This window comes from Amblyraja radiata, chromosome 3 (genome assembly GCF_010909765.2).
Source record: "Amblyraja radiata isolate CabotCenter1 chromosome 3, sAmbRad1.1.pri, whole genome shotgun sequence".
In the NCBI taxonomy this organism is placed as follows: domain Eukaryota; kingdom Metazoa; phylum Chordata; class Chondrichthyes; order Rajiformes; family Rajidae; genus Amblyraja; species Amblyraja radiata.
Genome location: NC_045958.1, coordinates 73,567,527 through 73,639,615, shown reverse-complemented (window position 1 = coordinate 73,639,615; position 72,089 = coordinate 73,567,527). Strand labels below are relative to the sequence as shown.

General features: G+C 42.5%; 1 protein-coding gene across 2 annotated transcripts; it reads left to right on the top strand.

Annotated features, from left to right (window-relative positions):
- Positions 1–15,858: 15,858 nt before the first annotated feature.
- Positions 15,859–53,823, top strand: tmem38b (transmembrane protein 38B). Of its 2 annotated transcripts, none has more exons than XM_033018065.1 (7): positions 15,859–16,100; positions 16,144–16,295; positions 39,481–39,637; positions 44,796–44,980; positions 45,361–45,448; positions 46,610–46,727; positions 51,743–53,823. In XM_033018065.1, exons 2-7 carry the CDS (start codon positions 16,172–16,174, stop codon positions 51,965–51,967), a joined length of 897 nt encoding a protein of 298 aa, XP_032873956.1. In that variant the 5' UTR covers positions 15,859–16,100; positions 16,144–16,171; the 3' UTR covers positions 51,968–53,823. The 2 variants fall into 2 exon arrangements, with proteins under 2 accessions (XP_032873956.1, XP_032873954.1); XM_033018063.1 differs by having other exon boundaries at positions 15,859–16,106; positions 16,150–16,295.
- Positions 53,824–72,089: the final 18,266 nt, after the last annotated feature.

Genomic DNA, 72,089 nt, shown 5'->3' with positions numbered 1-72,089 from the left:
TTAAAATATATTTAAGGGCATGTAGTGTATTTGTCTCTGCAGTAACACATCATTGTTATCTTCATGTTGTGGGTTACAGGCTGATGGATGATGTTGCTAAATCTTAATTATTTTGCAAATAATATCATCAGTTAAAATAACCTAAATATCCTTGCACTGGAATTACAATTACTGTTATATATGCCATTCCTTGCAAAAATGTACAAATACATGTACTGCCATATTTCCACGGACAAGTAAATACTTTCTGCCCATCCAAACTGTCCAAAACAAATTAGTAAAGAATCCAAAATTACACAAGGTTGTGTTTTATAATACATAGACTCAAGTGTTACAGGCCAAGCATGGCAAATAAATCTCCCTCTCAGAATCAGCTAGGTAATCAAAACCGTCCCAGTCATTCAATTTTGTGACACTGATTTTTTTGCAATTGCTATTGAAGAGGATGATATCATCCTAACAAGGAATGAATCCACTTCTTACCTGAAGGAACTCAATGAACTGGCTTCCAGTACTTGAGACAACGGTTTTCTTCAAGGATCTACTACTCTCTGGGTAAGGCAGCATCTTGTGACATCTAATCTAGATTGGTTTTATGTGGCATAAAGATGCAATATCCTTAAATTAAAAAGAATGCATGAAATGTGTGAACCAAATCTATTGTAACAACTTGTTGACTGACTGAACCATATCTAAAAAGCAAGCAATTGACTTTGTTCCACTCCGTTAATGGGAAGCGTGATGTGCCAAAAATAGCATTTTTTTCAATGGTTTCTATTGCTTTCCTCTCAGGTCTAAAGAGCACGATTACAACCATACATATAATGGATGCCATCATCATATTTGCTCAGACACGAGATCTGGCTACCAACCACAGGTACAAAATATTTTAACAAATTATGGTTTTGGAAGCTTTCTGACAATAATTGCATTTTATAGTCACTGTGGCACAAGATTAGTATTTCATCCTGTCACACATTATTTAATCTTGTGAAAGAAGAATTCGGTTTTGTTTAACTTTTGGTGCACCACACCAATAGTGCTGCATTAGTCGAAACCTTGTCCACGCTGCTTTCTTCCGTAAACATTTTCATTTAATTCCATTGAACAATACATGATAGCTGAGTGAGTCAAGCAACAAGTGGAAATAAACTTTGCTAAGTGTAACACTCTTCCCTTAGATCCATAGAAGATATCCTAATATTTTCTAAGTGAAGAGAAATTAGAAACTAAGGAATAAATGTGTTTATGTGTACTCAAAATTCAAAGTTAGTGCCACATACAAAAAGCAATCAAAAGATAAATGGAATGCTGTATTTTAGATGAAGCATGCGGGGAATACAAGGGAGAGGAATGGGAATTTCAGCCATATACCTGGTCAGACCCCATTTGGAGTACTGCATTCAACTTACAGCCATGCATTTTTGGAAAGATTTATTAGTTTAAAGTAGCTGTAGTTCAGATTCATCAGAATAATAAAGGTCTTAGATGGTTAAATCATGAGAAAGCAATGTATAAATGGGTTATGTTTTTTAACCCTTAGAGTCGGGGTCAGCAACCTTGTTCTGCATAGGGGCCAGGACCCATGTCTGTGAGCGGATGGCGGGCCACATCTATCATAATAAATGGTAATAATAATACATACTAACTAAACTTTGACATACTTATATATTTAAACAATATTATGTCTACTGAACATAGCAGTTAGTTTGAGACTGGTATTGAAACTACTCTCACCCCTCTCTATCAGTCAGTTTGTCTCAGAGCAGTTAGTGTGACACTTGGTGTTTTTTTTTCACTCGACAGTCTCTGGGCATCAGTCAGTCGGTTTCTTAATTTACTCTTCGTGTATTTCATTTTTGAGAAGAGTTGCTCGTACATATAAGTACTGCCGAACATTGATGTAATTTTTTTTGCGTGATTTACCAAGTTGGTATACATACCAGTTTCAAGAAGATATTTCTTATAGAACTCTAGTAGAGATGCGTCTGTTGCATTAAATTTAGATCTTAATACATTGCTGCACTGCATCTCAATAAGTTCCATTTGAACATTTTTTGGTGCGATGTCAATGTCCACGTCAAATGGAGTGGCAAACAGCCTGAATTCGCTTGTGTGTGAGCGAATGTCAGTAAAAGGAGGAGAAAATTCAGTTTTCAAGTCACCTATTACAGTCACAAATGTGTTGGTGTCTGTCGGTTGGGTCTCCTGGAGTTTAGGGACATGAGCGTAGCATGATTTCTCAAGCTGGCATTCCCACAGTCGTAGTTTTGTTTCGAAGGCGACGATATGTCCACACATCTCATATAGGAGTTGATTTCTTCCCTGAAGTTGCAAGTTGAAATTGTTTAAATGAGCTGTTAAATCTACCAGAAATGCGAGACTCGAAAGCCATTTAGGGTCGCGAAATTCTGAGGCATTCACATTTTTACCTTCGAGGAATGTTGCTATTTCTTCCCGCAGAGCATATACTCTTTCTAACATTGCACCTCGACTGAGCCACCGATCGTCGCAGAAGTAGAGCAGGTCTCCATACTGGGCCTCTGCTTCAGACAAACGTTGTTGAAACTGACGATGGTTCAGTTCCTGAGACAATATCACGTTTACTGCTCTTACTACTACGTCCATCATATCCTTCAAATTTGAAGACTTGGCACACAATGCTTCCTGGTGGATTAGGCAGTGCATTTTTTTTAATTTAGTGGTTAATTCCTAGGCCTTCCATGTGGTTTTGAAACATAGAAACAGAGAAAATAGGTGCAGGAGTAGGCCATTCGGCCCTTCGAGCCTTCGATATGATCATGGCTGATCATCCAACTCAGTATCCCATCTCTGCCTTCTCTCCATACCACCTGATCCCTTTAGCCACAAGGGCCACATCTAAATCCCTCTTAAATATAGCCAATGAACTGGCCTCAACTACCTTCTGTGGCAGAGAATTCCACAGATTCACCACTCTCTGTGTAAAAAATGATTTTCTCATCTCGGTCCTAAAAGACTTCGCTCTTATCCTTAAACTGTGACCCCTAGTTCTGGACTTCGCCAACATCGGGAATAATCTTCCTGCATCTAGCCTGTCCAACCTCTTAAGAATTTTGTAAGTTTCTATAAGATCCCCCCTCAATCTTCTAAATTCTAGCGTGTACAAGCCGAGTCTATCCAATCTTTCTTCACATGAAAGTCCTGCCATCCCAGGAATCTGGTGAACCTTCTCTGTACTCCCTCTATGGCAAGAATGTCTTTCCTCAGATTAGGAAACAGAGCCACAACACTGTAGTGGCCTGGACGAGATCAGGAAAAGGCCAGACGTCAGGCAGGTTCAGAAGTAGTTTAATGCAGCAGCAAGAACCCACACACTAGCGAGCAGAACCTGGGAAACCCCGTGGCAGACCCACGTCCCTGTCCCTCAAGAGCCAAGGGGATAACCCAAGGAGTGTCCTAACCCCCAGGGACCGCCACAGGACCACCCCCCCCAGAACCCGAGGCACGAAATGGACAGGAGGGCGCACATGGCGGCCAGCCCGGGTGCGCGCCATGCCCGGCACAGGAACGGGAAACTGACCAACAGTGCAGAGGACGGAGTAGCCACTGGAGGAGGTACCCTAGACGGAGGGCGCCCTCGCTTACGGAAGACGAACTGGCAGTCCTCCAGAGCAGAGGGAACATGCGAACGGAAGGACCCATGATGAGATGTGGGCACCGGCGCCAGCTTGCCTACCGTTTCTGTTCTCCAACCATTGCTGGCGCTCCATCAGTTGCTATGCATACTCACTGAGATAGATCCAGCTCCATGTTTGTAGTACACTTGAGCAATGCTTCAAGAATGTCTGCTCCTGGGGTAGTATCCTTCATAGGTACCAGTTGAACAAACTCCTCAACAGTGTCGAAAGCTGAATTTACTCCACGTACAAACACTGCAAGCTGAGCGGTGTCTTTGGTATCTGTACTCTCATCGAGCACTATTGAGAAGAACTGGAAATTTTTGCAATAGTCCTTTAAACAGTTTTTCACATCCACTGACATTTCTTCTATTTGTCATGCAACTGTTCTTGCAGAGAGGCTGACATTTGAAAATGAAATCTTTTTCTCGGGACACAGAATGTCCATAACTGCCATTAAATATTCTTTCACAAAATCTCCATCAGTGAAGGGCTTCATTTTTTCTGCTATCAACTTAGAAACCGTGTAGCTGGCATGCGTGTTCCATTCTGATTCTACACTTTGTTACTTGAGCATCAGAGTTTGATTTGCCAGGCCCCATTTAAGTTTATGAACTTCATGCTTCCTTGCTTGCCCACTAATTTCGGGTGCTTTGTTTCATAGTGCCGCCTGATGTCGAACTCCTTGTTCACACTAACACTTGTGTGGCAAATAAGGCATGTGGACGTGCCGAAGTGCTGTACAAAGAAGTACTTTTCTGTCCAATTGTCTTGGAAGACTCGGCAATCAGCATCCATCTTCCTGCTTTTTGTAGCCATTGGTGTCGCCTCATAATATTTCTGGACAACCTATCGTCTTTTCATGCCCTTCATAGCGCTTCGTTCACTGCCCCATATCTCGACTGTAAACCGCGCTGTGATTAGTCGTTGAGCGGAAAGGGAGGGAGGGTTTTGAGAGAGAGTCGCTTTCTGCCACAACTAATCGGAGTTTTGCCGCACTCACTGTCTGTGTTTGTTCTAGGATTCTAGATGACGGAGGTCCTCAGAAAAAAAAAACGGCTGCGGGCCGGATGATTTCGGGTTGCGGGCCGGATCCGGCCCATGGGCCGTAGGTTGCCGATCCCTGCCTTAGAGTAACAGAAGATCGAAGAGTAATACGATCCCAATGTTTAAATGTCGACAATTTAATAATAGTAGATGGATGGATGTTATTTTGTTATGAGGAATAATCAAGAACAAAAGGGCATAACTTTAAAATTGGAGACTTGCTGTTCAGGATCACGATCAAGAAGCACTCGTTGACACAAAAAATAGTGGAAATTTAGTCCTCTGAATTTGCCATGCACCCAGTTTAACCATCCATCACGCAAATGGCTCAGAGCACATCAAATGTTATTGAGCTTCCCTAGATACTGTTGAAAAAATTCAATGCTGAGGTTCACCCTGGGAGTAAAGATCACAGCTGCTTTCTTTTATCTTGTACTTATCAGCACCTTAAACCTCTCATCGCCGCTTCTTTTATCTTCGCCACCAACAATACATTAAACTAATTTACTTGATTTATCACAAGAACTGCTTCTCTCCATTCTCATTCTTGTACATTACAATGCTTGGTGAGCTCACCTTGTCAGAGACATTGTATTCTCTACAAAGACACTGAAACTCCCTGAAGAGTGTAGTTAGGAACATTTTATTTTCCATTGTGTCATTAGGATTTGGAATGGAATAAACTCTATGGTATTTTAAAAGGAAGTTAATATTCAGTTGAAAAAATTAAAATGCAGAAGGGGATGAGGAAGAGGGATAGGACAAAATAGATAGATATTTCAGGGAAACAAGAATGTAAGATGAGGGAAAAATAGAAAATAATAATTATAGGCAGCAGCAGCAGCATCACAGTCAAGTCTGCCAAGAGGTATGGCAATGAAGAGCAGGGAATGAACAGATAAATTAGCATTTTGTCTTGCATGTCATTGATATGAGGTATGTGTCAAACAGTTAATATTGTGACAAAAAATAAAAAGATTTGCAGCATTAGTGTGTCATATGCAAAAGGATTTCAATATAGGCAGTCATTGTTGTGAGCAATCCCTTGATATATGGTTTGCTAATGAATCCTGAGGGGGAACCTTCTGATCCTAGACTCACAGACCTGGCTACAGAAATTGCAGATGTTTCACAGATGAATGATGCCTAACTAAGATTTATTCCCCTTTCTTTCCCTGCAATTGCTCCTTCAGTCTTTGAGGGAGGACATTTATTTTTGAACAGTTTCTCTCTTGATGGAGACTGAGATCAAACGGTGACCAGTTTTTCTCAGCTTGTGATATCTGTGCCTGTTTTCATGAGATATGCTTTCAAAGAATTGTCTTTGTAGAATTTTCTTTGACTTAATGAGGCATCTCGGGCAAGAATTGAGCTGGGAATATAACATTTGCTGAGGAATCAAGAGTCAACATCCCTGTATTCCTACAGTCCAGCATTGATGTTTGAGGTTTATTGTCTTCAAGAATGTACTATTGATGGACAGACAAAGGAGAAAGTTAAATGATAGCTAAGCAATTCTTTACCTTGGTAGCAACCTTTCTCTAACAGTGAATGCCAAAAGTGTACAGAATTCTTTGTTTCCTTTGGAAACTGTTTTGTTGCAAACTCACTGATCATGACCTACAGAGAGATCACAAAGCCTTGGAGTAAATAGCTCAGTGCCCACCTGTACCATTCTTTAAAAAATAACATTATGTGGATGTGGACGTGGAGCATGCATTTCCCAAGACTAATTGCCCTTGCAAAGGTGTAGGTAAGTCAACACCTTCACCTGCTGCAGATCTTATGGTGAAGGTAATTCCACAAGGCTTTTAGGTAGGGAGTTACAAGATTTAGATCCAATGATCATAATGGACTGGTGATATTCAGGTTTTTAAGTGATTTGGAGAAGAGCCTACAGGTGGCAGCATTCCCATCCACCTGCTGCTGCCTTTGTCCTTCTTGGTGGAATAGCTCGCTGGATTAGAAGGTGCTGTTGGAATAACTTGGGTGAGTGACTGCAAAATTAATCACTTGTAACTGGATAATCAAGGAGATTATGGAAAATCATTAAAAAACTTTTAAAAAAACAAAGATGTCTTCAGATCTTCCATGAAGATATACAACATCCCCACTCATTCCTGGGAATTTATGTTCCGTGACCACTTAAAATGGAGGACGTGACCTTGCGAAGGCATTAAATTGGTACATGTGACAAATAAATGTATCTTGTATCATGGAGATTCTGACCTGCTCATAACCATCATACTTATAGCTCTGGACTTGGTGACTTTCTGGTCAATGCCTCAAATGGATTGCTTATAGCAGACACATTGTATTATATGTATGACTGCTGCAATTTCGTTCAGACTTCGGTATAAAGGTCTGTCTGTCTGTCTGTCTGTCTGTCTGTCTGTCTGTCTGTCTGTCTGTCTGTCTGTCTATCTATCTATCTATCTTATAGCAGACACAAGAAAAAAAAATACCAATGCTGTCCCTGCAGAATACTCCAAAATTACTGAAAGAGTAAGCAGCCTACGTGAGTGTCTGCCCCCAAGCTAATCCAGTTTTGAGGGCCTGGTTACATTCCGTTGGTAACGATGGATGGGACATCATTTACATGCCCAAAACCAGACTCCTGAAGCAAACATTCCATTTCTGTCATGGCAGAAATGATCAAGACCACAGAAGTAAAAAAAAACAAAGATGGCTTCAGATCCTCCATGAAGATATACAACATCCCCACTCATTCCTGGGAATTTATGATCCGTGACCGATGGAGGATGTGACCTTGCGAAGGTACTAAAAATCTTGCATCATGTAGCATTGTTACAACATTTTGAGATTTTAAAAATCAAGTCTTTAATTTATCCCACCAGATAAAGCATAAAAATAAGTTTAATTTGACACCTAATTCACTTTCATCTATTCAGTATTAAAAAAGTTACGGCCATTTTCATACTCGGAAATTGGCATCTTGTTCCCTATTGCTTTTTCATTGACTGAACACAAAAGCTGTGATCGAGAACATTTAAAAGCCCATAACTTTCTTAAAATTTAAGAGAACTGAAAGAAATTTTCAGTTATTATAGATTGAAGCATTCTGAAACAAATATGAAACAATCTTACTTAGATGACTTGAAATTAAAGCATATAATTAGTTAGTTACCTAATTGTAGCTAATTACAAAATTCAATTACTAGATCTAAACATCTATCCATTTCTTAAGAATAGATTAACATTTTTAAATAGCCTAAAGTACCCAAATAACATTCACACAAGAATTCACAATATAACATAATTTGAAAATCTCATTGTCATGGGTTTATAGGCCATATGGAAGGAATTTAATATTTAATACCTGTAAATTAATGGCCATTTAAATCAACTTGCCTGTGGGTTTTTCTGGAACGGAACCATTTGGAACGTTGAGGTTGCGGTGATTTTAGTCCCCATATCGGCAGCAAATACACTGCCGGTTCTTCGGGGAAAAAAATCACCGTTTCGCAACTTAAAATGTGAATTAAATGCATCTTAAGAAACACTTTTATACATAAAAATAAACTACTTTCTTTTACCTGTCCCCTACATAAAATCCGGCCCCATTGTTGGCATTGACTGCTTCACTCCAGCGATTAACTTGTCGGGCGAATTTTTAAAGAAAACACACAGAACGGCCGTCGGAACGATTCTTTAGCAACATCTTGCACTCCAACAAATATAATCCAGGACCAGGTCAGAAAAAAACCGCGTTTTAACCCCGGCCCCCCCCTCAAACGCACCAAAATCGCGCACACGGCCAGTGGCAGAATTGCAGCGCCGCTGAAGGTAAGTATTGTAACATACCTACATCAGGAGCACACAAAAAATAATCTTGCCTCATCTGTGAAAGAATCTGAAGTTCCCTTGATGGCCAACACACAAGCCCCAAAACTATAATGGAAATAAGTTGGTCTTGATACTAAGGGACTGCCTGAGAAGAAGTCTTTTAAACACAGCTTCACAATGCTGGTACCTCAGTGTTTAGATATGTCATGTGCTGACCCCGGCTTGCTCTTCTGTGCTGCTCATTAACCAAAGAAAACATCAAGAGGTTTGTCATCCTTTAAGGTGTACAGAAAGCAAGACAGAGTCAGCAGGAATTGTGCCAACTCCAGACTTGCAGCAACTCCTCCATCTGCAGTCAAAGGGGTTGGATATGAGGGAAGTTCGGCTCTTCACCTCATCAAGATCATCGTCTGATCCAGAGTCCACTCCGTAGAGTAGGATGAGGCATACTCATGGTTCTTTTTCCAAAAGGTTCACAGGGAGAGGTCTGTGACCCACAGGCTGAAGGAAGAGGACGACTCAGTAACATCCTCACAGGCAGACATATTAAGGATCTGCAGATCCTTCCATGTCGGTCTATATGACAGAAGGGCACAAACAGCCACCCAGAACATCTGTCCTCTATCATGGAGATCTTGGAGATTAGCAAGCCGGAGAGTCTGGACTAACCATTGACCCAGGAGGAACTGAATGGCTCAATCCGTTCCTTTGACTCGAAATAAACTCCCAGAAGCGATGGCTTACAGGCTGCATTGTACTCGGCTCTATTGGACTGGATGGGCCCTGACCTGTACAATAGTGCACAATGAGTACAATACTATTCTTCTAGTCGGCAGCATGCCAGACTCCGTCAGTAAGGGCAGCATCTTGCACGCAGCTATCTTTGGAATATCACCCCAAACTGTAAGCTTACAAATTTACAAGCAAATGCTTTAGCATTTGCATCATTGCTTGCTCGCAGGCTTATTCTTTTCAATTGGAAGTCAAAAAAAGCTCCATCTTTTTTGCAGTGGTTAAAGGAGGTGCCCTCCTTTTTACCCTTGGAAAAGATCAGGTATAAACAGTACAAGGTCTGCAGAAACTTCGCTCTGACCTGGAACCCTTTTATAGCTTTTATTAAAGATTTTTCCTTTAACTGAAAATATTGTTTATACAGGCATAATCATTTATTTATATTTGTATGTTGCTGTTGTTAACATGTAACATTTGAACATAAAGACTGCCTTTTTTAATTTTATTTTTATTGTATTTTTTAATTTGTTTTAATTAATTTTTTTTTTCCTTCTCTTTTTTGAGCCTTGGGGATGGGGGGGGCGGGGGGTATATAAGTTTTGGACTGTTTGTTGGTGTTCTGTGTAAATTTGTGTTTATAACTCGAAAACCAAAAATATAGTTATTAAAAAAAAAGTAAGAGCAGCATCACCCTAATCTACAAGCAGAAGGGAGCGATTAATGATATTAGGAATTGGAGCCCCATCTCGCTGTTAAATGTGGATTATAAGATCCTGTTCAAGGCCATTGCTAATTTACCTGGACCAAATCTATGCTGTACCTGGCAGGAAAACCTCAGGCAGCCTGGTGCTGTTCAGGGATACCATCGTCTCCATCCAGGACGGAGGGGTGGATGCCTGCCTGGTCAGCCTGGATTAGAAGGCCTTCAACAGGATGTCATACATGTATAGGATGGACATGCTCTCCAAAATGGGCTCTAGGGAAGGAATGAGGAACTGGATCCAACTTCTCCACACTGATGTCCAAATCAACAGGTGGGAATCGGATAGCTTCCCCATCAGGCCTGGAGTCAGGCAGGGTTGCCTACTCTCCTCTGTCTTGTTTGTATGCTTATAGAACCATTTGCCAAATCCATGAGGAAGGACAAGAGCATAAGAGGAGTGACATTGCCAGACAGCGGGGGCACTCAGGTCAAAACCTTGCTGTACATGGGCGCTGTCTTCTGCTCAGATTAGCAGTTCGTCAGTTCGCAGTTTAATCAGCATCTGTTTCCAGTTTGAGTCGGCATCGGGAGCCAGAGTCAATCGTAGGAAGATCAAGGCTATGCTGTTTGGCAACTGGCTAGACCGATCTTCTATCCCCTTTATCATCAGGTCTGACCTCTTGAAGGTGCTGGCGATCTGGTTCATGTTCAAGTGAGTTTATTGTCATGTGTCCCTGATAGGACAATAAAATTCTTGCTTTGCTTCAGCACAACAGAACATAGTAGGCATTGACTACAAAACAGATCAGTGTGTCCATATACCATTATATAAATATATACACACATGAATAAATAAACTGATAAAGTGCAAATAACAGATAATGGGTTATTAATGTTCAGAGTTTTGTCCGAGCCAAGTTTAATAGCCTGATGACTGTGGGGAAGTAGCTATTCCTGAACCTAGTCGTTATAGTCTTCAGGCTGAAGGTAGCAGGGGGATGAATGTGTGGCCAGGATGGTGTGGGTCCTTGATGATACTGCCAGCCTTTTTGAGGCAGCGACTGCGATAGATCCCCTCGATGGAAGGGAGGTCAGAGCCGATGATGGACTGGGCAGTGTTTACTACTCTTTGGAGTCTTTTCCTCTCCAAGGCGCTCAAGTTGCTGAACCAAGCCACAATGCAACCGGTCAGCATGCTCTCTACTGTGCACCTGTAGAAGTTAGAGAGAGTCCTCCTTGACAAACCGACTCTTCGTAATCTTCTCAGGAAGTAGAGGCGCTGATGTGCTTTCTTGATAGTTGCATCAGTGTTCTCGGACCAGGAAAGATCTTCAGAGATGTGCACGCCCAGGAATTTAAAGTTCTTGACCCTTTCAAACATCGACCCGTTGATATAAACGGGACTGTGGGTCCCCATCCTACTCGTTCCAAAGTCCACAATCAGTTCCTTGGTTTTGCAGGGGTTGAGGGCCAGGTTATTGTGCTGGCACCATATGGACAGTTGCTCGATCTCTCTTCTATACTCTGACTCATTCCCATCAGTGATACGTCCCACAACAGTCGTGTCGTCAGCGAACTTGATAATGAAGTTCGTACTATGACCAGCTACACAGTCATGAGTATAGAGTGCGTACAGCAGGGGGCTGAGCACGCAGCCTTGAGGTGCTCCCGTGCTGATTGTTATCGAGTCTGACACATTTCCACCAATACAAACAGACTGTGGTCTGAGAATGAGGGTCGAGGATCCAATTGCAGAGGGATGCGCAGAGACCCAGTTCTGCGAGTTTGGTAACCAGCTTGGAGGGGATGATTGTATTAAATGCCGAGCTGTAATCAATGAATAACAGCCTGACATATGAGTTTCTGTTGTCCAAGTGGTCCAGAGCGGAGTGGAGGGCCAGCGAGATCGCATCCACCATTGATCTGTTGTGGCGGTAAGCGAGCTGCAGTGGATCCAGGTTTTTGTCGAGGAAGGAGTTGATTTGCTCCATGATCAACCTCAAAGCACTTCATCACCACAGGCGTTAGTGCCACAGGTCGATAGTCATTGAGGCACGTCACCTTGCTCTTCTTGGGCACTGGTATGATTGATGCCCTTTTGAAGCAGGTGGGGACCTCAGAAGTGAGAGGTTGAAAATGTCCGTAAAATCTCCAGCCAATTGGTTCCGCACAGGTTTTTAGAACACGACCAGGTATACCATCAGGTCCAGGCGCTTTTCGAGGGTTCACCCCTCTGAAGGATTTCCTGACGTCGGCCTCTGTGACTGGGACTGAAATACCATCACAGCGAATGGGGGAACGGGAAGGCACATCAGTATTCTCCCTATCAAAGCGTGCGTAAAACGCATTGAGCTCATCAAGGAGTGATGTTTTGCCTGACATTCGAGCTGCCTACTGATTTCGCCTTGTAGGAGGTGATTGCATTCAGGCCCCGCCAGAGCTGCCGATCATCTGTCTCATCCTACAGTTTGGAGCAGAAGTCCCTTTTGGCCTTTTTGATGGCCTTACCAAGGTCGTATCTGGACTTCTTGTAGACCACTGTATCATCAGACATGAATACCCGGTGTCTGGTCTTCAGAAGAGTGCGGATCTCAAAGTTCATCCAAGGTTTCTGATTGGGAAACACTCGGAAGGTTTTTGTAGGGATGCAGTCCTTCACACATTTCTTAATGAAGTCTGTAACGACTGTGGCGTATTCGTTCAAGTCCGTTGCCGAGTCCTTGAACATTGCCCAGTCTACAGACTCCAATCAGTCCTGTAGTTGTTGCTCTGAGTTGACCATGAGGCAGATTTCCCTGATGCCAGTGTACGGTCCATAGGGTGGATGGAGAACCCTTCAGGCTGGACCGCTGAGTCTGGGGAGCTGGGGGTGAGCCATGTATCTGTAAAACAGAACACAGAGCATTCCCTCAGCTCCCTTTGATAAAGCAGTCTTGCCCTTTATTTTCAAGGGACTGTACGTTGGCCAGTAGGATAGTAGGGAGTGGGGGCCGAAGTCCCCTACGCTTCAGTCTGACCTGAAGTCGTGCCTGTCGGCCACGTTTCCGAACACAATGGAGGCTTCCCCTTTGTTTCCAGGTACTGAGTTTATTGTACCTGCTGTTTCGGGGAGGGGCGAGGCATGTGACAAGAATTGGCTGGAGCGAATAGCCAAGGTCAAGAACAAATTGAGGGTGAAAGCAGCGTTCCCTCTCAATAACGGGCACAAATTATCATCAGGTGTGAGACGCTCTCGGGGCTGCCGAAACAGGCGCAAGTGTGGCCTGTTCCAAGATCCCCCATCTCGGTGATCACCCAGGTTGTCTTACAATTTATCTGGGGTTTAAAGATGGGTCACGATGCACGTCGGAAGACAACGGGTGCAAAAGCAAGCCCAACATTGCCTTCATCCATGTGTGGCTGCATTAGGCTGTGTATAGAGTCAAAAGCACGTGGGCACTGAGTGTCATTACCTGCTGAGGTTCCATCAGTTCTACCGGTGTTGTGAAGGATGGGCCTGGCTCGGATGCCGCGCAGTGTGCGAGTTAGCTGGATATTGCCGCACTGACTGTCATTCATGGAAAGGTTCTTCCGTACCAACACCTTGGACCACGTCCATCGGGAAACAGTCAGCACAGAACATCCTGCAGGCACAGCGGGACAAGGACTCAATGGATAATGTGGCGTGGTTCCCTGAGCAGACTGCCCAGCTTGTCTGCAAATTGACTAATCACCACAACTCTCCAACAAGCACCAAGAGCTGGCTTGGCTGGCAGTGAGAAGGTCCCTCCCAGTCAGATCCTTTCTGCCCTGTCGGAATCTTACTACCAGTACCCACTGCCCTCGGGATGGTTATTGCAGAGGGGACAGTTGCCCACCTGAATCTGGAGAATGATGCAATGGTTTATCCTGAACAGACCCAAACATCCTCTGATTTATGGACTGTTCCCAGGGACACATTTGGAGATGGATATCAAGAGCTGCTAAAAGGTCATCAACTCGGTAAAAGACTTTCTATGTTCTGCCCGAAACTTGTTGATTTCCCAGCGGAGCAAGATGTGTAGCCATCATAATGAATGATTGCAGATCCACGTCTGGGACCAGCACGTAGAGAGTTGCCTGGCTTCAGCACCACCTTGGGCTCGGTAAGATGTCCATCAGGGAATGCTGCTGACTGGCCCATTCCAGACTGCAGGAGTATGCCAAGGCTCTGTGGTGGAGGACCACATTGAGGGGCAGGGTTTAGTGAAGCCACTTGTCAAATAAGGGAAGGGATATCAACCCAGGGGTGGAGGGGGGATCATGAGTGGCAAGGGTGCTTGGTATAAGGATAGTTTGTGAATGCCACCGAATATAACACTAATTAATGTAAAAACGCTGAGAATGTTGGAAGAATTTTTGCATGGTTCTTGTTTTACATATTTTTAAAATACTGATAATGTTTATTTTTGGGGAAAAAACAGTTCCATAGGGCCCTATCATTCATCACGTATGGCTTGTCCTTATTAGTCCTTGCACACATATTTCAGCAGAAAGTTGCATTTGCTGATGATGTTGTGTCTATCTTTGGTTCTGGCTGTTGTTGTTACTGAACTACTACCTATCTCTTTAGTGACCCTTGGACCATCCTTGATCAGACTTTGCTGACTTCACCTTGCACTAAACGTTATTCCCTTATCATGTATCCATACACTGTAAATGGCTCGATTGTAATCATGTATTGTCTTTCCGCTGACTGGATAGCACGCAACAAAAGCTTTTCACTGTACCTTGGAGCATGTGGACATAAACTAAACTGTTGTTGTTGTGTAGGAAGGAACTGCAGATGCTGGTTTAAACCGAAGATACACACAAAATGCTAGAGTAACTCAGCGGACAGGCAGCATCTCTGGAGAGAAGGGATAGGTAATGTGTGGTAAGGAACTGCAGATGTTGGTTTAACTGAAGATAGACACAAAAAGCTGGAGTAACAGTACGCTGGAATAACCCATTTCTTTCCTCCAGAGATGCTGCCTGTCCCGCTGAGTTACTCCAGCTTTTTGTGTTTATCTTAGACACAAAAGGTCTAAAACGTGTAGGGTGAAGCTGATCTGATGAGGATTGAGAGGGGTGAGCGAGGGGTGGGGGGGGAGGAAGTAGGGGCGAAGCTGATCTGATGAGGAGAGAGTGAGGGGTGAGTGAGGGAGCAGTTGATCTGATGAGGTTGAGTCTTCACGTCAGGTCTGAAGAAGGGTCTCGACCCGAAACGTTACCCATTCCTTCTCTCCAGAGATGCTGCCTGTCCTGCTGAGCTACTCCAACATTTTGTGTCTAAACTGTTGATGGTGTTGTGTCCCCAGTGCCGGGGTCGTTGCTAAACACTTTAATTATCCTTGTCATTCCTACACAGACCTTTCTGTCCTTGGTCTCCTCCATTAAATGCAAATTGGAGGAGCAGCATCTCATATTTCGCTTGGGCAGCTTACAGCCCAGTGGTATGAATATTGATTACTCTCACTTCAGGTAGCCCCGGCATTCCCTCTCTCTCTCTCTCCCCCTTTCCCTCCCCCACTCAAGTCTCACTAGCTTCTCATTTCACCCAACAAACTGTTTCCTTTATCATTGTTACTTTTTTGTATACCTTTCATTCGTTGTTCTTTATAAAACTTTATCTCTCAACATCATCGTCTATCCAGATCACTCGTTTCCTTTATCCCTAACCAGTCTGAAGGGTCTCGACCTGAAACGTCGGCCATTCCTTCTCTCCAGACATGCCGCCTGTCCCGCTGAGTTACTCCAGCACTCTGTGTCTATCTTCTGTGTAAACCAGCGCCTGCAGTTGCTTCCTGCACGACAACAGCATCATACATAAGCGATGGCAGGTAGAGGCGGCGCGCATGCGCGCTCTTCCGCCTTTTCCGTTAGTGGCGAGGGCGCGCGGCGCCGCTTTGAAATCGCCGAGCGGCAGGAGAGGAGACTCTCGCTCCACTTTACCTCAGCCCGCAGCCCGTCCGCCCGCAGCCCGTCCGCCCGCCCGCTGCATCGCTCCTCAGCCGACACCCGACACCCTCCTGTGTCAACTCGGGGATTATCGCCTGTAACCCGACACCCGGCCGGCAGGGCCGCGCTGAGCTGAGCCGAGTCTCTCGCCTTGATCCTCAGCTCGCATCGCAGCGGCCGCTGTCATCCTCCCTCCCTCCCTCACCTCCCTCGCTCCCTCCCGCCGGGAAATTCTCACCCGTCCGCGGAGTCAACGGCCCCAAGGATGGACATCGTGTCGACGCTGGGCTTGAGCAACTTCGTCGTGCAGTTCTCGCGGATTTCCCTGTATCCTTTCTTCGACATGGCCCATTACACGATGTCCATCATGAACCTGAAGAACCAGCCAGGTGAGGCGGGCGTGGAGGAGGATGTGAGGGTGAACAGCTGATCTGATGAGGAGGGCGAGGTGTGATGGAGGGTGAAGTTGCTCTGATACGGGGGGAGGGAGGGGAAGGGCAGGTGAGTTCGGTCGCCAGCCCTGTGCGGTCGGTGCGTGTGTTGGAAGGAAGTGCAGATGGTGGTTTACACTGAAGACACAAAATCCCGAAGTAACTCAGCGGAATGGGCAGTATCTAGCAAAGATCCTATAGCGGAACTATCGGATCTTTGGTATCGAGTAGGAATGGGCGACATTTACTTAGGTAGGTGCGTGCATTGGTCACGTGGGCGGTGAGAGGGGCGTGGCTCACGCTGCTCAGGTGACCTCACCTGTGCCTCTGTTCTTTGGTTCACCTGAGTCTCAAGAAGAGTCCACACCCAGACCTCCTTCCTCCATTTCCCGCCAGAGATGCTCCCTGACCCGCTCAGTTTTTCCAGCAGTTTTTTAAAATCTACTGCCTCCTGCACATTGCTTTGTTTTTGGGCCGCACCAGCAGATTCTCTGAGTTGAATGAATGCTAATTTATAATAGAATGGAATACTTTATTGTCATATGTGACTAGGCACAGTGAAATTATTTGCTTGCATACACAACGTAAACACATAGCAGTCACCTACGGCGCTCACTAAGTTACAAAGCACGCCGGCTCCTCCTTTTGTTCACATCTGATACCACAGTATAATGTGGATAAATGTGAAGTTATCCACTTTGGTGGCAAGAACAAGAAGGCAAATTATTATCTGAATAGTGTCAGATTAGGAAAAGGGGAGGTGTAATGAGACTTTGGTGTCCTTGTACATCAGTCACTGAAAGTAATCATGCAGGTACAGCAGGCAGTGAAGAAAGCTAATGGCATGTTGGCCTTCATAGCAAGAGGATTTGAGTATAGGAGCAAGGAGGTCCTACTGCAGTTATACAGGGCCCTGGTGAGACTACACCTGGAGTATTGTGTGCAGTTTTGGTCTCCTAATTTGAGGAAAGACATTCTTGCTATTGGGGTACTTATTTTGGATGATCAGCTATGATCATATTGAATGGCGGTTCTGGCTCGAAGAGCCGAATGGCCTACTGCACCTATATTCTATGACATGTCACAGTGAGATTCTTTGTTTTGCATACACAAGGTAGGCAAAGAGACGCCACATACATTGCACTGACAAAGTTACAAAGAGTCCGGAGGTAGAAGCAAGGAAATGTTGATGTTGGCTTACCATGGAAAGGCGCAAATTGCTGGAGTAACTCGGCACGTCAGGCAGCATCCCTGGAGAACATGGATAGGTGATGTTTTGAGTCGGGAGCCTTCTTCAGACTGAATTTTAAATAAGGGCCCTGACTCAAAATGTCACCTATCCATGTTCTCCAGGGATCCTGCTTGACTGCTGAGCTACTCCAGCATTTGCTTCTTTCCTAGGTTCCATGAGTACATGGTCAAACAATGTGTAGGAAACAGCTATGCCGATGGGTTGATCCTTACTCTAGGGAGTTGAGTGCAAACAATCTAAAGTGATGTAAAAATAAAGGTGCTGGATGATCTCAGCCAGTCAAGCAGCATTGGGGGAAAGAGAAAACAGTGTTTCAGTTGCATTTGTTCTGATGATAAGGCCCTCCACTCTGGTATCTATGGAAAGTCCTCGTCGTCCTCTTGAAACTTGACTTCCCTCTGTCAGAATGGACGGAGTGCTCTGTAGTGTTTCCTCTGTTTTCCTTGCAACTGCTCTTTTCCCTGGCACTGAACAATGATAGTGTTCCTGTGGTAGTTGCCTTTCATCCATCAGCCTTCACAATGAACATATTATTTGCTGCAAATTCCACCAGCTACAATGCACTTTAGATTTTTAGACTAGAGATACCGTGCAGAAATCGGCCTTTAAGCCAACGGAGACCGCACCAACCAGCAATCGCCTGGTATACTAGCACAATCCAACACACTAGGGACAATTTACAATTTTACTGAAGCCAATTAACCTACAAGCCTCTACGTCTTTGTAGTTTGGGAGGAAACCAGAGCACTCAGAGAAAACCCACATGGCAGATCGTACAAACTCCACACAGACATCACCTGTAGTCACGATCGAACCTGGGTCTCTGGTGCTGCAGGGCAGCAACTCTACCTCTGTGCCACCAATCCATCACTCCCTGTCCCACGACACCTTCCCATAAAACCGCAATACTTGTCCATTCATCTCTTTCTATCAACAAAGGACACAAACAATCATCTCATGTGAAGCAGGTTTGTACTTTTTTTGCTCTAGTCTACTGAATTCTGTTTTCACAATGTGGCTTCCTCTACATTGCAGATAGTTTTGTAGAAGTCCTTAGCAATCCCACTCCCATTCTGACTTGTCTGTCTGATCTCTCCTCCACTGCTGTAGTGAAGCCAAACGTAAATGAAAATAACAACATCTTGTCTTCCATCCATGCACGTTGCTATCTTCTGGAATGAACATTGAATTTTCCAAGTTAAGGTAAACTCTCATTGTTTGCCTTTATAATGCTTCTATTTCTTTCTCAACCAATTTCTTTAAAATGTCTTGCTAACAGACAATACTCGTACTCCTCATTACCTGATATCTCGACCTATATCCATATAGTCTCTCTTGCACCTCAATCCTCTTCCCAGTTCTCCTTTGAAAAGTTTAAACCCCCCACTCTTCCCCCAGCTCTAAGAAAGATAATTGTCACAAAACATTAACTGATTTATCTATCTGCAGCTGCAGCTGAGTTTGTGTGTTTTTGGTTATGTTTTTTGTTTCAGATTCCAGAATCTGCGGTTTTAATACTGGTTGTGAATAGTCCCTATACAGAGGGGGAGGTGTGCAATGTGTCAGATGCGATACTAAATCAAGCTTTGTGCGCTTTATTTGGTGCACATCAAAAATATGTGGTAAAAACAGAAAATGTGGGAATATTTCAGCAGATTAGGCAGCATTTATGGAAAGATACACGGTCAACTAAGGGTCGCAGACCCAGAATATAGATGTATTCACCCTCTACAGCTTCTGCCTGACATGCTGAGTTTTTCCACAATTTTCTAGTTTTATTTCACATTTCCAGTTTCTGCACATGTTAATTTTAGGATACTGCAGTATCCCATGAAGCGTTAAGATATTGGTATACTGCTGTTGTAATATTGCTCACGAGCCTTATGGTGTATTCTTGTAGCTATTTCATATGTCTTTTAATTCTTACTCGGGACCAGCATTTTATTTTTCGCAATGAACATCACTGAAGCAAATGACCCTGATGTTATTAAATTAATGTTTATGGAGCTTGATGTGGTTGGGAAGATTAACAGCCTATTAATTGCATGAAGGTTGAAATTTGAAGCTTGGGAAATATTGTTCAAATTGTGCAGGGTGCTGGGGTATTGCGCACAATTTTAATTAAAGATCAGGTATACTAGTATCGGAGACAGTCCAAAAGAGATTCCTCTGGCTAATTCCTGGGATAGGATTGTTCTATATTCTTTGGAATATATATGAATAAGTGCTGATCTTATGTAGGAAAAATGACAGGGTAACTATCAAGATGTTTCCACTACTGGGAGAATTTTGAACAATGGGACTGAGTTACAAGGTTAAATGGCAATAATTAAAAACGGAGGTACTTAGGAATATTTTCTTGCAAAAGGTGGTGAATTTCTGGAATTCTCTATCCCAGTGGGTGTTAGGTGTTTTGAGAGGAAGTAGATACATTTTTGAAAGATCAGAGAATTGGGGCCTACAGGGGAAGTGCCGCAGAAAAGAGAGGCCCTGGGCATATTGAATGGTGTGGCACGTTCTCGGAAAAGTAGTCGAGTGATCTATTTGTTATTCTAATTTGTTATGTATCTGTGTCAATTGCATGCTGCCTTTCTCATAATTCTGATATAAAAGGATAGTCACAATCCTAAGAAACATTGTGTTATAGAAAATTGCGTTGTAATGGCAATTATGTCAATGGTGGAAAGGAGGTTCGGGGCTAGGGAATTTCAGACTCGCAATAACAAAATTACTACTCCAGGATTTTCAAAAAAAGTTTTTTCCAATAGTATTTTGTTATTTTTGTTAAATTTTGTTTTAATTTTGTGTTAATAGAAGTGAATGCTGCTTAATTTCAATGGCCACCTGCGGTTAAAGTAGCAGTTATATTCTCAAGAAACATTGTGCATAACTGCTTAGAGATTACGTGGAAACAGTTTTTTCAAAATCCTCTATGCTGTTTAAATCCAAGACAGTTTTTTTCCCATGCTTGTCAATTTCTGAACTAACTGTTAAGTGGTTCTCCAGTTCCTGATTGAGATCATGTTATAACCAATTTGCATTGTATCCAATTTGTGTGATGGAAACTTGAGTTGCAGCAAAACTACCTGTACTTAATTGTCTTTGAGGGAAAATGTCGAGGAGGTCTTAAGGGGCATGGTTTAGATTTATTTATAGAAACTATTGTAACAGTGCAGCTGATTAATACTGGCTGGGATCTTATTAAAAACTACTTTTTTATAAGAGGTTATGACTCAAGGCTGAGTGCTCAGCCCCCTTCTCTACTCACTCTTTTCCCATGACTGTGTAGCTCGACACAGTTGCAACACCATCTTTAAATTCACCGACGATGCCATCGTTGTTGGATGAATTACAGTGATTGATGAGTCCGTGTATAGGAGGGAGATCGATCATCTAATTGAATGGTGCCAGAAGAACAATCTTGGAATTGATTGTTGGCTTCAGTAGAGGAAAGCAGAGGATCTACAAACCTGTTCATCGACAGGTCGGTGGCTGAGTCAACAGCTTCAATTCCTGGGTATGCATATTTCTGCAGATCTGTCCTGGACTCAGCATGGCTTTTTCCCAACAGCCATCAGGCTACTGAACACTACAAATGCCAACTAAACTCTGAAATATGAACTCTCTTGGTTGCACTAGTGACTTTGGCATTTTGTTTTGATTTTCCACGCTGATTTTTTTTTTAGATATTGTATTATTTGTTTATTACATCTGTTGAGTGCTGTGTTTACCAACCGGTGGTGCTGCTGTTGCAAGTAAGAATTTCATTGTTCCATTTCTGTGCATATGACAATTAAATATTCTTAACTCTAGTCTCGAAGTTTGGTGATTGGGTGGGAGAACTGAGTATATAAAATGCCAAATGTAGCATTTCAGGTTCTCCATTTGCTCTCTTACAAAATATTTACCTGTGATTACATTATTTTTGGGTGACTGTACTGGAAAGAGAAAGATAGGATGAAAGATGGTGGTTATTCTGTTTCCTATACGTTACAATTCTCAGTGCAACAAGACATCATACTCTCTATTTTCATTTTGGGTGATGTACAGTAAAAACATACTGTATTTAGGACTTTTCATTCCTTTAATGTTTATCAAGATTCTGTCAGCTCTTACCTCAAAGTGCTGCACCTGGTTTGACCAAGATGGTCTGATGGCATATTGGGAAGTAGGAACCTTTTATTTTACTTGTATCCAATGCACAAGCTGGTACAGGCATTAGGAAGTCCAGTTGATAGGCTGATGTCTTGGCTGAAACCAGGGGTTGTGAAAATCCTTCTCAAAAAGCTGTGCTAGTAATAATTTCAAGATTTCTCAGAGAAATGTCTTGCGGTTTGAGTATTTTGTGTCCACAGTTTGACTTCCAACTTCTGAAAGAAACCTGAAATACAAAGCTAATTTTAACAGCACATTAGAAAACCCCAGAGACTAGTTAGGAAATGTTTGTCTCTGGTTCATGCTGACATTTGTTGCTTCTGTGCGATTGTTGCTATTGAAGTGTTTTGCAGAATAGGGAGGTTGCACGGTAGTCGGGTTACTACCCATGACCCGTACTGTTGCTAGGCTACGCCAACTGGAGTACACGCGATGAACTGCAGGTAAGCACTGACCATTGTTTCCAGCGTAGTGGGCCCGTTAAAACTCATCGAAATTGTCAATTTTTGCGCTGTAAATAATTATGGAAATCGGGATAAGCGTGAGAGACATTTAACCTACTTCAGAATTCTAAAAGTGAGGAGAAATTACGGTAGATAGAAGCGAGAGCTGAAGGGACAACAACAGCCAAAGTGCTTGGCGAACATTACCCATTTGCTCATTCCATATCATCAACAGTAAGACATTATTTGTGTTTTTTTTTAATTCCTTTGGCATCTAAAAAGTTTCAGAAGTTTCTAAAAACCTCCGCAGTTTTGGGGACAGAGCCTTCTCCAGGGCAGCTCCCAGGCTCTAGAACTCCCTCCCCCAACTGATCCGCAATTCCGTGTCCCTCACCATCTTCCAGTCCCGCCTCAAGACCCATCTCTTCACCTCTGCCTATCCTTAGCCCCACGTCCCCCTCCCTTTTCATCTGTGCATTAATTGCCTCATATTGTGTTTTGAATTGAATTCTGACTTTACTTTGTGTACTAGTCATATCTCTACTATTTATTTCATTCCCCTTACATGTTTTTCCTCTACCTGCTAAATTTTTGTAAGGTGTCCTTGAGACTCTTGAAAGGCGCCCATAAATAAAATTTATTTTATTAGAAAATTTAAAAATCGCCCATGGTTCTCATGGGTTTTTACATACAAAAAGAAAATGCCTCTGAAGCAAAATTTACAGCCAGATTTATCACTTCTGAGACTTTTTAGATACCAAAGGAATCAAGAAAAAACACAAATAATGCCTTACTGTTGAAGAAATGCAGTGAGCAAACGCGATATTTCCCAATATTTTCAATTTAGATATCTGCACGGCCAATGTTCGCCAAGCACTTTAGCTGTTGTTGTCCCTTCAGCTCTCGCTTCTCTTTACCTTCATTTCGCTTCACTTTTGGAATTCTGAAGTTGGGTACATGTCTCTCACGCTTACCCCGATTTCTACAATTTTTTACAGCGCAAAAATTCAACATTTTGGCGGTTTTTAACAGGTAGGAAAGTACGCGTTTCGTGTATTAACAACATATACGAAGCTGCGATGTCCTCCAGATGGATTGGGCGGCTCTGCGCGTCAAGCCCTATGACCCAGTGACCTTACGTGCAACCCCCCTATATACTATAGATAGCAGAACAAAGCTTAGTATACAACAGGACCAGCAGATTTGATACGTAACTTAATCTCATTTAATTTGAAGATAATTAAGAATTGTATCTATTTTGGTTTTGTGCAGTCACACAAAATCTTATGAAAAGTTTAGGCTAGGATTAATGAGATTCATCTTTCTGAATTGAGTTTTATGTTAGGTTTTCAAGAAAAGGAGCTCAGATAAACCATTTGGCATATTTGGATGCGTTTAAATGTACTGTGTGTATATGTAAGATGTTATACTACACCATTGGAGAAAAAGGATGTTTGCAAGTATTTACACTGAGAGGAAAATAAAATTTGTGACTGACACCTTCATAACTGAGAAAATGTCCAAGTCTTACATATGTGGTTAAATGTAGTTTTTGTTTTTTCTTTTTGGGTTCTTTTTCACCTGTAGTCCACTAACGAATTGTTGAGGATTGTGATTATTTCCAAACTAAATTGCTTTTCTTTAATTTTAAGAAGTCCTGAAAATATTTTACTTTGTTTAATGGGGTATACCAATTGAGTATCTAGTGACATACAAAATTATAATTACAGATTAGTTTAGTTTAGGGATACAGAATGGAAACAAGCTCTTCTGCCCACCGAGTCCACGCCAACGAATGATCACCCGTACACCAGCTCTATCCTACACTCTAGGTCAATTTACAGAACCTAATTAACCAACAAACCTGCAGATCTTTGGAATGTGGGAGGAAACCAGAGCACCCATAGAAAAGCCAGAGGTCATGGGGAATGTATAAACTCCGTGCAGACAGCACCCACAGCCAGGATTGGACCCGGTTCTCCGGCACTGATAGGAAGCAACTCTACCACTGCGGCAATGTGCAGGTGGTCACCGCTAATCCCAATTTATTTTATGTCCCATTTCCTCAGATAATTGAAATCGTAACAAATTTTAGTTTGTAACATTTCAGACCAAGTTAAACGTATTTATAATCTTTTATTTTGCTATTTGTAAAGATGAGTGTTTTTCATTTTGTGCTTTACTATTTGAGAATGCTTCAATTCCCATGAGTAATAGATCAATCAGCGTTCAATTTAGGACTGACAGGAATCCACCAAGAGCTGATTACTGATTTAAGCTGAATTATAGTGAGTCTCACCAATAAAGATCACAAGTTTTGCGAGCAGCTTTTTTTTTAGTTTGTTGGCTAGTAGCATTGCTGCTAGCCTATTGTTCTGTATTGCATTGAGGAAAAATAATGCATTTGTTGCATTCTGAGATACTGTCAGAAAATGTGAAATTTGTCTGAACACTAAGGCTTCTGCAAGGCATTGTGTGACTATCATAAACACATTGGTTATACCTTCTCCTGGATTTATTTACCGTTGTTGACTGATTTTGATGGGGAGGAGCTTCCTTTGTAAAGGCATCAAGATATATTCTGATTGTCAGTAAGATATAAAGGTTATAAATGAAACCTGCTGAAAACATGAGCAGTTAAATGGAAAGATGTATGGTCAGCCTTGCACTTTGAAACATTTATCATGTTCTACACCTGACATGTCCTGACATTAATATTTTAAGTTTGCTTTAAATTCTTTTGTAACCAATATTTCTCAAACCAAACGCATTCCTTCCATCCATGTCTTCCTTGTCACATTGTACTAGTCATAACTCAAACTGGTTATCCACATTGTCAATTATTTTTTGATTTATGAATATCTTTTAACTAAAGTTACATGGCTCAGGCACAGTTACAGTCAAAGAAAAGGAAATTGTGATAAGGATGCATTGGTTATATTTGCACTATAGATCCCTTTTACTCATTTGTTCATAGGTTGCTGGTAGCTAGAAACAACATTTATTGTCCCTCCCTAATTGCCCCTGAACCGAGGACACAGTTGAATCAACCATATTGGTAGTCCTGGAGTAGTCTTCACATCCGACCCGGTAGATGCCATAGATTTCCTTCCCGAAAGACATAGAAAATCATATAAATTTGTTGGATGTTCTGGTCATATCATGCTTAACATTACTGGAACAAATGCTTTTTCTTGATACTCCTGGTTTTTATTTAAAATAATGGAAATATTGCATTTGTTATCAGATGATGTTTAAAACCAAACGTCAAACTTTGAGGGAATAGAGCAAGAAAGCGGAGCTGAGGTCAAGAATTGGTTAAGATTGTGTTGATGGACAGAGGATAAAACCGATGGAGCACCCAATGTCACTCTTGGCACCAAATTCAAGCATGGTATAATTGTTCCCAGCCAACTTCATCAGTCAACATTCTCATTGCGAACATCTGGAGTCTATTAAGGAAACTGTCATTTTCGTTAGCCAAGCATCAGGTTGAGATATTTATATTCAAGAAACATTCCTTACAGACGATGTGCAGAACAGAACTCCCCTACACACACCCCTCCCCCCACCCCCCTCCACAAAACCCTGCCCCTACCCCCACCACCCCCTGAGTCCAGCGGTCCACAAGCCGTGAGTGACTGAACTGGGTGTCCGCAAGCCGTGAGTGAGTGAACTGGGTGTCCGCAAGCCGTGAGTGAGTGAACTGTGTGTCCGCAAGCCATGAGTGAATGAACTGTGAGTCCGCAAGCCATGGCTGAGTGAACTGTGAAGTCCGCAAGCCGTGGCTGAGTGAACTGTGAAGTCCGCAAGCCGTGGCTGAGTGAACTCCCCGACCGGCCCCTGACAGCTGCACCTTAAGCCGTGCGGCACCCCAGGCTGCAGGACGCTCCCCCCGACAGCCCCCACCTGAAGCCGACCCCATCCCCCGGCTGCAGAACGCAACAAGAAAGAATGGACTGAATAAATCCCCTCTTTAACGTTTAAATTGTTGTTATATTTTAAGAGTTATTCACATTTTAAGCCCGTCAGCTGCACCTACGCAATAATACATGCGTATTCTACGTCACAATGGGAACCCAATGGGAGGGAATGGCTGCGCCTCCAGAGAGCTGCAAAGAGTGTATGGGGAGGGGGGTGTTTGAGGGAGGGATGGAGTGAGCGCGTTAGGGGGGGGGGAGGGAAGGGCAAGGGCCGAGTGGTGGGGGTGAGGGGAGGAGGGGGCATCGGGGGCGTCACGACGGGAACCCGTCAGCCGCACCTGCGCAGTTGGGGGTATGCGTGAGTGGTGGAATATTGGAATTGGTGGAGAGGTGGAATATTGCGTTGGGGGACCAGGCCTCCCATGTGAGAATGGGACCCAACGGGTCCCACTTACTCTAGTGTATGTTACTAAAACTCTCATCTTGTTTGTGATTCTGTGTGTGTGCGTGCTCCCAGAACTACGCCAAATCGGTACACAATTGCATTACAATTTTTGGGCCACCTTACTCATAATTGCCCTGTGGTGTGTTTTTATCAAGTTTCGTTCAGATTGATGTTATATTTTACAAGTTATTCACATTTTTAACTTTACAAAATCCAGTTTGGCTAAGAATCACTTGAACTTGCAGTAGCAGTTGCAGTGGTATTTACAACTATGACGTCAGAATAGGATCTAATTTACAGAATAGGATCTAATCAGTGCTCCACCTGACAATTACATCACAATGGGATCTCATTTACATAAACTGCTCGTGAGCAGTGTTCCAGCCCACAATTACATCACAATGGCATCAGCAGCTTCCACCTCAAGGGGGATAGGGAGAGGAGAGTGGTTATGGAGGAAGGGAGTGAGAGATTTAAAAAAAACCCAGTTTTAATCAAATTCTTGGGGGAAGGTTTCATTTACAAGAAAACATCGCGGTTTTCATTGGGGGGGGGGGGGTCGAATAGGGGAGAGGTTTCATTTACAAAAAAAAATCAAGATTTTTCCTAGCGGGGGTGGGAGGTGAGTGCCGACGTCCCACCTGGTCTAGTATATATTACTAAAACTCTCTTCTTGTTTGTGATTCTGTGTGCGTGCATGAACCCGGAACTCCGCCAAAACGGTACACAATAGCGCAGGGCTCTCACATAACTTTTTTTCTCTTGTCAGCCGGGCAGCTTTTTAGGTTGCCAAATGACAATTTAGGTGGTCATTTAAGACGGCTTGCATGACGTATGCGATAATGTACTCAGACGACGTGCGTAGTTACCAGTCGTAATTATGCTCAATGAAGCATTCACATATTATTTCTTCTTCAAATAAAGTCAAAAACTAAACATATTCACCAATCAAGACATGATATATACCACAATGACATGCAGCTAAATTATAATACAGTATCTCAACTCTTTTTACACGTTGCAAAGAATGCAATTTCTATTATTTCTTTCCACTTCCAAACAAAGATGTGGTTGGATTATTCAGCGTATGATCAACCTGTGTCAATAAATCCTGGACCATGGTAACATATATGCTTAATCATGCACACTACAGATTGATGCAAGCATGTTTTCAGTGAAGGACTGAAAATTATGACATGGCCATTAGCATGGGTCATTATTGCTATTGGTACATAAACACTCGCGCTTCCGACATAATTTATCCACAACAAAATATACATGTTGCAAGGAAATTTCTAAAGGCATTTTTTGATAATAGCTGTTAAAACTGACTATACCCATCTGACAGGTTAAACACTATGGCCAAACGACATAACCAGCAAATCTTTTGACAAAATATTTTAAAGTGTCAAAAGCCACACTACCAGACATTCAGATTAGATGTATGTGTTGTGAACAGCAATGAAGATACCCAGTTTGTACGCACCAGATTTAAAAAAAAATTATTGATAAACACTGTTTCCATCATTCCCACTTCAGAATTAACGTTAACATTTCAACTGAAATATCTCCTGACCAAATTTATGATGTACTAGACTAAGTGGGACCCATCCCACCCCCGCTAGGAAAAATCTTGATTTTTTTTTGTAAATGAAACCTCTCCCCATTTCACCCCCACATTGAAAACCGCAATGTTTTCTTGTAAATGAAACCTCCCCCCAAGAATTTGATTAAAACTTTTTTTTTTTTTAATCTCACTCCCTCCCTCCATAACCGCTCTCCCCTCCCTATCCCCCTTGAGGTGGAAGCTGCTGATGCCATTGTGATGTAATTGTGGGTTGGAACACTGCTCACGGGCAGTTTATGTAAATTAGATCCCATTGTGATGTCATTGTCAGGTGGAGCACTGCTCACAGGCAGTTTATGTAAATGAGATCCTATTCTGACATAGTTGTAAATACCACTGCAACTGCTACTGCAAGTTCAAGTGATTCTTTGCCAAACTGGATTTTGTAAAGTTAAAAATGTGAATAACTTGTAAAATATAACATCAATCTGAACGAAACTTGATAAAAACACACCACAGGGCAATTGTAAGGTGGCCAAATATTGTGATGCAATTGTGTACCGTTTTGGCGTAGTTCTGGGAGCGTGCACGCACATAGAATCACAAACAAGATGAGAGTTTTAGTAACATATACATTCTCACACGGGAGGCCTGGTCCCCCAACACAATATTCCACCTCTCCACCAATTACAACATTCCACCACTCACGCATAGCCCCAACTGCGCAGATGCAGCTGACGGGTTCCCGTTGTGACGCCCCTAATGCCCCCTCCTCCCCTCACCCCCCCCACTCGGCCCTTGCCCTTCCCGTCAGTCACGCCTGCGCAGTTGGGGGCTGTGGGTGAGTGGTGAAATACCAGCCCCCCCCCCCCACCTCGTGAAAAAGGAACACGATAGCACTACGATTTTTGGCCCACTTATTAACCATTGTCCTGAGATGTAAATGAAATAAGTTTCGTTCGGATTGATGTTATATTTTACAAGTTATTGACATTCTAAACTTTACAAAAAACACCTTTCCCTTGCCCTGCCCGTCAGCAGCGTTCGACGTCACATGTGATCCCGAATCTCATTTACATTAAAAAAATCACGATTTAAAAAGAAAAATCAGTTTTAATCAAGTTCTTCCGTTTTCATTTACAGCTAACATTGTGTTTACGTTATTTTAAAGAAATAATGCCATTTTCGTTGAGAATTTCATTGTGATTTTCATTGTGTGGGGGTGGGTAGGGGGGAGGTGAGGTATTGGGGAGCATGCGGTTAGAGGGAGAGAAGGGGGCTAGGGAGGGGAGAGGGGTTAGGGAGGGAATGACTGAGGGTAGGGGAAATGGGAGGGAGAGGGGAGGGAGTGGGGGAGGGGAGGAGAAGAGGGAGGGTGAAGAGGGGTAGGGAGTGCTGGGGATGAAGGGGAATGGAGCATACGGATAGGAAGAGCGATGGCGAGGTAATGGAGGAGGGGAGGGAGGGGGTGAGGGGAGGAAGCAAGGTGGAGGGTGGGGAGAAGGAGGATAATGGAGGAGGGGGATAGGGGACTGAAGAGGGAGAGTGCGATGCGTTCACATTGATCTTATATTTTACGTTATTGCCATTTTAAACTTTAAAAACATCAGCCGCGCCTGTGTATTTGGGGGCTATGGGTGAGTGGTGGAATATTGCGTTGGGGGAACGGGCCCAACAGTTTCACACTTGGTCTAGTGTATAATTTTAAATGGTTTTTGAGGGAAAAGAGCACTATATGAAGGTATTGGAGGGGGTGAGGAATTGGTTAAATCAGTAGCAATAACATGATTTTATGTGAGATCTGAACTGAACTGAACTGAACTTTATTTATAGAGCACTTTAAAAACAACCACTGTTGCAACAAAGTGCTGTACATGACTAATCATAAACAAAACAAAACAATAAAAACATTAAAAGACAGTAAAAACAATAAGAAACAATAATAGAAACACTAAAACAAGAGCAAAGTCTCATGCAGGGGCGAAAGCCAAGGAATAGAAAAGGGTTTTAAGACTAGTTTTGAAAATGGACAGTGAAGGGGCCTGTCTAATGTGCAAAGGTAGAATGTTCCATAATGTCGGAGCAGCAACAGAGAAGGCTCTATCCCCTCTGAGCTTCAGCTCAGAGGTGTGCAGAAAGGTTACCAATTGTATTTATTTTTTGCTATATTGATATTTCTTTTGGCTTCAGTCTAAAAGTTAATGTTCCTTCAGATTCCAGATGCTGTAAAAACTGATTGCCAGCATCTTTGGTGGTATTGTTTATGCTGCCAAAATGACTGCTGCAACAGGAGCCTTTGGCCCAATTATCCCTTTTACTGTATCTCTGAACTCTGGCAGCGGCAGCAACCGCGCCACTACCTTGGTTAATTTTTAGTCTTGCCTCAAAGTTCAACTCTGCTGTACTATAGAGGAACTTGGTTGTGACTCCATTATAAGAACAATGATGGATCCTTAAATCTAGTCTTAGCCCCCCCCCCCCATGGCTGATCATGGGTGTCTCCGGGGTTGGAGGACGCCTGTGCGTGACTTTGTTTAACGTGGGGAGACTGGTGCACAGACAGCAACCACACGGTCCTTGACAGATGTGGGTCAGGATCCAATGGCATGGAGTCCAGGACGACCGGAGCCCCTTTTCTGCTGCAGCCTTCATCCGTGTTCCCAGCCGATGTGACGCTCCACTAAGGCAGGGCTGCCAACATTGGGTGAGAGTTGAGAGTGAGAAATTGCGAGGGAGCGTAACGACTAAGTGGGGGGGGGGGGGGGGGGGGGGGGGGGGAGGGTGTGGGAGGTGTGCCCCCTCCGACAGTAGGGAGCGTTTGCATTTTTCAGCTTGAAATTGTGCAATCTGGTGCATACTGCAGCGAGTCTTTTAACTTACATTTGAATGCAACATTTATGCTTCAAATTGGATTAAGTATGAATAAGGTTAGGCTAAATTACATTCGTAATAACATTCCACAGTAGAGCCAGGCTCTAATCAACAGGTGCAGCACATGAATGACCTTAGTATATTCATATTATATTCAGATATAGTTATATTATATTTATAGTATATTCAGATTATAATTTATGCTGCTATGCATATATATAGAGAGAAACAAAAATATAGAAACAAGGAAAGAGGAGTCAGACTTCCATCACTGTTCTGCACAAATAAATCAATCAACCATACCCTTTGACTATAGAAACAAGATGAAAATAATACCACATATTTAACCGTTTATGGTTCAATGAAATTAAGATATAATGTAATTTTTATATGTATATATATATATATAGAAACAGGCCCTTCGGCCCACCAAGTCCACACCGACCAGCAATCTACCATACACCAGTTGTATCCTACAGCCAGGGACAATTTACAGAAGCCAATTAACCTACAAACCTGCACTTCTTTCGGATGTGGGAGAAACCGGAATATCCAGAGAAAACCATGTGGTCATCAGGAGAATGTACAAATACTGTACAGACAGCACCCATAGTCAGGATCAAATCTGGGTCTGTGGTGCTGCAAGGCAGCAACTCTACCGCTGCGCCACCGTGCCACGCCATTAAATTCTTTTTTCTGTAATATATTGATCACGTCAATAAAGATGAACACATGATTCTGATTTCTGCCCTTAACACACATCTCCAGTCATTGTGTTTTATGGCTGGTTTTCAACCTCTTCACTCTGAAGGTCTCGACCCGAAACACCACCTATTCTTTCTCTCCAGAGATGCTGCCGGTCCTGCTGTTATTCCAGCTTTTAGTGTCTATCTTCACATTCACCGTCTATCTCCATATTCACCGACCCCTGCCTAAACCACAGAACCCTCTTCTCCACAGTGGGCAACCTCCTCAAGCCTCGAGCCAACACTCTCCCTACCTCTACTCCGGATCTCTGCAACTCATTCCTCCACTTTTTCGCTGATAAAATCAGCACCATCTATCAATCTTTATCCCCTGTACCTGACTCCCCAGCATCTACTCCACCACCTACCAAGGCCCCTCCTTTGAACATCTCCACTGACCTCCTTACCCCTCCTCCACACTGCTTCCTCTCCCAGTTTGACCTGGTCACCCCTACTGAAATCTCCAAACTCATCAGCTCTTCCAAACCCACTACCTGCTCCCTCGACCATCTCCCCACTCCCCTGCTGAAGTCCTGCCTCCCCGTTCTCTGCCCCTACCTCACTAATTTCTTCAACTCCTCATTGTCCCAAGGAATTGTCCCTCCGCTTTCAAAACTGCTGCTGTCACACCAATCTTAAAGAAACCTGGTCTCGATCCCTCCTCTCATTAACTACCGCCCAATCTCAAACCTCCCCTTTCTTTCAAAAACCCTGGAGCGTATCGTTGCGTCACAACTTCATTCCCACCTCCTTGCGTACAACCTATTTGAACCCATCCAATCTGGCTTTCGCCCCCTCCATAGCACAGAAACTGCTCTCCTCAAAGTCCTCAACGACCTCCTCACCTCTGCTGACACTGGTTCCCTCAACATCCTCATCCTCCTCGACCTGAGCGCAGCCTTCGATACAGTGAACCATAACATCTTGCTCACCAGACTCAAAGACCTCGGCATTGAAGGTTCTGCATTCAGCTGGCTCCGTTCCTACCTTTCCAACAGATCCCACTTCATCTCCCTCCATAACCACACCTCTGCTACAGCCACAGTCACTCAAGGCGTTCCCCAAGGCTCTGTACTCGGCCCCCTCCTCTTCATCATCTACATCCTCCCCCTTGGTCAGATACTCCGCCACTTCAACCTGGACTTCCACTGTTACGCCGATGACACCCAGATTTACCTCGGCACCAAATCCCCGCACAACCCCCTCCTCTCCCATATCAACACCTGTTTGTCATCTATAAAAACATGGATGCAACATAACTTCCTCAAACTCAACAGCGATAAAACAGAATTCCTCCTCATAGGCTCCAAATCTACACTCAGCAAAATCAATAACCCCACTCTCACCATCGACGGCACCACTGTCTCCCCATCTTTTAAGGCCTGCAACCTTGGTGTAATCTTTGATTCCACCCTCTCCCTTGAGCCTCACATCTGCCATGTCATTAAAACCTCCTTTCACCTCCGCAACATCGCCAAAATCAGACCCTCTCTCACACCTCCCGCTGCTGAAAGACTCATCCATGCCTTCATCTCCTCCCGACTGGGCTACTGCAACTCACTTCTCCTTGGCATCAGCTCCACCTACATCAACCGACTCCAACTGGTCCAGAACGCAGCCGCCCGACTCATCACCCACACCAAATCCTGGCATCACATCACTCCAGTCCTCAAACAACTTCACTGGCTTCCCATCTCCCACCGGATCACCTACAAAATCCTGGTCCTCACCTACAAAGCCCTCCACCATCTGGCCCCCCCCATATCTCACTGACCTCCTCTCCCCCTACCAACCCTCACGGTCCCTCAGATCCACATCAGCCGGTCTCCTCTCCATCCACAAGTCCAACCTCCGCAGTTTTGGGGACAGAGCCTTCTCCAGGGCAGCTCCCAGGCTTTAAAACTCCCTCCCCCAACTGGTCCCTCACCATCTTCCAGTCCCGCCTCAAGACCCATCTCTTCACCTCTGCCTATCATCCACCGCCTGTTCCACCGTCGAGGTCTTGGTTGGATCTATAACACCAATTAATGTATTGCTCGTCATTTATTGCCCATGAAAAATTAGTGGTGCCTTGAATTGTTGCAATCCATTCTCATATCTATCCATCCATCCATATTACTAAAAGTCTGTTCTTGACCGGTTTTGGCCATCTGTGCTGCGATTTCCGAGAGAACGCCGCCACCTACGGCTGTCATTTTTGGCCACCTTGCTCAGAACCCCCCTCCGCCGCATGTGTGCCGAGGATTTTTCCCGTCGATGAAAAATGACAGAGATATTAATGTTTTTACAAGATTCCCCATTCTCCCTACTGCCCCCGCTGGCGGCAGGGGGGAGGGACTATAAAACCAGGAAGTGGTGTGTCTCACAGTCTCTTCAAGATGGAGGAAGGCAGAGGGTCACGTTTCTCTGAGCTGTGAATAACCCTGAACACATGTCTACTCAAATGTAAGTGCCCTTAGTGGTTCTAAAATGCTTGCAGAATGTGTCTATTGGTTCTAAAGCTTGCAAAAAAAAGTGTCTATTGATTTTAAAGCTTGCAAAAAATGTCTATTGGTTCTAAAGCTTGCAAAAAGTATCTATTGGTTCTAAAGCTTGCAAAAAAAAGTCTATTGGTTCTAAAGCTTGCAAAAAAAGTGTCTATTGGTTCTAAAGCTTGCAAAAAATGTCTATTGGTTCTAAAGCTTGCAAAAAATATGTCTATTGGTTCTAAAATGGTTCATACTAGCGCTCCAGAAAGCCCCCCCCCCCCACTGGTCAGCAATATTGGAAGTGGTGCAGAGGTGGAATATTGCGTTGGGGGACCAGCCCTCCCGTGTGAAGCTGGGACCCAACGGGTCCCACTAGTCTATTACTAAAAGTCTGATCTTGACCGCTTTTGGCTCACTGTGCTGTGATTTCCGAGAGAACGCCGCCACCTACGGCCGTCATTTTTGGCCACCTCACTCAGAGCCCCCCTCCGCCTTCCTGGACCAGAGGATTCTTCCCATCGATGAATAATCAGAGAGATATTAATGTTTAAAAAAAATGTGCCATTCTCTCTGCTGCCCCTGCTGGTGGGAGGGGGGAGGGACTATAAAACCCGGAAGTGGTGTGCCTCACTCAGTCTCTGCAAGATGGAGGAAGCCAGAGGGTCACGTGTCTCTGAGCTCTGAATAACACTGAACACATGCCTACTCAACTGTGAGTGCCCTTAATGTGGTTTGAAAATGAGAATATGGTTGGTTTGCAGTAAACAGGCACTGCATGCAAATGGTTGTTTGGGGGGTTTGGGTTGAAGTAAAAAGGCACTGCATGCAAATGGTTGTTTGGGGGGTTTGGGTTGAAGTAAAAAGGCACTGCATGCAAATGGTTGTTTGGATGGCTTGGATTGAAGTAAAAAGGCACTGCATGCAAATGGTTGTTTGGGGGGTTTGGGTTTAAGTGAAAAGGCACTGCATGCAAATGGCTGTTTGGGGGGTTTGGGTTGAAGTGAAAAGGCACTGCATGCAAATGGTTGTTTGGGTTTAAGTGAAAAGGCACTGCATGCAAATGGTTGTTTGGGGGGTTTGGGTTGAAGTGAAAAGGCACTGCATGCAAATGGTTGTTTGGGTTGAAGTGAAAAGGCACTGCATGCAAATGGTTGTTTGGGGGGTTTGGGTTGAAGTGAAAAGGCACTGCATGCAAATGGTTGTTTGTCTAAACTTGACAACTTCCTGTTTGCACTATATTGATTTTAGATTAAATGCTACCACTTACGGCTGTGATTTTTGGCCATCTTACTCAGTCCCCCTCTGCTCATCAGGTGCAGAGGATTCTTCCCATCAATGAAAACCAAAAGTGGTATTATTGTTTTAAAAATGTTGGGAATCTCTCTCCTGTCAATCACGCCATGAAGGCCACACCTTTTCCGGTGGGAGGGTGAGGGATTATAAAACCCAGAAGTGTGGGTGTGGCTCAGTCTCTGCATGATGGGGGAGGGAGAGGTCACGACTCTGTCTGAGCTGTGAATCAACTGAACACTAAATGTCTACTGAACTGTGAGTGTGGTGTTTTGTGTGGTTTTATGGTGGTTTTTATGGTGGTTTCACCCTGCTTGAAATAGTATGAAACTGCATTTGAATGTGGTGGCCTTGCACAAAATGGTATGGAACTGTATTTGAATGTGGTGTCGTTGCACCCTGCATGAAATGGTATGAAACTGCATTTGAATTTGGTGGCCTTGCACCCTGCTTGAAGTGGTATGAAACTGCACTTGAATTTGGTGGCCTTGCACCCTGCTTGAAGTGGTTGGAAACTGCACTTGAATTTGGTGGCCTTGCACCCTGCTTGAAGTGGTAGGAAACTGAACCTGAATTTGGTGGCCTTTGTACCCTGCTTGAAGTAGTATGAAACGGCACTTGAATTTTGTGGCCTTGCACCCTGCTCGAAGAGGTAAGAAACTGCACTTGAATTTGGTGGCTTGCACCCTGCTTGAAATGGTAGGAAAATGGATTTGAATTTGGTGGCCTTGCACCCTGCTTGAAATTGAATTTCAAGGAATAGTTGTGAGTCAACTGCCAGCCCACCAGCCGTGAGTGAGCTGCCAACACATCAGGCTTGAGGGACTCTGAATGCCCCAAGAATCCATTTGGCCCACAATGTCCAAACTAGCCCTCTGGAGACCAGTAATCCCTGCAGCCAACAACACCCATACCAGCGCTCCAGAAAGCCCCCCCCCCCCCCCCACTGGCCACCAATATTGGAATTGGTGGAGAGGTTGTATATTGCGTCGGGGGACCAGCCCTCCCATGTGAACGTGGGACCCAACGGGTCCCACTTAGTCCAGTTACTACTAAATTCAGAGCAGAGTTTCAGTATTTTGACCCTCGACAGTTAAGAAACAAAGTGAGGACAGATGTTCCAAAGTGTGTTTGTGACTACACCACAACTGCCAGCACTTATGAGTTAAATCTACTCTTAAGGCTGGAGGGCTGATCTTCCAAATCCCCGGTTGTTCTCTATACGGCTGAATCTTATTTCAAACTACTAGCTTTTGCACCCTTGCAGAGCACATACTATGATCAATGTAGGCCTTACTGATTTGGCCCATCTGAATAGCAAGGTGACACTTGCTACTCGGATGCGCCAGACAAGGGACTCTGGGTACTTGTCAGAGATGAGTATTTTCCTGGTAAGTGGCTCTGTAAACCACTCATTGAAACACAACATGGCAAATTTAAAAAGCAAAATAATCACCTCAGAAACGCAGTCTTAGTCCCGCAGTAGTTATATTTGGTATTTAATCACCAGTTGGAGCCATGAAAATCTTAAGCAGTTTGTACAGTGTAATCCATAGCAGCAGAGCTGTTGGACAGGATATGAAGCCAACTTAATGATGTCAGGAGGCAAGGTGGACACTGCAATATTTATTTTGCTATTGTACACTAGCAAAAGAGTTTTTTTAAACATTTCTCACGCATTCCTCATGATTGTACTGTGAGATATCTATCTTATCTATCTATCTCTATAATTATAAAATTATAATTAGTTAAAACAGACTGTACCCATCTGACAGGTTAAACATTACACTAACTGACAAGAGATGGCCAAAGGACCTAACTGGAGCAAATGTTCTTTTGGTAATATGTTTAAAGGTGTCAAAATGCCACATTACCGTACATCCAGATTAGATGTTGTGAACAGCATGAAGATACCCAGTTTGTACGCACCTAGATTAAAAAAAAATTATTGATAAACGCTGTTTCCATCATTCCCACTTCAGAATTAACGTTAACATTTCAACTGAAATATCTCCTGACCAAATTTATGATGTATATGACCGACTAGAAGTAAAACCTGGATAAATCCAACGTATAGTTGTGAATATTGCTCATTAAATAACTACAGTACTGATACTCCATAATAAAAGCATTGATTTGTCGTTAAAATGAATTCAGTAATAACGTGTCAACGATAGCAGTGACAATCGAACACTGTGGTTTTAATGTTTTCGTTATCAAACATTCCGTTATCAAACATAGTCAATGTCCGCTCTGAAGACATTTCCAGCACAATGGGGTCAGGGAGGGGGGTGGTGGTGGTGTGTGAATCAGTGCGGGGTGGATAGATGGCGGGTGAGGGGGGGGGGGGGGGGGAGGGGGTTAAGAAGGCAATCAGTGCGGAATGGATGGATTGAGGCAGGTGAATTAGTACGTGTTGGTTGGAGTATGTAAAATTGTGAGGGGAGAGCACGGGGATGTCAGTGGTGTTGATGGGGGGGATCAGTACGGGATGGATGGGCGGGATCAGTACAGGATGAATGGGGGGGGATCAGTACAGGATGAATGGGGGGGAGATCAGTACAGGATGAATGGGTGGGTCAGTACAGGATGAATGGGAGTAGACAAAAGTGCTGGAGAAACTCAGCGGGTGAGGCAGCATCTATGGAGCGAAGGAAATAGGCAGCGTTACGGGTCGATACCCTTCTTCAGACTGTTCCCCCCCCATTCTTCTTGAATGGGGATCAGTACAAGATGGAGGGGGGGGGGTGGGGGGTGGGGGTCAGCGCAGGATGAATGGGGGGGGATCAGTGCAGGATGGATGAGGGGATCAGTACAGGATGAATGGTAGATCAGTAAAAGATGAATGAGTAGATCACTACAGGATGGATGGGGGGATTGGTGCAGGATGAATTGGGGGACCAGTGTAGGATGGATGGGGGGGATGGCAGAAGAATCAATGCGAGGTGGATAGGGTGATCAGTGCAGGATGAATAGATGGGGGGGTGTCAGTGAGGACTGAATAGAGGCGGAAATGGGGATCAGTGCGGGATGGAGAGGAGGGGTCTCAGGATAGGGCGGGGTGGGGTGGAGGGGGCGGACGAGAGAGAGAGAGAGAGAGAGAGAGAGAGAAGGGAAGGGGCAGAGGTGGGGAGGAAGGAAGATCAGCGCTCCTCGGACGACAGTGCCCCGCTGCCTTGGCCGTCCCTGTCCACTGCCAAGTTTAGCCGCCAAAGGGGGAGGCGGTTGGGATCTCCTAGCCACCGCCTCCCCTCCTCCGCCAGCCAACAGCAAGGTGCGGGGCCGAGCGGTGCAGCTCAAAGATTCTATAGCTATAGGATCTTTGGTGCAGCTGCTTCAGACGGCGGAAGGAGGCCTCCCCTCCCTCCCTCCCTCCCTCCTCCCGGCCTCAGCGTGCGAGAGGGTTTGTTTTGAAAGCGCCGTTGGCAGAGTGGCAGGCAGCAGCCGCTCTCAGGGCGGGCGGGCGGGGTGCGGGAGGAGGAGGAGATGGAGCCGGTGTCGCGGCCGCTGCTCATTCGCTCATTCGCTCCGACCCTTCGTCACTTCGCACCTAATATCTTTGCCCCGCAATACAGCCGTCGCCGACACGAAACGTCACGTTCCTTTACTCTAGAGATACTGCCTGACCCGCTGAGTTACTCCATTTTTTTGTGTCTATCTTCAGTATAAACCAGTAACTGCAGTGCCAAGCTGGGCAAAATGACTCGGTGTTTAGGTTGCCCGGCGGCACTTTGGGTGGTCATTGGCACCCGGGCAACCGTTAATTTCGAGCCCTGTACAGTACCATACGTGCAATTCATATATGTGGTTATTGAAATATTTTCAGATCTATAGAATTTATAATATTTCTTAATGATTGTAAATATGCAAATAGTGCAAATTGATTCATGATCTATAATCATTAGAGATGTGCCATCTTGATTTAAATATTGTGCTGCTTTTTTCCTAAAAAACCCCCAATTGTTTTAATTTTCCTATTGCAGGCGCGATAGATGTAGCACATGACAGTCCAATTGCATGTTGGTTCAGTGGTATGCTTTGCTGCTTTGGTGGTGCTATTCTGGCATCTCTGCTTCTAGGTGAACCTCCCATTGAACCCTTCACAAACAACAGAAATATAATACTGGCTTCTGTAATTTGGTAAGTGTGGAAGATTAATATATTACTGAATTTGAGCAACTTTCAGTTTAAAAAAAACTCTGTTTGTCCTCAAGTGTTTCACTATTGCAGTTTAATTCCTACCATTAGCTGTTCTGAAACTATTCTTCGTTAAATACTTGTATAGATTGTGGGTTTTGCATCTGCAAATGTTTCTGGCGGGCTATTTAGTTTTGTGAACTGGAAGCAGCTGTTTTTGGGAAATTCATGGCTGACATGGAAGTAGTTTAAAAAGTTCAGGACCCGCATGTTCCAGTAACATGTCTGAACAAGAATAGCAAAGTAAGGGAACCTTGGATGATGAGAGAAGTTGTAAATTTGATCAAAAGGGAAAGGGAAGTATATGTTTTTAGGAAGATGAAATAAGATAGGGCATTTTGAGGAAAAGCAATAAATATCTCGTGGGGAATTAGGAAGGTCATGAATTGACATTGGGAAAGTGGGATTAAAGTTAATCCTTGGATTTTTTTATTCATGTATTAAAAATTATGGACAGGATAGAACCAATCAAGGATAAAGGAGGAAGAGGAAGTATATGGGATTCTAAATGAGCACTTTGAATTGGTATTCACCACAAAGAAGGGCATGGAGCATAATGGGATCAGCGTGCGGTATACCAGTAGGAAATTTTGAAGTTACAAGGGAGGTTGCATAAGATCTTTTGAAGTGCATTAAGGTGGATACATCCCTAGGACCTAATGGAATGTATATTAGGTTATTGAGCGGGGCAAGAGAGGAGATTGCTGGGGCCTTGACAAAGATTTTTACATCCTCCCTAGCCACAGGCGAAGTTCTGGAGGACTATAAAGTAGCCGGAGTAAATAAGGATAATGGGGATAATCCAGGAAAAATTAGGCCGTTGATGCTCGAATCAATAACAGGGAAGCTATTGGAGAGGATTCTTTGGGATAGGATTTACTTTTATTTTTAAGAGAATGGGCTAATTAGGAAAAGTTATCTTGACTTAAATTGTGGTTTGCTCAGACATGGTTAACACATACGGAGATGACTTAAATCACTATTTTTTGCTTGTAAGTTAGCCTGACCATATACTGCATCGCTTAACAATCTGTCACAGGCTCGGGTTACTTCTAGATTCTGCCTTTCCCTTCAACACGCTGGTGCTAATTGTTGCATCCACTGCTATCCCTTCATTAGTTAGTATTCTTTTGTCAGCTGTAAGTAAACTAATGGCTTGTTTTCTGTCTAAATGAAGTCCTTGTGTAAAAATATAAATTAATGTACACTTTATGTTGTAGAGCCATACAGCATGCAAATGGGACATTCAGCTCACTATGTCCATGCCAACCAATGGACACCGTTTATATTAATTTCATCTTCCAGCACTTGCTCCGGAGCCTTCTGCGTATATGATGTTAAGGTGCTCACCGAGACACTTAAATGCATTTACCTGGTTAAAGTGCATCTGCCATTTCTTGGCACATTTTCAGCAACATATCAGTATCACCGTTGCTTAAGACTATCCTTCACATTATCAGCAACTCTACAGATGACAGCAAGACTTACTGATCATGCCTCTCCATTCACATCCAAATCATTCATATATATTACAAAGAGCAATGACTCCAGCACTGATCCCTATCAAACACCACTAGTTAAAGGGGTCTATTACAAAATCAAACCTCTACGATCACCCTCTGTTTCTGATTGATTGCCAAGCCAATTTTGAGAGAAAGCTGGGAGAAGGGTGATGGCAGGGCAATGCCTGGCAAGTGATGGATGGATACAGGTGAGGGTGTATTTTGGTATGCAGATTGGTTGGGCAAAGGCCAGAGGTGAAGAGACAAGATGTGTGAGATAAGAAAAGAAGTTCTGCAAATTGTGAAGCCAGAGGAAGGAATGAAGGGAAAGGGGTGTGAATCCAGGCGGGGCACACGGTGGAAGGTTGGGGTGGGGTGTTGTTAGTAGGTTAGTTAACTGTAATTGGAAAATTCATTGTTCATACTGTTAAGTTGTAAGGTACCCAAGCGGTGAGGTGCTGCTCCTCCAGTTTAATCTAATAATGGAGGAGGCCCAGGATAGAAAGGTCAATATGGGGAGGGGAGGTAAAATGGTGAGCAACCAGGAGAGCTAGCAGGCTTTGGTGGACCAAGCGCAAGTCGCCAAACATAGACTAGGTGACCATTTCGCCGAGCAATCAGATTGGTCCAACTGGATCTGCCTCTGACAAAGCCATGCTGGCTATCTCTGATTCGTCTGTCTTTCCAGGTGATCATTACTCTCCAGAATATTTACCAATAACTACCTTACCACTGATGTTAGGCTCGCAAGTCAGTAATAACCAGGCTTTTCCTGAAAAGGAGGATCATTTTAATACCTTTTGGACAAATGAGACACATTTCTGTTCTGAATCCTGCCTGCTTTCTTACAACTCTTATTCATTTGATTGTTTCGGTAGTGTCTTTAAAAAAGCCAGCCTAACTATGTTTATTCCCATGTCTTGTGTTGCTGACCATTCAGTCGAAGAGATCAAATGACTCCCAATACCATGTGAATGAGGAATTTTATTTAGTACCAACAAAAGTGTACATGACTATTTGGCCGGTTTAACCCTTTTACTTGCAATGAAGCTCCTGGGGAACTCTTCAGTCTTTTGGAACAATTTCTATATCAAAGGATGCTTGAAAGATTACAGAAATGGCCTTGCAATTCCTTTGTGACTACTCTTTATTTGCAGACTTTGTCAGAGATTGATGCTTTTTCCACAAACTTTCAGTATTCTATACCTTCCTGTTCGTGTTCTTTCTAATTTGTCTGCCATTTTTTCTTGTTTTTGTTATTATCTTTGATACACTCTTCACTAAAAATGTAAGCAAATTACTCAATTAGTTTTGCTGCTGTTCCTTCCTCTTGTAAATTTGGTTTCTACAATCTTTTTTCTTCCATTTCCCTTTTAATGAAGTCTCCACTGATTATAATGGATGCATTGATCTCAATGTAATTTACTGCATTTGGTTGAATCAAAAACAGATATGTCTGTCCTTTTCATTCTCTTGCGGTAAACCTCGTCACTTTACTGTGCTAGCAGACTGAGGGTTAACGCTTTCTTGACGGGCTAAGATCAAAATAACAAATGAAAACTGAGGATTAAATGGTAGCTTATGAATTGCAGCCAATTTTGATTGTGTTTTTCATTATAGTTCTGTTATGCTCCTGTCGATGAATCCAATTGAAAAACTTCAGTGAAGCCACAACTTGTTAATCTCCTGCATTTGTGAATTATTCCCATTAACAAATTGTGACTGAAGAATTTACTGATCTTCCTCAAATAGTGGCCTGGTTCAATAATGCATGTGGGGTCTCTGGTTAATTTTTACAGTACTGCAAAATATTGTGCACAATTAGAGGCTACGCCTGATAACCATATTGCAAAATGGTTTCATTACTTGCAAGTTCCTTTATATTCCATCCTTATACCACTGTGTGCTTAATTTATTTTTATTTTGTATTATTTACTCCCAGACTTGGCTTTGGTCATGGGTTTAGTTTTTAATTTCTGCCCTCAATTGATTCCTCTTTACCTTATAATCGTCTCCTGGTAATTCATAAAAATAGCACATTTCTTGCTTCCTTGATGCATTGTTGATATCCGAGGTATGAAATATGTTCCCAAGAGGAGTGGGTGCTATTGGGATAACGAGAGACGAAATTGTAGGAGGCCTAGCTGAGATATATGAATCATCGTTAGATGCAGGTGAGGTGACAGATGACTGGAGGGTGGCTCTGTTTAAGAAGGGCTGCGAGGAAAGCTTGGGAACCCTTGATCTGTGAGCCTAACATCTTTGGTATGGAAGTTACTGGTTTCTGAAGAGGTTTCTGAGGATAAGAATTTCATGCATTTAGATAGTGGCTTTCTACGTGGGAGATCGAGTCTAATGAATTTGATTGATTGAAGAAGTAACCAAAAAGATTGACGATCGCAAGGCCAAAGACGTTATCTTTACAGACTTCAGCAAGGCCTTTGATAGGTTACTGCATGGTAGGCTGCTCTGGAAGGTCAGATTGCATGGGATCAAGGGAGAATTGGCCAACTGGATAGAGAATTGGATTCATGGAAGGAAGCAGAGGGTAGTAGTGGAAGGTTGTTTATCGGACTGGAAGCCTGTGACTTGTGGTGTGTCTCAGGGGTCTGTGCTGGCCCCATTTGGAGTGATATCAACAATTTGGATGAGAAGGCATATTTTGTATGCTTGCAGACGACTCTAAAGTAGGTGGAATTGTAGATAGTGAAGATGCTTTTCAAACATTACACCTGGATCTTGATCATCTGGACAAGTGGGCTGAGGAATGCCTCATGGAGTTTAATGCAGATAAGTGTATGGTGTGGAATTTTGGGAAGTTGGGCAGGACCTTCACTCTGAATGGCAGGGCCTGAGGGAGTGTTGTGGAGCAGAGGTATCTATGAGGATAAGTACATAGTTCCCTGAAAGTGGCATCACAGTTAGATAGGCTGATGAAGAAGGCTCTTGGTGCATTGGCAGGGTATTGAATACAGAAGTTGGGGCATAATGTTACAGTGTACAAGACATTGGTGAGGCTGCATTTGGAGTACTGTCCAGTTTTGTTCACCCTGCTATAGGAAAGATGTCAGTAAACTGTCAGTAAAGTGTTCAGAGAAGACATAAGAGGATGTTGCCAGGACTTAAGGGCTTGAACTATAGGGACAGGTTGAGTAGACTAGAACTTTATTCCTTGGAGTGTGTGAGGTTGAGGGGTAAACGTATAGATGTTTACCGACCACAATGTACGACAATGAAAAGCGGCGGAGACTAATGGTGAGGTTGGTGTGGTGGTGGTGGTGGTGGGGGTGTTTAGGTAGAGTGGGGGAAGGGGTGCATGATGTGTCTTGGCAGTAATTTTACTGCTGCTTGTTGTACAGTGCATTTGGAGGAAAATGTATGTTTCATTAAGTGAAATGACAGGATCTGTTTCAAAATTCCCTGTTGATTAGCTTAGACCAAAACATGGACATTATTTTTAAAGGGGGTAAGTTGGGGAGGGGGGAGGAATTTAATTAGCTTTCATTTTTTTAAGTGAAGACATTCTCATTGTCAACTTGTTAAATTTATTCATGGTATTTCATTCATTTCATGGTCATCTATTTCATTTATATTTTTAGGTATTTGATATTCTACTGTCCATATGACAAGTTCTACAAATGCTGCAACTTTTTGCCATCCAAATTATTTATAGCTGGTATGAAAGAAGTAACAAGAGCCCGCAAAATTGTCGCAGGTGTAGTTGATGCACACAGTCGTTACAGAAATGGGTGGCTTGCTGTAATTGCTGTTGGATGGGCTAAAGGTATGAGGCCGTTTCATTCAGAATGTACATGATATTCTTTTTTTAAGAACGCGTTTCTTTTGGGGCATTTATTTGTGCCTGCAGTTTAGAAAGCATTAATTCCTGTTGTCAGTGAGAGGAATCTTAGCACATTGGTATTGGCTGACCTTCGCTACCTGGCTAACAATCAGGAGAAGCAAATTGGACTACTTTTATTTCTTCTTTTTCTTTCCACCTGTGCCATGAAAGCATGGTTCAATATGATTGGGTGGCAGGGAGAAATTTATGCCTATTCTGCAAAATATAATTATGGAGTGCATTTAATTATAGAGTGTTCCTTGTATAGTGATACAGATATTACCCTATTAGAAACGTTAATTTTTTGTTGTCTCTGTCCAAAGGTGCTGGTTCTGGGTTGATATCCAACTTTGAACAATTGGTGCGTGGTGTATGGATGCCTGAGAGAAATGAGTTGCTGAAAATGTCCTAGTACGTAATGGCTTTGAAATTGCATTTAATTTGTTTTAAAGTGAACAATGAGAAAATCTCTAACATTTCCATTTTTTGTGTAGCCTTCCATAAAACAAATGGCCTTAGCTCTTAATGCTCTTAGTCCCTATTAGTTACCCCCCTCCACACACCCTCTCTCCTCCTGATGATAAATACTTGGTATTATAATTGTGTTTCCGAAATGAAAATAAAACATTGTGTAAAGATAAGAAATTGTGGCAGCACAGTATATTGGAAATGTTATTGCTTATGGGATTTCATAATGATTATAGTAAAGATTAATGTGCCAGTGAAAATATCCTAAATTCATCAAACAGCCAGACAACCAATGCCAAGACTGGTATGGGAAAGATCTTTGATATGGTTGCAATTATTTTTTCCACCTGAAGGAAAATAATATATTCTTACCCATTTTTTATTGTCCTTGTGTAAGTAGACTATCCTGTCATCTTGCAGGGAGAACAAAGCATAGAGACCATTTAAAAAAATAATTGCTATTTAGACTCTGGTCATTTCCCCATTCAATATGAAGACGTTATTCTCTGCGATTATGGTAGTAAAATGTTTGCCAATGTTAAAAAAAACTAGTCATGTTGCTTTCCTTGTTTTGATTTTAAAAGCAGTAACTACCTTGTATAGAATAAAATACAATGGATGCTGGAAACCTGAAATAAAAACATAAAATGCTGAAATATTCAGCAGGTTGCTTGGCATCTTGGGTGAAGAAAAACACTAAACTTTTTGGGAAGTTGAATAGTCATTTACAGAGTTCCGGTCTATCCTTCACCGATCTAGTCCTTTTCCAAAGTTACGATTATGTTCCAGTATTATAAATAATAGAATGAGAAAGATGACTACATGGGCATATAACATCCACTTAAGCAGCTTTTTTTTCCAGCTGAATGTCTCCCTTTTCTGTTTCATTTCATCTATTTTCTGATGTTCGCTTACAAATTGAAATTATTGACAATGAACCTCAGTCAGAGTGGTGCAAATCGTGGGTGCAGTAGGTAGCTATACCTTTGGGTTTATTTTAGATTGTTTTTGCTGTATAGCTGTCTAATCATTATGTATTGCATAATGTCTTGTTTAACATTGGCCATGTCCAATGAAGGATTAATTATCCTGTTTCTGTTTCAGTGCAACAAAAGTAACTCTTATAGGTGCTGTTCTCTTTACTTTGCAAGAGATGAATCATCTGCCTATTACCAGACACAACCTGATCTTTTTGTACACTATGTTTGTAGTTTCAACAAAGGTACGTGAATGTTGTAAAATATGTTATAATGATACTGATGCTGAAGCTCAAGAATAAAGATGTGGCAATGGAGCTGTTGCTGATTCCTTACTGTATATTTAACTTTTGTGGGACAATTTAACATTTTTGTGTCAGCAGAACTAGCAAGTTCATTGTGAGTCCAGGTTATACTTTTTCTATTTTTGGTGCTGGGAATAAAAAATGAACAAACTATGATGTCAGATTGGTGCTGAAATATTTTTGAATTGCCCTACAAATAATATTTAATGCATATGGAAACATTGAACTGAACTTATCTTTGCTTCAAACAGCGGGAGACCATCTGCAAGGATAGTGGATTATCAAAGTTTTACTGTGTTGGGTTGGATTTGATTGCTTGTCTGTTATGTTATAAGCTACCCAAGTGGAATATGAGGTGCTGCTCCTCCAGCTTGCATGTGACATTACTCTGGCAAGCGATGAGATCTAGGACAGAAAGGTCAGCATGGGAAGGGGAGTTAATGGTTAGAAACTGGGAGATCCAGCAGGCCTTGGTGGACCCAGCGTAAACATTCAGCGAAATGGTTGCCGTCTTCCCGATGTACAGGAGACCACATTGACAACTGGATGCAGTAGATGAGGTTAGTGGAGGTGCACATAAACCTTTGTCTCACCTGGATGGATGGGAGGGATAGTTATAAGGACAGGTGTTACATCTCTGCAGGAGAGAGTACCTGAGGAGGAGATGGTTTAGGTGGGAGGGGATGTGTGAACCAAGGAGTTGCGGAGGGAGCAATCTGTGCGGAAGGCAATAAGGATGGGGATGGGAAGATTGATCTTGCTGAAGTTTTCTACACCCTTCTCCCCACTTCGATTCGCACCCACTCTCCCCTCCCCTTTCAGCTCCACTCCCCTCCGGCCCCATAACTCGCACCTCTCTCATCGCTATCCCACACTTTTTCTTCCCTCACATCTTGCCTCCGTCCAAACATCTGCTCATCAAAAAATTCCCCTGTCACCTGCATCCATCCTCCATCCACCAGGCCCTGTCCTAACCCCCTTCTTCCCTCACCACAATCAGTCTAAAGAAGTGTCTCAACACGAAACACCGACCACCCATGCCCTCCTTGTTGAGCCAATCTTGCACTTTGTACACCATGTACACCATGATCCAAGTAACGTTGTACCTCAGAAAGCAAAGTATATAATAGCTTTATTCGTATGACTTCTCAGGGAAATGTGGTGACACAAAACTGGCCACTGCATTATTATGGGGATCGCTTTCAGATTCTTTAATATATGTTATATACAATCTGTTTTTCAGTCTTGAACTACCTGGTTCAAATGCGATAAATGTTGGAATCATACGCCTATTCATAACTACATAAATATGCTTTCGTTTGGATTTTTTATATATTCTATTTATTAGTAACCTCCATTCTCCAGTGAGTTACAGAAATAAAATGTGTGAAAAAGCATTCCAAGTAGTACTTATTGTAATATTTTGTGATCAGGTATATTCTATTTTTAAGTGCAAATTAAACTTAGCATGTGCTTGATTTGGAGTTTTTGAAAGAAGAGGCACATCTATATTTTGGATCCATGTAATTTTCATGCTGACATAACATGACATTTAAATGATGAATAGATAACAAAGAAAAATTGGGTCTGCTACTGCAAAATTGTTGCTATCAGCTGTTCTACTAGAATCCAGTCGGAACAAATAACCATAATAATTAACCATAAATTGCCATTCTGCTGAGGGGCTCCTGTGTTATTTCCCTGTGAATACAGTGGTCTTTGGGAAGGACAAAAGCATATGCAAAGGGAAGTTTTTTGTTTCTAATTTTGCCAATTCGATTTTGTGAATTTAATTTCAAATGCTGCTGGGTGAAGACATAAATTTATTAGAGCATAACGAACATTCTGTTTTTATTAATATTGATTGAATGCTTAGGATGACGAGAAGAAACTCCATCTACTCACAGTATCCTCCATAATGTTTGGGACAATTACCCACTATTTATTTATTTGCCTCTGTTCTCCACAATTTGACATTTGTAATAGAAAAAAAATCACGTGGTTAAAGTGCACATTGTCAGATTTTATTAAAGGGTATTTTTATACATTTTGGTTTCACCATATAGAAATTACAGCTGTGTTTATACATAGTCCCTACATTTCAGGACACCATAATGTTTGGGACACATGGCTTCACAGGTGTTTGTAATTGCTCATGTGTGTTTAATGCCTCGTTAATGCAGGTATAAGAGAGCACTCAGCACCTAGTCTTTCTTCCAGTCTTTCCATCACCTTTGGAAACTTTTATTGCTGTTTATCAACATGAGGACCAAAGTTGTGCCAATGAAAGTCATTATGAGACTGAAAAACAAGAAGCCATTATGAGACTGAAAAGCAAAAATAAAACTGTTAGAGACAACAGCCAAACCTTAGGTTTCCCAAAATCAACTGTTTGGAACATCATTAAGAAGAGAGCACTGGTGAGCTTTCTAATCGCAAAGGGACTGGTAGGCCAAGGAAGACCTCCACAGCTGATGGCAGAAGAATTCTCTCTATAATAAAGAAAAATCCCCAAACACCTGTCCGACAGATCAGAAACACTCTTCAGGTGTCAGGTGTGGATTTGTCAATGACCACTATCCGCAGAAGACTTCATGAACAGAAATACAGCTACACTGCAAGATGCAAACCACTGGTTAGCCACAAAAATAGGATGGCCAGGTTATTGTTTGCCAAGAGGTACTTAAAAGAGCAACCACAGTTCTGGAAAAAGGTCTTGTGGACAGATGAGACAAAGATTAACATACAGTATCAGAGTGATGGCTAGGGCAAAGTATGGAGAAGAGAAGGAACTGCCCAAAATCCAAAGCGTACCACCTCATCTGTGAAACACGGTGGTGGGGATGTTATGGCCAGGGCATGTATGGCTGCTGAAGGTACTGGCTCGCTTATCTTCATTGATGATACAACTGCTGATGGTAGCAACATAATGAATTCTGAAGTGTATAGACACATCCTATCTGCTCAAGTTCAAACAAATGCCTAAAAACTCATTGGCCGACAGTTCATTCTACAGCAAGACAATTATCCCAAACATACTGCTAAAGCACCAAAGGAGTTTTTCAAAGCTAAATAATGGTCAATTCTTGAGTGGCCAAGGCAATCACCTGATCTGAACCCAATTGAGCATGCCTTTTATATGCTGAAGAGAAAACTGAAGAGGACTAGCCCCCAAAACAAGCATAAGCTAAATATGGCTGCAATTCTGGCCTGGCACAGCATCAACAGAGAAAACACGCAGCAACGGGTGGTGTCCATGAATCGCAGACTTCAAGCAGTCATTGCATGCAAAGGATATGCAATAAAATGCTACTTCCATTTACATGGCATTGCTGTGTTCCAAACATCATGGCGCCTTGTAATTTCTACACGGTGAAACCAAAATGTATTAAAAATGGCCTTCATTAAAATCTGACTGCACTTTAACCACATGTGATTTTTTTTTTCTGTTACAAATCTCAAACTGGAGTACAGAGGCAAATGTATAAATGATGGGTCTTTGTTCCATACATTATGGGCACTATAAACAAAGGGATTTTTTGATCGTGGCGTGATGGCAGTAAATACAGGATACGTATCTACGAGATTTGGTAACCGGTCAAACAGAATAAAAAGTCAGAACTCTGACTGTTATGGGACCCCTATGGTATTGGGCTTTCTGTTCGGAATGCAACTTTATTTTGTGCTCGGGAAGCACTTGATCTTCTGAAAATGTGTGTGTTTTTTAATGCAAGATTTACAGGAGGATCCTGACAACCAAGTAGAAAACTAAGTATGTTTTGATGTTTCCATAAATTTATACATTTGACACGTATCCCAATGCCTGGACATGTATGTGTTTTGGTGTGTGCTCTAACTTTATTCCCTCCCGAATAATGGCTCTTTGGTGCTAGATATAAACTTTCAGCATGTACATCATGATCCTGGTGCAATGTAACAATCTTTCTTCAGGATGAGCAGAAAATTTAAATGTAATTACTTCTGCTTAATTTTTTTAAATCCTATTGTACATTGTCTCTTTTGTGATTGGGGTTATGGTTGGAAGATTAAATAGCTAGGTATTTGATTTAATTTTAAATGTTGAATCTTGAAAAATGTTGACATGACTTTTAAGTATTGAAAGTATGATGCAGCTTTTAACAATTGCTTACTAATAGTTTTCATGAGTTCTTGGCAATATTTCACTTGTTTGAATCTACTGGCTCTTAGCGCTACTAAATAATTAGAAGATATATGACTGGATTTTTGTTTTGTGGAATGGTTTTGAGGAAATGTGACCTAAATTTATCTTTTTCACAGATGGTTGTTAATTAGGGCAATAACCCCATATAGCCAACTGAATTCTCAACCAAAACCCAGAGCTGTAAGAATAGAATTGCCTAGTTAACTACCCAGTAATGGACGGGGTTGTGCAACTAATTAGTGCTGGGCATCATATTCATAGTTGACAAATAAAATTCAGAAATTTCGATTGTGCACAAGGTTTTCTTTCCCCGGCAATCTTTGAACACTATGGTACGAATAAAAGTATATTCCTCCATTTTGCCTTTGGAATTTTCCTTCATTAAAGTACAAGATATTGCCAGTAAGACATTTTGATTAGGTTTGTGATCTAATTTTGCTAATTCGATTAGGTTGACTGCAATTATATTATCTATATTGAGGTCTTGTATTTACCGGGCTAAGACATAGTAGAAAATTGCTCTTAAGGCTTTTTTGTTAGAGAAAACTGAATGTTCCAGGAAGAGGATTAAAGTTTTTAAGTGTTGCTCATAAAGAAAGAAGTCTCACTAAATATTAATGACTTTTTAAAAACTAGAATGCTGTTATTGCTGCTGGCTAGCACTAGTATTACACAACATTGCATCTTTTTTGCAGCTTGCCATATTTTTAATATTCATTTTGGTTTTGATCAGGCCGGTACAAATTGGCCAATGTATGATTTTGTATTTTAGGTTGCAATGGTGCTCTTTAACATTCATCATTCACCTTTTGCACCAATGGAAATTGCCTTGTACCATATGGCTTTTAGCTGGCAATCCAGTTCCTCTGAAGACCATTTTAAGACGGAAGCTTCCAATAAAGAAGAATTACAGGGGAAACAATGCCCTGCTCCCTCAGGTATCCCTTCTGAAGAAATGGATATGATAAAAAGGAGGAAGACAAAGAAGTCGGAATAAGAAACTCTTCATCTTGAGAATCCAGAATATTTCTTTTCTGATGGACCTTTGTTCCATTGAAATCCTTTTATGTGAAGTGTGAAATTAAGAAACCATTTAATAGCAAAAGCATTAATAAGTGGCATAATTATAGTGACCTACAAAATAAAATGTACTTGGGGATAAATGATGGGTACCATAGAATTTAAGTAGAAGGCTATTTCAAGAAAATAGACTAAAGAAGTTATTGGAATAAGGTTGATTCTTATTAGTGTTTAAGGGGTTGAAATAGGAAGTATATCAGAAGCCTGTGAACAATTTTCAAGTGTCCTTTATTTAATGCAAAAAAAAATATTGCTGCAATTTTGTGTTTATATCAAGATTAAATATTGTTTAAAAATTGAAATGAATTTATGGAAAATTTATATGTGAGGAAATATTCCACTTTTTAAATTCCACAACTGCTAGTAAATATCAAAATTATACATTCCACAAAAAGCAATACTGTAAGATCAATCACTAAATGATGGGAAAAAAAGTTTTTAAACTCTGGAAAGTAAAATTTCAACAGTCTAGCTTTTATAGTCAATGACCTGAATAACAGCTCTGTTATAGTTGCATTTTGGCAGACTCAGTCAGATGTTTATGAATACACCTTTAATGTTACTTTTTGTATTGCTTGAGACTATTTTACAATATATTATCTAATGATTTTTGGCAGGGTAAATGATGTTGGTGAATATATAATTCAAACAAGTAGATTACATTTTCAAATATTATTTCAATTTGCACCTGTGGATTTAAACTTTGTCATGCTGTTTCTCCTCGCGGTGGTATGTTCATTGCATTCAAAAGAAACTGCCAACCATTGTGCTCCAGTTTTTAATCCCCTCAATTTAATTGACAGAAAACAAAATTAATTTAGTACAAGTTATATGGCATAGCCAGAATGTTGAGATTTTCACTTGTACTTTTTCGAAGATAGAGGATAAACCTTTGTTTTTGTGAACTATAAACTTGGGATTTGCTTACACAACTGAAATGTTCTCTGTACAATGAAATAGGTTTGTTTGTATGCAAAGTGAATTTGTCCTCTTTTATTGACCATTGTTAATTAACCATGTTTATATCACCTAAGCACATTTTTGATGGTGCAATTCTAGTTTGCATTTTTTTTTAAAGGTAACAATTTGTAAACCATTTTTTTAAACCAGTCTTTACAGAACACAATGACAGCTATATGAGGTAGAAACATTACCTTACGGTATATTTCCGTACAATATTATCTGGAACTTGTCTAGAATCCTATGATGTGAAAGAGGATCTTGGTGTTGATGTGTAAAAACTGCAGATGCTGGAAATCTGAAATAAAAACAGCAAATTCTGGAATTACTCAGCATGATAGGCAGTAAGTATGGAGGGAGGAGCAGAGCTAGCATTTCAAGCTGATACCTTTTCACCAGAACAGATGAAAGATATGGGTACAGATGATCTGATATGTTAATTTTGTTTTTTACCTCCACAATGTTGCCTGTCATGCTGAGCATATCAAGCATTCTGTTTTATGTCTGAATTTATTCTCTTGACGTGATTATAATTTCCAATGTGAAGTCTACGAAGTGTACGATTGGGCTTAAATGTGTCATAAATATTTTTATTGGGACCATCCTTGCCTTAACTAAACAAGATAATGAGTGTGTGATGAATTTGAGCATATTAACACTCATTGGTGTTTGAGCACACTATCAGCATTGTACAGAATTGATCACTTTTATAATTTCTGGATAAATGGTGATTTGAAATGTAAAAACTTTTTGTGCAGAATTTTATAATGTGTACTTTGACTGAATTTATGAATAAATTGGGTTTTTTCTCAAGCTATGTGTATAATGGTGTTGATTTAGAAAAAGGCCCATTCGTCCCAGCTTGTCCATGACGATCAAGGTGCCCCTCTACACCAGTCCCACGTGCACGTATTTGGCCCATATCCTTCTAAATATTTCCTATCCATTAACCTGTCCAAATGCCTTTTAAATGTTGTTTCTGCCTTAACTACATCCTTCGGCGGCTCATTCCATATACCCACCGCCCTCTGCGAAAAAGTTGCCACTCAGACTCCTGTTCAATGTTCCCCTAATAAACACATCTTAAACTTATGTCCTCAGGTTCTTGATTCCCAGTCGCTGGGTAAATGACTGTGCATGTACCCTATCTATTACCCTCATTACCTTATACAGCTCTAAAAGGTCACTCTCCAAATAATACAGTTTTAGCCTGACCAATCTCTCCTGATATAGTTCAGGCCTCCAGTCTGGAAACCTTCCACCAATGAAGCCAATTATCTATCCAGTCCACCAGCTTTCCTTAGATCCCAAATGATCTAATTATCCAGAGCAGCCTACCATGCTGAACCTTGTAAAATGCCTTGCTGAAATCTATATATACAGCATCTATGACTGCCCTCATCAATCATTTTGGTCACATCTTCAAAAACTCAATCAGATTTGTGAGGCACAATCAGCCCTTGTTAACCTAAATGCATGTACATTATATCCCTCAAAATATTCTAGTAACTTTCCGAATACAGATGTTAGGCTCACTGGCTTGTAATTTCCAGGCTTTGTCTTGCAGCCCTAGAGGCACAGCATTTGCCACTCTCCAGTCTTCTGGCATCTCACCTGTGTTTAATGATGATTCATAAATCTCAGTCCAGGTCCGTGCAATTTCCTCTCTAGCTTCCCACAGATCAGATATATCTGATCAGGTCCAGGAGATTTGTCTACTTCCATATATGTTAGGATATTCAGCACACCCTGTATCTTAATACTGACTGTCCTCGAGACACTGCCATTGACTGCCCCAAATTTCCTGGATATTGTATTCGCATTCCTTTGTTGCTGTTTTTTTCAAGATCCAAGAACCTTGTACGTATGTACTTCACACAGTAATAACTTCAGCATGTACTGTGCCAGTTTAAAAAGGCCCAAAGCTGCCACCTAGAGGTTAATTAAGGATGGTCTAAGTTTTATTAATCATGACCACATACTACGAGTGAATTTTAAAAATTGCTGCAGCAAGGACATATGCAATAAAAATAGGAGTGAGTTGCACAGTTTTTCATGTCTACTGTTCTGTATCCAGATAATGGACAATCTTGTTCTAAGTCCATTTTATTTCCATATCCCAATATTCCTTGAGGTTATGAATATATCAAAATTATTGATCACAGTTTTGAGTAAACTCTCTGACTAAGTATTCATAGTCCCCAGAGCAGATAATGACAAAGATCTACAATGGCGCAGTGGTAGAGTTGCTGTATTGAGACCCGGGCTTGTAATTTCCAGGCTTTGTCTTGCAGCCCTAGAGGCACAGCATTTGCCACTCTCCAGTCTTCTGGCATCTCACCTGTGTTTAATGATTATTCATAAATCTCAGTCCAGGTCCGTGCAATTTCCTCTCTAGCTTCCCACAGATCAGATATATCTGATCATAGTTCCGGTGGGCGGCGCGACTCACGTCGCAGCGGCCTCTACAGTCCGTCTGTCTTTTTGTTGTTTTTTGTCCCTTTTTAATGTGGTTTTTTTTTTTTTTGATGGGGTACGTGTGTGTGGGGGGGGGTGGGGGGCGGGGGGAAATTTAAAATCTTTCCCCTGCACGGAGAACCCGACCTTTTCCCTGTCGGGTCTCCGTTGTCATTGGGGCTGCAACGTGGAGCGACCTCCGGCAGGAACAACCTAAGGCTCCAGTCGCGGAGCTGCGGACCTACTCACCATCGTAGAGCTGGCCGAGTTCAGAGCGGGTGGAGCGGTGGTGGCGCGCTGCTGCGACCCGACCCCGGGGATTCGGAGGCTTACCGCAGGTCCGGTGGATTGTGACACCGGGTGCACGCGGGTCCCTGCTGGGAGACCGCTTTTCGGGGTTTCCGCAACGGCGACTTCTCCCGCCCGAGTCGCGGGGTCGAGGAGTACCTGGAGCGGGGCCTTACATCACCGCCCGGCGCGGCTTCAACGGCTGCGGGACTTTGCTAGCGCCCGCCGGGGGCTCCAACAACAAGACCCGGAGCAGGGCCTTGCATCACCCGGCGGGGCGTTAATGGCCGCGGGACAATTGCCATCGCTCGCCGGGGGCTTTGACTCTGACATCGGGAGGGGAATGGGGAGTGCAGGGGGGAGATAGGTTTTTTTGCCTTCCATCACAGCGAGGAGGAGATGCGCTGTGATGGATGTCTGTGTAAATTGTGTTGTGTCTTGGGTCTTTTTTTCTTGTGTGTATGACTGCAGAAACATTTCATTTGAGCCTCTATGAGGTTCAAGTGACAAATAAATTGTATTGTGTATTGTGGGTTCAAACCATACTTTGCTAGCTCCTGTTTCCTCCTACATTCCAAAGGCATGAAGGTTTGTAGGTTAACTGGGCTTCTGTAAATTGTCCTTAATGTGTAGAATGAGGCGGTAAAGAGTTGGAAGAACCATAGTATACCAAGGCATATAAAGACGGCTTAAGCAAATTGGCAAGCAACACTGATGGCACTGGAGCCTTCCAAACGCATATTGCCCCTACACACAAGGGGCAATTTACAGAAGCCAATTAAGCTACAAACCTGTGAAAGTGGGATAATATAGAACTAGTGCATGAGTTCGTTGGTTGGCATGGACGGTGGGCCATAGGGCATGATTCCAAACTGGATCTCTTAAAACGAAAAAAAATATCTCAGGCCTAAATAGTCATCTCTTTATTCAGAGATAATGGGCCTCCATTCAGAAATTCCTGCAGAAACAAATTCCCAGCTTGCCAATAAACTCTTTTTAAGAATGTTGTGTGTCTCTACGTAATCCATTTCATTTCAGTATTAAAGATAGACACAAAGTGCTGGAGTGACTCTGTGGGGTCAGGTCTCGTTCTAAGCTTCCCCCCAGTCTAGTTTCAGTCAAAAACACTCAATCAAACACTTGAACAACTAATCTTTATTTTGACAAAGAGCAATTACAGTTCAACTATTGTACCTATCCCACTGCGGGTTCGATCCTCGTATTTGCCTGATCAAGCCCCCTAGGCCTCGCTCAAACAGAGACACTCCAGAAGGTCACACAGTCCCAAGCACTCCCAGAAGATCGACGCAGGACCTCGTGGCAGCGGACTTTTATAGGTCCTGGGACCTCGAGGGGCGAACCACATGGGGGTGGTCGCTCAATAATTACAGATATTGATTAACCCCATACATAACAGACATTTCCCTAACCCAATAATACAGCAGCTCAGTACATTGTATTCAAACAGGACTTCTCAAGGAAGCCAACTTAGAAACATTTACCCTGATCTGCAAGAAACCCAGACAAGGCTCACTACCTCATCCAATCAAGACTCGGCAAAGTAGAACTCTGCAACATTATTTACAAGGTGTATGTCTGGTTTGCAGCCATCCAATCCATTCTATGCATTTTGCACCTAATTGACAGGGTCTGCAGATGTTCTTATTCTTTCCTTGCAACTTGTATCTAGGCTCTAGACACACTGGCACCACTGCACAGCTTGTCCCAGTTCTGCAGAGAGCAATTCCAAATTGACCAAATCTCTCAGCAGCCCTGAAGCTTTTACCCCATTTTAAAGTCCTAGCCTCTCCAATTTGGCCATCATTTATGATAACCAAATAGTCCAATAATCAGCTAACCAGATATACATATGTGCATACATTACATTTTCCATCTATTAGCAACACAAGATGATAATGTTTCTTCCCAGAATCTTGTCAAGTGTCCCGAGTTTTCATGGGCATAACTTCACAATTTCCGTCTGATGAGTCTTCGCCTCCCGTGTTTTCGTGGGCGCGAATTCCCTCCATCCGTGTTGATGCCCATTCTTCCATCCCTTTCCACAGTCGAACCTAAAACCTAAAACTCCTGAAAAAATTGGGACAAAGCAAGTTACCATCATGCACCCATGCTTTCCCATACATTCACTATAGTTCTGCAATACTATCCCTATTCAAACCTATTATATTTCTGTATCCCTATTCCTATTCTGTTCCCTAATATACTCTATTATTCTAGGATCAACACCAATCAGTCTCCTTCATATTCATACAATGTTATAATATGTATATCTGATGACGGGTCCTCATATAAATTTTAGCTGGGTTCAGTCCAGATTTCCCTACAGGCGTGACTCTAATTTAAAGCAAACCATGGTAAATGTTCCAATTTAACCAAATTCAGTCAGCCTTCAATTTACTATTTCAAATTTCAGTGTCCATTTCATCCCTCATTCCACAGCATTGTAGCCGATAATACAATTCCATTCCAATTCCTGTGGAATTCCCAGCTGTTCAAATTTAAACGATCAATTTCCATATGCTGTCAATTTTATCATAAATCATAAATCAATTTTATCATAAATCAAGAATGCCAAATCCAGGGACAATTTCTTTCCACCTTGATAATAAAAGCCGCTTTACCATCAAGGGCTAAACAATTCAAATCCATCGGTCAAATATGCATCGGCTCAGCTATTCTCAATACCTATTCAAGTTTTCCCCTCTAACTTACTAAGTCTCTCCTCCAGTACCTCTTCCTATTTATGTATGACTCCTCACTATGTTAACTCGTTACTGTGTTGATTCTCTACTGTGTTGGCTCTTTACTATATTGACTCTTTACTCTATTGGCTTCATTCTCTGTCTAGAGGTTCTCGCTTGTACTAGTTCTTCTAATCTCTAAGTAACTTCTGGATGGTTAGTATTGACTTTCCAAGGGGAACATAAATTTTCAGTCCACATCATTTTATACTACCACCTTACGATTCCAGGGTATGTCTTAATTCCTGATATCCGCTAGGGTCTATCCCTTCCTTGATAGTAACTAAATAGTCCAGTCCCATCTTCGACTATCCTCCTATGGGTGAGACAAGAGAAGAATACCAAATTAAGTCAATTCTCTTAACAATTTTAAGACTGTATCCCATAAGCCCTCTTTAAATTAATTTACTTATAACTAAATTTTGGCGCAAAGTGAGTATTTTGTGCCGAACCACAGAGGAATTCCTTTTTTATTCAGATCCAATTCTTAAAGAGGAGCTTATCCCAATAGTCGTTACGAGTTGGTGTTGTTTCTTTTAAGGATGATTAGAGTGTCCTTTTTAAGCCCCTGTCCCACTTAGGAGACTTAAACAGCAACCTCTGGTGACCTTGCCCGCCACCCAAGGTTTCCATGAGGTCACCGGAGGTTTTGGTCACTCTCCCTAATGGTCGAAAGTGATTTCCGCGTGGTCGAGGCTTCATCTAGGTTGCTGCTATTTTTTCATCATGATTAAAACCAGCCTCGACTAAAAATAGGTTGCCATTTTAAAAATCGATAATTTTTTAGTCGCAGGTCTAGTCGAAGCCGGTTTTCTTCATAGTCGAGGAAGGTTTTCAACATATGCGTGGGAGGTGGTAGGAAGTTGCAGGTCACCTCGACCTTGATTTTTTTTTGGGTGGTGGGCAAGGTCACCGGAGGTTGCTGTTTAGGTCTCCTAAGTGGGACAGGGGCTTTACTCCTTCCTTTTCTTTCTTTTCTAGGTGGTATTATAATTGGGCACTAGGGCACTAGGGTAGGACTTCTTCTTCTCTTCTGGTGTTAGTTTCAATTACGAGGGAGTAGGGATAGTGAGGAGCAGCTTTCTCTGCTGGCCTTCCCAGCTATGTCTTAAAGGGGCAGGACAGTATCAGCTCCTCCTGCTGGTCACCTGTTTCTGGGGAGCTACATTACCTTTTGCTGTCTTCCCATTCTTAAGGGCATTAAGTGCATTCTTTTACCTCACTCCCCAGATAATGTCTCGTTGATATATTGTCCTGCAGGCACAAACTCAGTAACACATCAATATAATATCTTCTTTCCCCATTCCCGTTCCTCCTGCACAGTAAGTTTGTTTCTTCTCTCCCTAATCCCATTTCCATTCCTTAGTTGCCATTCCTTCTCATGCCAGCAACTATGTTCCTTTTCTTACCTTCCTTACCGCCCCTTGTTTTTTCTTCAATCCTGCTATGTTCTGTCTTCTTGTTGGACACTCCTTGCTCCAGTGACCTAATTGGGTGCAGTTGAAACAAGCTCCTTGATGTACAATCTTCTTTGCTCTAAGAGGTTTTCTGGGATAGTCATAAAATGATTTATAATGTTCTTCTATGCGATTTTCAGTTTTTACTACAACAGTACATCCAATTCGTTCATTCTGGTAAATTACTTGAGGGTGTTCTAGAGTAGGGGTCATGTCTCCACGTCCACAATTCCAGGCTGGGTTGGTGAGTCAGGATTGAGAAAATGGGTTAGCTTGAGTAAACGGTGTGTGACTTCTTAGTTCCTGACATTCGGGCCATCTCTCTCAGTAGTCTCTTGAATTAAAGGACCTCCCATAATTCCTTGGATTTCGGATGTGTCTATATTCTCTTGGATCTCTAAATTCTTCGTAATCCTGGAAATCCCTTCTTTGACCCCTCTCATCCTTTTCTTCGTTGGACAGGCCTGACTCCAATGTCCCATTCCCCCACAAGTATACCATTGATTAGGCAACATGGTTGGTCTTATTCTACCCCTGGGTTCCATTGGAATGGGTTCTAAACTGGGAGTGTAGTGGTGATAATAATCTGAGTAATCTGGGACCCTAATTTCTCCCAATCCGTAATTTGCTGGTACGCTGGGAATCCATGGTTCAGAATTAAATTTTGGTAATTCTTCCTTGGCTATGCGTTCACTTTCTTTCCTAGTTACAAGATAATTTTCCTGATTCCTACCTTCCTTCCAATAATATCTCACAGCTCTGGCTATTTGACTGGTTCGGTTCTCAGACCAGTTCCTGTTATCAGTTTTAATTAAATCCGCTACTTTAGTGGTGAGACAATTCAACAAGATAGCACAATATTGAGGGGAACGCTCCGTTCTGATAGTCTAAATCACCTGATTGGTCCATATATAATTTTGAAAAACAGTCTAGAAATTCATCTGCTCCTTCACCCTTCTCTGGTTATATTTCCAGAACTCGACTTAATTCGCCTGGTTTCTGAAAAGTTTTTGCAAGGGCCATTAAAACAGCCTCTTCTCCTGCACTATCATCCATTACTGCGTTTGCCAATGTTTCATATGTTGGGTGTCCTAGGGCTACTAGAAATTTGGTATTCTCAGCTGGAGTAATTATCTGTTGTATGGTCTCCGACAAATCCCGGTAATCTGCATGATATACACGCATTGTAGTTTGTAAATAATCTATAAAGGCAGCAGGTGACTTCTTATCGGCGATTCTGTTTAATTGCCATTATTTCATGGAGCTTCCCTGGCATATGGGCGTCTGGCACGGGGATTATTCATATTCACTGCGTTGGCTGAATCCGCTGTACCTATTCCTTCCCTTACTGGTAACTGCCTATGGGATATATGTTCAATTTGTAAGCTTTCAGTTACATCAAAATCTATCTCGGGATCTAAAATCACTGTTTCACCCTCAGATAAATCTTCCTGTTCGCTAGGAGTTTCCCGATACTGCCCAAATAAATCATTCCTTTCTACTGGAGTAATCTGTCTAGGTTGTGGCTCACAGAAATACTTTGGCGGTTGCACTATATAGAAACATAGAAAATAGGTGCAGGAGTAGGCCATTCGACCCTTCGAGCCTGTACATTCAATATGATCATGGCTGATCATCCAAGTCAGTATCCTGTACCTGCCTTCTCTCCATACCCCCTGATACCTTTAGCCACAAGGGCCACATCTAACCCTCTTAAATATTGCCAATGAACTGGCCTCAACTACCTTCTGTGGCAAAGAATTCCAGAGATTCACCACTCTCTGTGTGAAAAATGTTTTTCTCATCTCGGTCCTAAAAGATTTCCCCCTTATCCTTAAACTGTGACCCCTTGTTCTGGACTTCCCCAACATCGGGAACAATCTTCCTGCATCTAGCCTGTCCAACCCCTTAAGAATTTTGTAAGTTTCTGTAAGATCCCCCCTCAATCTTATAAATTCTAGCGAGTACAAGCCGAGTCTATCCAGTCTTTCGTCATATGAGAGTCCTGACATCCCAGGAATCAGTCTGGTGAACCTTCTCTGTACTCCCTCTATGGCAAGAATGTCTTTCCTCAGATTTGGAGACCAAAACTGTACGCAATACTCCAGGTGTGGTCTCACCAAGACCCTGTACAACTGCAGTAGAACCTCCCTGCTCCTATGCTCAAATCCTTTTGCTATGAATGCTAACATACCATTCGCTTTCTTCACTGCCTGCTGCACCTGCATGCCTACTTTTAATGACTGGTGTGCCATGACACCCAGGTCTCGTTGCATCTCCCCTTTTCCTAATCGGCCACCATTCAGATAATATCTAACATACCTTTCTTTTCTTTAAACACTGGAGCTAACCTTTTCGTTCTATTCCGGGTGCCATAAACCACTGGACGATCTTTCAATAATGGCATGGATAGGATCGAAGGATCTGGTACCTCAGTATCTGCTGTTGATAGTATCTGTTCAGATGTAGAATCTACAGGAGTTGTTATAGATTCTGCCGACTTGAAATATTTATTAAAGACACGTCATACACGGTGCGAGTGAAGCCTGGGAAACGCAAGAGGAACATGGTGGGAGCTGCGAATTTCCACTGGCGTTAACATTTGTCCACTCTTCTAAATACTCATCTCCTTCCCCCTCGAAGTCAGCACTAACCATCGGATTCCTCATCTTTAATTTTACAGGGACTAATTTTCCAGGAGATCCACGTTTCCCTTGTTCTGAGTGTTTCCCTTCATCTCCACTCCTGTCCTTCTCACTGCTTGGAGGTCGATCTACTTTACCTTCTTTTAGTTCTAATCCAAGTTTAGCTATCGCTTTTTCGCAACTAGCCATTCTCTTAACCTCCTTATTCGCCTTTCGTTCCTCAAAATATTTTCTCCATAACCCTATTAATTCTTTTGCACCTTCATTATTACTATGCTGCCAAATGATCCGTTCTATGTATTTTATCCCTCTTACTGTTCTAATTCCACCCGGCAGCCATCGTTTTTTTCCTAATTTATTATTTAACGCTCCTGATAAATTTCTCTGCCTTGTGAGGAAACTCATTACACATTAGTTGCAATGGGTTCTTTTCCTCTTCTGTTACATCTCTACATTATTCCCCATGCTTCCGAACACCTGAAACAGAATTCTTAAATCCTTCCTTTTGATCCCTAAATTTACCAAGTTCGCTAATTGTTCAAAGTGATCGCAGCCTTGCAACTCGTTACTCCTTTGCTCCACCAATCCTCCTCTCTTATTCAAAATTTTCTCCTATCTCCCACAAGTCCACACCCTTTCAACCTTACAACTTTCTCAATTCCCAGTCACTGAAGAATTAAACTACTCCTGGAAACAATCAAACACATCCAAACACAATCAAACATACTCTCGCACTCATTTAATCCTCGATCAAACCATCCAAAAATGATCTTCAGACACGTAAGTAACACAGTCCACAAGCAGGATAACATGCTACATATTACTCTCAGGCACAACCACACTCCTAAATAAACCACAAACATTTGTCTATTATAAATCACGTACTCTTAAGAAATCCTCCTCGTGGCTCCATCTGTAAGCAGGATGACTCCTCCCTCGACGCAGCGATCAAAGGAGTACAACCCCTGATCGGACCACCCCGATTCAGATTCTTACAACACTGCTCTAAAATAAATACAAATATTTAATTCAAACACACGCTTACATCAAGTTTCTAAATCCATAAACACTCACACGAGCAGCAACACAAATGACTGCCCGCAGACTAAACACGATCTAAATCTTAACTTTCTAAATCTTGATATACTCTAAGTTTATTTACATACACAGAATATTTACACGATCCAGATCCGATGACAATACGAAAGGCTAGATTTTTACAATTTACAAAATGATTTAAAGCACTGGTGCACTGTTCACGAACACTCGATCTCGATACCGCATCACGCTGTTATCACTCACTGAACCTCTCTCTCTGATACCAAAGATTTTCCCCTTCCTAGGTTATTCTTTACTGAGGGGTACTACTCCTTAACCATATAACCATATAACAATTACAGCACGGAAACAGGCCATCTCGGCCCTACAAGTCCGCGCCGAACAATTTTTTTCCCTTAGTCCCACCTGCCTGCACTCATACCATAACCCTCCATTCCCTTCTCATCCATATGCCTATCCAATTTATTCTTAAATGATACCAACGAACCTGCCGCCACCACTTCCACTGGAAGCTCATTCCACACCGCTACCACTCTGAGTAAAGAAGTTCCCCCTCATGTTACCCCTAAACTTCTGTCCCTTAATTCTGAAGTAATGTCCTCTTGTTTGAATCTTCCCTATTCTCAAAGGGAAAAGCTTGATCACATCAACTCTGTCTATCCCTCTCATCATTTTAAAGACCTCTATCAAGTCCCCCCTTAACCTTCTGCGCTCCAGAGAATAAAGACCTAACTTATTCAACCTATCTCTGTAACTTAGTTGTTGAAACCCAGGCAACATTCTAGTAAATCTCCTCTGTACTCTCTCTATTTTGTTGACATCCTTCCTATAATTGGGCGACCAAAATTGTACACCATACTCCAGATTTGGTCTCACCAATGCCTTGTACAATTTTAACATTACATCCCAGCTTCTATACTCAATGCTCTGATTTATAAAGGCTAGCATAGCAAAAGCTTTCTTTACCACCCTATCTATATGAGATTCCACCTTCAAGGAACTATGCACGGTTATTCCCAGATCCCTCTGTTCAACTGTATTCTTCAATTCCCTACCATTTATCATGTACGTCCTATTTTGATTTGTCGTGCCAAGGTGTAACACCTCACATTTATCAGCATTAAACTCCATCTGCCATCTTTCAGCCCATTTTTCCAAATGGCCTAAATCACTCTGTAGACTTTGGAAATCCTCTTCATTATCCACAACACCCCCTATCTTGGTATCATCTGCATACTTACTAATCCAATTTACCACCCCTTCATCCAGATCATTGATGTACATGACAAACAACAAAGGACCCAACACAGATCCCTGAGGCACCCCACTAGTCACCTGCCTCCAACCCGACAAACAGCCATCCACCATTACCCTCTGGGTTCTCCCATTCAGCCACTGCTGAATCCATCTTGCTATTCCTGCATTTATACCCAACAGTTTAACCTTCTTAACCAACCTTCCATGAGGAACCTTGTCAAAGGCCTTACTAAAGTCCATATAGACAACATCCACTGCTTTACCCTCGTCAATTTCCCTAGTAACCTCTTCAAAAAATTCAAGAAGATTAGTCAAACATGACCTTCCAGGCACAAATCCATGTTGACTGTTCCTAATCAGACCCTGTTTATCCAGATGCTTATATATATTATCTCTAAGTATCTTTTCCATTAATTTGCCCACCACTGAAGTCAAACTAACAGGTCTATAATTGCTAGGTTTACTCTTAGAACCCTTTTTAAACAATGGAACAACATGCGCAGTACGCCAATCCTCGGGGACTATTCCCGTTTCTAATGACATTTGAAATATTTCTGTCATAGCCCCGGCTATTTCTACACTAACTTCCCTCAATGTCCTAGGGAATATCCTGTCAGGACCTGGAGACTTATCCACTTTTATATTTTTCAAAAGTGTCAGTACTTCTTTTACTTTGAAACTCATAGTATCCATAACTACTCTACTCGTTTCCCTTACCTCACATAATTCAATATCCTTCTCCTTGGTGAATACCGAAGAAAAGAAATTGTTCAATATCTCCCCCATCTCTTTTGACTCTGCAGATAGCTGCCCACTCTGTTTCTCCAATGGACCAATTTTATCCCTCGTTATCCTTTTGCTATTAATATAGCTGTAGAAACCCTTTGGATTTACTTTCACCTTGCCAAAGCAACCTCATATCTTCTTTTAGCTTTTCTAATTTCTTTCTTAAGATTCTTTTTACATTCCTTATACTCCACAAGCACCTCATTTACTTCATGCTGCCTATAATTATTGTAGATCTCCCTCTTTTTCCGAACAAGATGTCCAATTTCCCTTGAAAACTAGGGCTCTTTCCAATTTTTACTGTTTCCTTTCAACCGAACAGGAACATAAAGATTCTGTACTCTTAAAATTTCCCCTTTAAATGTCCACCATTTCTCTTCTACATCTTTCCCATAAAACAAAATGTCCCAGTCCACTCCTTTTAAATCATCTCGCATCTCATCAAAAATCATCTCCTTAAATGACTACTTTTCCTCCCGAATGTTACTATCCCTCTGCTGGACTTTTATTGGGGGACCTCTATCCCTCCTCTCTAAGTTCAACAGAATTAGGGTTTCCTTCGCTATTCGGATGACTTTTCATCAAGTAAACAGGTTCCCGTCTCTCAGGTACTCTTAGCTATCAGGTACTAGTCAACAATGGACCAGAGGGTTACTATTCACTGTTGATCAGCCGATATTCGGAATCGATCACGGACATGCACCAACTCCGAAGTTCTATATACAGGAATTTGAATTCCACCTTACTGGCAGAACTTCAATATGAATTTCAGTATTTGGAAATTTTGCTTTGCAAATATAGACTCAAACTCCTAATTTTAGTGCGTATCTCTCCTCATGCGCGGGCACCCAAATCAAACTAAAATTGCCCATATGAATTGTTGAACGGACTGGAGTATTCCGGCCAACCTATACTCAAGCCCAGTACCTTTACGAGCTTCCTCGTCCGTCACTTCAGGGAGGGACTCAGACACCTTCACACAGACACTTCTCTGCTGGGCACTGAGGATTTAGCGCCTAACCGCTTCGCGCTGTGAGTTATCTATGCCGATTTTCAGAGCGCAGCTTTTCAATTCGTGCTCCCGGCAAAGATCCGATCTATACGTAGGTCAGACCTGTATTTTAATACCCCACCAATTGGATACCAAATCTAATCTTGGGCCACCCCTCGCCCAATGAAGCGCATTTGGCTCTTGTTAAAGCAGCTGCAGTCTGCCAACTACGACCAACATTTTGGGCCTCTAACCCAACCCCAGCAGGGCCTCTAACCCCACCCTGGTTTTATGGGCCCCTAACCCAAAGGAGTGCTAACCCCCCCCCTCCCCCCTGCTTGCAAGACTGTTCTAATGATCTCGATTAGACCCTTTCCCAAGCCCGCGAATGATCGATCCGCTCCGACTAACGAAGTGCCGAAAATCAATGGGAAAACCACACCTTGGGCCCAATTTCTGCACTCGCGATCGAAACAGCTCAACACCCTTGATCGCAAACTTGTGTTTGGGGGTACTTTGAGATCCCGGACGAGCCCCCAATGTAAATTGCTCGTTCTAAGCTTCCCCCCAGTCTAGTTTCAGTCAAATACACTGAATCAAGCACTTGAACAACTAATCTTTATTTTGACAAAGCGCAATTACAGTTCAACTACTGTACTTATCCCACCACGGGGTCAATCCTCATATCTGCCTGATCAAGCCCTCTAGGCCTCGCTCGAACAGAGACACTCCAGAAAGTCACGCAATCCCAACCTTTTTCCCAGAAGATCGACGCTGGACCTCGTGGCAGTGGACTTTTATAGGTCCCGGGACTTTGAGGGGCTGAACCACATGGGGCTGGTCTCTTAATAATCCAATTACAGATATTGATTAATCCCATACATAATATACATTTCCCGAACCCAATAATACAGCAGCTCAATACATTGTATTCAAACAGGACTTCTCAAGGAAGCCAACTTAGAAACATTTACCCTGATCTGCAAGAAACCCAGATAAGGCTCAATACCTCATCCAATCAACATTCAGCAAAGTAGAACTCTGCAACATTATTTACAATTATTTACAAGGTGTATATCTGGTTTGCAGCCATCCAATCCAGAGAATGGATTTGCATTTTGCACCTAATTGACAGGGTCCTCAGATTATCTTATTCTTTTCTTGCAACTTGTACCTAGGCTCTAGACACACTGGAACTCTGCAGCTTGTCCCAGTTCTGCTGAGAACAATTCCAAATTAACCAAATCTCCCAGCAGCCCTGAAACATTTACCCCATTTTAAAGTCCGAGCCTCTCCAATTTGGCCAGGATTAACAGTGCAAGATGACTGGTATTTCCCTTTTTTAAATCTTTTTTTTTTAATAGTAATATATTTTATACTTTCCAATCTACTGAGACTTCCTTAAGATCATTCCTAATCCATCCCCCATCTCTACATTCTATTCTTTGTGAATCTTGAATACTAATAAGTTCAGGTGATCTGTTGTGTTCTCTAGTACCTAATTTACTAATGGTAATTCTAATTAAATTCTGTCAGGATCATTAGCCCTTTGTAGTTCATTTACTATGAATTCTGCAGCGAAGGAAAATACTACATCTGTTTTTTTAATATACAAAAGTAAGTTTATTTACAGGTACAAAACCACAGTGAAAACATTAAGGAGACACCTATCTAAAATATGCATATGTCTCAAATTAAAACGTTGTTACTTTCATCTATGAAACATTCAAGCCCCTGTGGTGGCAGCAGTCCCGGACAGCAGCCAAGGTACCCATGGACACTGTGTGCTCCCTTTCCAGGGATACCCGGACACGGATGTTAGCCTGAAAGATTGGCAGGCTGTCGACCTGGTTGGAGCCCCTGGCTGCCCACTGCCATGATGCAGCTTGGCCAGGCCCAGCCGCAAACCAACCAAAAGTCCCCCTCACCGACCCACCCCCCTCTGTGCCAGGTGCCCAAAAATCAACAAAGTGGAGCTGAAGTGTACTCAGAATTTGAGTAGCAGCCCCTTCAAATATTCAAAGAAGGGCTGCAACATCACACATCCCATGCAGACGTGGTACAAAGACTTCTGGCTGCATATGTGGTGGCCGATGAGGACCGACTCAAAAAGCGACTACACGGTACAACTCTGCAACACTCTCAACCCCAGGTCCCCGATATAAAGGGAGACTGCCACTGGGGTCCCCCCACGCCGCCGGATGACAAAACGGACTGCCACGGTGTGTCCTGATGGCAACAACATCTGTTTAATACTTCAGTCACTATTACCCATTATTCGATTTTCAATACGTTTCAGGCAATCCGCTTTAACCAAATTGTTCTCCTCATTGTCATTAAGATCACTGAGTTATGGGCCAGAATTATTTTAAAGAAGCAGAGGTAGCAACCCATTTTTTGAACATCCTGCGATTCACATGAGGAATGCTGCCCTACTTTGAAAACCACTATTCTAAAGAGCCCACCATTATTTGGCAGCTCTGAAATAAAATATTTGTTGAAAGGGTCAAGAGCTTCAAATTCCTGGGCGTGCACATCTCTGAAGATCTTTCCTGGTCCGAGAACACTAATGCAATCATCAAAAAAGCACATCAGCGCCTCTACTTCCTGAGAAGATTACGGAGAGTCGGATTGTCAAGGAAGACTCTCTCTAACTTCTACAGGTGCACAGTCGAGAGCATGCTGACCGGTTGCATCGTGGCTTGGTTCGGCAATTTGAGCGCCCTGGAAAGGAAAAGACTACAAAAAGTAGTAAACACTGCCCAGTCCATCATCGGCTCTGACCTTCCTTCCATCGAGGGGATTTATCGCAGTCGCTGCCTCAAAAAGGCTGGCAGTATCATCAAAGACCCACACCATCCTGGCCACACACTCATCTCCCTGCTACCTTCAGGTAGAAGGTACAGGAGCCTGAAGACTGCAACAACCAGGTTCAGGAATAGTTACTTCCCCTCAGCCATCAGGCTATTAAACCTGGCTCGGACAAAACTCTGATTATTACCAACCACTTTCTGTTATTTGCACTATCAGTTTATTTATTCATGTGTGTATATATTTATATCATGGTATATGGACACATTTATCTGTTTTGTAGTAAATGCCTACTATTTTCTGTGTGCTTAAGCAAAGCAAGAATTTCATTGTCCTATACAGGGACACATGACAATAAACTAACTTGAACTTGAACTTGAAATACTGTAGAATCTAAAAACCTGGAATCAAAACAAATGGTGGAAATAATCTGCAAGTCAGCCAGCATCTATGAAAAGAAATAAAGTGTTGGAGTAACTTAGCAGGTCAGCATCTCTGGAGACAATGGATAGGCGATGTTTTGGGTCTAGACCCTTTTTCAGTTTGATTGTACTGGGGGTGAGACAGCTGGAAGTGAGGTGGGGATGGGTCAAAGCTAGGCAAGTGATGGGTGGATGCCAGTGAAAGGGGGCTAATTAGCAGATGGGTGGACAAAGGCCAGAGATGGAAAGGAGACAAAGTAGAGAAGAGGCATGAATTATGAGGCCATAGAAAGGGATTGAAGGAGATGAGGGATTGGGGTGGATAGTGGGAGAAATGGGTGTTCATCTAGGTGGGACACGGGAAAGAGAGGAGTGGAGAAAAAGAAGGGAGGATTTGTTAGTGGTTACCTAATATTGGAGAATTCAATGTTCATACCACTGGGTGTAAGCTACCCGAGTAGAATATGAGGTGCTATGCCATCAGTTTGCCCCACTCTGGCAATGAACAAAAAGATCATAATAGGAGTTTAAATGTTTTGTAAATAGGAGATCCAGTAGGTTTTGGCAAACTGAGTGCAAATGTACGGCAAAACAGTCGCCAAGTCTACCCTTGGTCTCACAGATGTAAAGGCGGCCACAACAGGAGCACTCAATGCAGTAGATGAGGTTAGAGGAGGTGCATGTGAACCTCTGTCATATCTGGAAGGGTTGTTGCAGTCCCTGGGTGGATGTGAGGGAGGAGTTGTAAGGACATGTGTTAGATCTCCGGCAGGTGCAGGGGAAAGTACCTGGGATTGGTTTGCGTGGTAAGGGATAAGTGAACCAAAGAGATGCGGAGGGAAAGTTCTCTGCCAAACACGTGTTCCATCAGCCAAGCCCTGTTGGGTCTCCCGATTGCTAACCATTTTAATTCCCCTTCCCATTCCCCTACTGAGCTTTCTGTCCTGGGCCACCTCCATTGCCAGGGTGAAGACACATGCAAATTAGAAGACCAGCCCCTCACATTCTGCTTAGGTTATAACCTAATGGTTTGACTATTGAATTGTCCAATTTTCCAACTCCAAACAAATCCGCCCTCCCCTCTTTTATCTCCCCTCTTCTCTGTGCCCCACCTGGATGCTTACCCATTTAAGCCACTATCCTGCCCCCTTTCCCGTTATCCCCTGTCCCCTTCCACCTACGTTCCTTCCTCCGTCCACAAAATTCACACTTCTCTCGTTATCTCACAACCATTTATCTCCTTTTCATCTCTGGCCTTTGGTCACCCATCTGCTAATCAACCCCCTTCACCAGTGTTACCCCTTCATCACTTGCTTGGCTTTGTACCACCCCCACCTCTGTTCTAGCTTTCTTCCGCCTACGACAACAGGTCTGAAGAAGAGTTCCGACCCGAAATGTCATCTTCTCCAGAGATGCTGCCTGACCTGCTGAGTTACTTCAGCCATGTTTTTGCTCAATATTTCAGCATCTCCAGTTCCTTGTGTCTACTCTGTGAAAAGAGAAACAGTTAATGTTTCAGTTTGTTTGACGTCCAATGCATTTGTGCATTCCAAACATTCCAATACATTAGTTTCTCTGTTATTGGTCCAAAAAATTCCAGATCCTAAGGCCTACTGCTTTTTTAGTCAGAGTAATAAAGTTCTTCTAATACTATCAATAATGTCAGTTAGCTATGGATGGATTAATTTCCCCATGGGATTTATCTTTCTCAATGGAATATATCTTCATCTAAAATTATGAAATCTTTCTTCAAATTAGTTGTTAATTAACTGCAAACTGCAAATCTAATGTGGCCAATTGGTCCATGTAACTATTTAATTGGTTTTATTTACATTCGTGCTTCTTGTTTCCCATTGAATTATATTCTTGTCAAATTGAATATAAAATTCATACAATGATAATTTTTACCAGAAAGGAGTCTTTACCATGAGATTACCAATGGCAAGATGCTGTGTGAAACAACAAATCGGCAAAATAGTGGAAATGTTCAACAAAGCCGGAAGCATTGTTACCTTGCACTGTCATCACTTCTGCCATTTAATCTGTCCAACTTTCACTCCCTCACCATTCTCTCTTATTTATCTACAACATGAGGCAAATACCCTTTACCCGCTCTAATGAAAACTTATTGATGTGAAATATTA

Bases quoted from the DNA above. Each gene is read 5' to 3' on its own strand.
- tmem38b (XM_033018065.1), top strand. From the start codon at position 16,172: ATGGACATCGTGTCGACGCTGGGCTTGAGCAACTTCGTCGTGCAGTTC. The intron at 45,449-46,609 runs GTACGTAATGGC...TTTCTGTTTCAG, and splicing joins GAGTTGCTGAAAATGTCCTA to TGCAACAAAAGTAACTCTTA. The intron at 46,728-51,742 runs GTACGTGAATGT...TTTGTATTTTAG, and splicing joins TGTTTGTAGTTTCAACAAAG to GTTGCAATGGTGCTCTTTAA.